Here is a 66859-nt window from a genome sequence, read left to right as displayed (position 1 = left end):
CAGGCCGCCAGCCTCCTGGTGGACAAAAAAAAAGAAAAGCTTCCTTGCGGCTGTTGGCGGCATTAAATACAGCCGACACACTGAGATTCTGAAGTCTGGACAGGGCGAAGTGTTTTCAAATCCAATTACCAGCGCAAATTTAATTTGTTGCTGCACTCGAGGAAAAGTTGCCAACAACGCGCTGATAGCCTATGAAAATTGTTTAGCTGCAATAAAGCTATGTCCGTCGGTGAAATGAGGGAGGGGGGTGGTGGGTGGAAAATCGGAGGGAAAGCTGGCTATCAGTGTGCCGCCGAGTTTGTATTTTTCCGGCTGAACCGGAGGGCGGCATCATCAAGTGGTCACGAGTGAAAGAGAGAGAAACGGAGAGAAAACTCGAGCGAGGGCTGGCAAAAGTTTAATTTGAAAAAGGTTTTCTCGTTTTCGTTGTACTTTTGTTTTTTTTCTCCTACCACCCTGCCCCCTTCGGCCGCCACCGCATCGGCCCTCTTTATTTTTATTAATTTTGTTTGGCCCGGTCTACTGGAGGTGTTGAATTATGAGCAAAGTTCATGAGCCTGGGAACCCCGGGACTGCCAACAATTTTGTAAGCCAAATAAAGCCATGTTATGGCCAAAGGCGGTTTTAACAGTCGCGCCGAGCGGGTGGCTCAGATTTTCTAGCCTTTTGGGCATGGCGAGGGAAAAACCCAAGCTAATTGCCTAGAAATTGCCTTAATGATGGTGCAAAAGCAGAAATCACAAAATATGACTGGCAACAATTTGGTTAAAAGTTCCTTTTTTCGCCTACACTCTCTTTTGATTAACCTTTTTAATGCGGACCACGCTGGCTCTTCATTTCGCATGCAATATTCATAAAAAGGTCGCAATTTCATTTCGATAAATTCTTGGAGGGCTCAACTGGCCAGCTTGGCATCCCGTTTCCATTTCCATTTCCCCTTGGCATGGCCAACAATTTTTCCTTTTTTTCTTCATTTTTTTTTTTATTGTTGTCGATTATTGTTGAGTTTGCCCAGCATTGTCTAGGCATTTGTTGTTGCTCTTGTTGTTATGATTGGGGCGTATCTCGTATTTGAACTATGGCAGGACTCTGTTAGTTTTCCACTTCTTTGCAGGCCAGCTCCACAAAAGGATTTCTACACACAGCAAAAAGCTGGAGGGGATCTGATCACTCCACTCTCCGGGCAATCAAATCAGCTGTATTCTATGGGCTATTTCTCTGAGTGTTTGCCTACGGCTTTCCAGCTGCTGCCACCTAATTGTTGGCAATGCGAAAACTGAGAACTTGTCTATGAAACTGAAGCTGGAAGCTGTTACTTCCTCGCCTCCGCCCCTCTGCCGCTCTGTCCCTCTGCAGGCTATAACAATTGCTCCACTGACAGGCCTTCTGGCCAGGATTCGTCCTTCCTTCTTCCCTGCCCCACTTCGCAGCCCCTCCCCCTTTTCTGATGGCCCACCCATGGCTGATTCCCTGGCGCGTTTTGACCAGCACGAAATGCCTCGTGCCTCGTGCAACTTGAAACTAAACTGGCTAGGAGGCAGGGGCGTCGAGTGTGTGGAAAGGGGGGAGGGCAGACAGAGGCGTGACTGCTGGCCACTGCACAATGGGGCCATAATTTCAGAGCGAGACAGCTGGCGGGAGGGAGCGAGAGGGAGGGAGAGGGAGACAGGGCAGCAAACCGAATGCGAAACCGAATTGGAATCTGAATCCGAGACTGGACGCTTAAGCACAATGCCCCACTAAATTACAGTTAATGTTTATTTCTTTTGCCACCCCGCAGACTGGGCTCCTTGGAAAGCTCTCTGCTCCCGCTTCTTCTGCGGGGAACCCCCTTTGCTGAAGTGGAGAATTGTCGACGGCTCTCCTTGGCTTTGTTTACATTTCTAATCTCCCGCCGCCCAGTGGCTGTTCAAGCTCCATAACCCCCCCGCCCCTAAAGCATCCCCTCTTCACCCCGGAAGAACTGCTAGTTACTGCATTTCGATTGTATCGTTGACTGCTAACCCCCCATCGAGAATACGCCCCTCGACGATCTACGCCCATTTTAGCCAGCTTTGGTTTTAGTTTTGCCTTTGTTTTATATTCGTTTTTTGTTTTTTTTTGCGTCTTCCTCTTTGGCTGTGGACAATGGTTTATTGAGTTATGGCTTGCATGCGGATATCCGCTTCTCTCACAAACACACAGGCAGTCAGTCGCAGGACACACAGATACACATACACACACATGCACATATACTCGCATAGCTGGCACATTTATATAACTTTGTTATTGGCTCCCATTGAGGTGTCGGCCAGAGTTTTCCCTTGCCTTTGCTCTGCCTCCTGCTGCTGTGATTGCCAACTATAAATTAGCAACATTTTCATGCTCGCTCATAAAATGTATGCAATTTTCTTTTATACCAGCTTTCGCTCTATAAATTTATCGTTTACTTACCACCGCCACACAAGGCAAAATTGCTGAGTATTAGCTTAGCTTACCTGCAATGGCAAAATCAAAAGAAGAAATTGAGAATGGTTACTGTGTGCGTATAGATATGGATATCAATATTTTAGTTAAAGTGTCACAGACAAACAAACATACAAACACACACAAACACATAGGTGTACAGGAAACATACACACATAAAGTTTACAATCGCCTGTGCAGATAAATTGGGATTTGATGTCGGCCAAAAAGTTATGCAAATTGGATTTTTCAGTGCTTGTTTACAGAGCTACCAACGAGGGAAAATATTAATTGCCCCAGAAAAGTAGTCAATCGAATTTGCATATATCATTGACAGATCTTTATAGCGATATCAATTTGCATTTACTGACGCCTACAGCGGAATATAATAGATTTAATTACAATGAATGGAGAATGTCAGTAAAAAATCTGAAGTCCGCCTATCAAATCAATTTCACATGTGACAAATTTCTTTATAAACCAATAAGTAAAGTATTTCAATATTATTTGTTACAGTTGCAAAGAAAATATTTTAGAAAAAAACGTTGACAGTTAATTACTTGATAGAAATAAATAAACTTCTTACTAAGTATATTACTTCCTCTTCTTCGTACACAAAGTAGCAAGAAATTGTGCCACTCATTTAATATTTTCCTTAGTTTTCATTTGAGTTTTCTTCAGTTGGCCCGTGCAATCTGCCGCTTTTTGCGCGTTTTTCTCATTAAGTATTTTTTTGGAAACTCAATCTTGGGCATTTCAATTTCAACTTAATTTCTCAACTTAAGGACCTTATCTGCCGCTGTCTTTGTCCTTAATTGTTGACCAACAACAATAAGAGCCGAGCTAAATGGAATTCAAGTTTTAGGCATCGCTGTCTTTCTGCTGCCTTCTTATGTACAAGTATATGTACATGTATTTTTAGCAGGGCACCCGACCAATTTAGTTGATAGCTTTATTCCTGTGTTCTCCTCTCACCCAGCAACAAACACCTCAAAGGACATTTTTGCCCCGCTGATGAGTGAGTTTCAGTTGACGAAACATCGCTTTATAAGAGATGCAAATATGTAGTTGTAACATTTAATTATATTCATATCTTAAGCCCCATTGCCGACCAGGTAATCTGGGCGGGACGAGGATGTGGGTGTGGCATTTCTGCGAACTGTGCGAAAAATTTACAAAATGCTGAAATGCTGAACACATGCCAATTACGCGGGGCAACAGCCAGCCAGGCGGCCAAAAAAGGAGCAAAACTGTCGAGGTGCCAAAATGAGGCCTGAGAAACTGTCGAGGTGAAGAAGGTCGTGTTCCCAAAACCCCAACAAGCCCCCCAACCCCCCTTCTTGGATTTACCCCTTCTTTTTGGCCCTGTCCAGGTGGGTGTGCGTGTGTGAATCGTGAGGTGCTGAGCAGTTGTGGGATGGCAGCTTAAAATGCGCGAATGCCGAAACGACATTTACATGTTACACACAAAGAAATGCGTATGTGGTGGTTGGGGGTCGGGGGTCGGGGGTTGGGGGTTGGGACCCATGTGTGCGCTCATGTGAACCTGGGCAAGTTTACTCCCCCTGTAGTTGTGCGTTTTTTGCACATTTTATTATTTTTTATGACTGCACGAGTATAATCTTTTGACATGGAGGTAAAGGCAATAGCAACGGCGGCAGTGGCAGTGGCAACGGCAAACGAAACGAAAACGAAACGGAACGACATCGTTTGCCATTTCAGGACCTGTTCCCCAACAGGAAGGAAGAAATCAAGAGGCGACTGGAGGAAGGAGCCAGCCCGAAACAAGCCAAATGGCAGGCAGGAAGCGGCTTTTTATTCGGTTAACTTGATTTGCACTCGAGCGCGTGTGTGTGTGTGTGAAAGTGCTATTTCCTTCAGCCCAATTTCAGGAGCTCTTCCTGGCAACCATCTCTCCCCCACTCAATTGTTCATTGATGTTTCTTTTTAACTTTTTCTGGATGATATCATCTTACGTGGTTTTCAGCCCTCTGCCTCCAGTGTTTTTTTACTTTATACTTCTCGATTAAAGTGCTGAAATGAAAATCTTCTCGATTTCATCGCCACACCTCCTTCATTTGCCTTTCATTGCAAGTCAAGCCTTCGATATTTTACTCGGCGTTATATTTCTCTGCAAAATTTGCAAATGGACACGCAGAATGGAGAAAGCGCCGGGAAAGTTGTACTCCAACTCTCCTTGTGAAGCATGTGCAAAGTTTACTTTTTTTTCCTGCACTCCGTCCACATTTTTTTGTTTCTTTCATTCGACCCGGCTTGAAACTTCTCGGGCGTACTTAAGGCGAGGACTGTGAGCGAAAAGTTGTGTAAGTGTTTTTAAATCCCTTTCAGGGGGCGCCCGAGCGTCGAGTGCATCTCATTGAGTTGTTGAAAGACCCTAAATTATGCCAAAGTAGCCAAGGACATTCAGGTAAGCTCGTAACTCGTAACTCATAACTCGTGTATTCGTTTGTTCGTTTGTTCGTATCCCGGGGCAATTAATGAGATACTCTACCAGCACTTCACCCCTTTTCCAGCCCCATCAGCCAGAACCGATTCGTTTAATTATTTTGGTCGGCCGGCAAATGCGCTTAAATTTCATAAGCCACATGGCATCCAAATGCCAGAGCTTTCTGAGCTGCTCTTCGGCCACCGCAAAGGGGCATATAAAAGGGGCCACTCCCACGGCACTTGGCCATGTGCTACTCCCACACACACACTATAGTAGACTTATGCCACATGCGGCCAGCAGCCAAAAGAATTATCGAGAAATGAAAATGAATTCCAGGCATCTCCCACTACCACTTTGAACTCGGGTTTGCTGCGCTAAACCGAACCCACAGCAGCGGCTTTGGTACTTGGACAACTTTTGGCTCAAGGCTTTTAGCATTTCATAATGTCATTTGGCAAAGAAGATGGCAGCACCACCAGCAGCAGCAGCAGCAGCAGCAGCGGTTGCAAAAAAGTCCAAAAAAATATGAAATGGAATTGAACACAAGCTGACTGCAGTTTATATCCACACTTCATGGCAGATATGGCATATAGCGGCTAGCTGAGGACACCCAATGCATTTGTGGAAATGGTTCTTTAATGTCGAAGAATGCTTTGAAGTTTTTTTATTAACTGGTATGCATTGACAAAAATCTTAAGATATAGTTCCTATACCTGATTCAGTTTTTAAGCTACAGTAGATAATGGTCCTATCTCATTTCACACCCCCTCCTATATAGGTGCATATCAATTTATATATCCCATATGTTACCTATGTGTGTGTGGGTGGTGCAAACTTCTGCTGACAGCTCTCTTTTGCCGTTGGCCTGAGTATCAAAGCTGCTGTCTAACTAACCGGTGGCAAGAATACAAAAAAAAAACAGTCGAGGATGGAACTTAGTTCCAAACTTTGAGCCAGAAATACGTGGCAAAAACTGAAATAAAAAAGAATCAAACTAGAAAAAATAAATGACAAAAAACTCAGTTCGTTGGTCAGCGGCAAATAAGAAAACTGTTATTTTTGTGTCAAATAGTTTGGCCAACTGTCCACGTCCAACTTTCGCTGACAGCAGCAGAAGACTTTCTCCCCCGTTCACCTCCTTCATCCTCCTTTCCATCCGCCCAGGCCCCGCCCACTTTGGCCGTCCGCCTTAATGCACTCGCTGCAAATTAATATTGCACTTTTTTCTTAGCCATCTTCCGTCTGCCTTGGCAATAGTTTGAAGATGAGAAACTTTTTCCCCGAGAAGCTTGTAATACAAAAATTAGTTTCTTCACTTATTGAAATGTCAATGGAATGTCAAGCGTGCGGGGGAGTGGAAGATAGGGGGCGGGGTCAAAGGGGCAACGTCTCTTGCCAAATTGTAATTTCCACGTCTGAACATTTCTTTTTCTTAGCTGAGCCCTTTTTTTCCGCCAAGCAGATATTCCCTGCCTTTTCCCTTGGTTTTCCCTTTTTGTTTTTTTCTGTGCTGCCTGCTCTGCGTCAATTTGCTTGAAATGCTCTGTGCCAAATGATTTAGCGTTGCACGGGGATTCCCGTTTTTGCCCCACACACCTGCTACAAAGTTTTCAGCTTTTGTTTTTTGCGTGGCCTCAGCTGTTTGGCAGCGCGCTCATCAATTTGCCCTAATGATATCAGCGCGTGGAAACGGATAAAAAAGGTGCGAAAATGAAAATTAAACAAAATTAAAAATGGGTATTCTCCCGATAAGGACATAAAGCTAATGAGCACAGCCAGCCCACAAAAATCCCGACAAAAACTGGTCCAAAGTGGCTTATGTGTTTAGACGGTTTTTCATCTTTCAAAATCGCCATCGGGTCCTTTTCTCGATAGCTGTTCTTGGCCTAATGAATGTCATCCTCACCCAGCATTCGGCTTTCTTCATCTTTGTTTTGGGGCAGCTCCTTTGGTGGTGTCAGTCAGAAAAACCACAAAGTCGCATAAATTAATGTCTTGCCACGCATTTAAAATGTGTTCAATTTGGTGTTGTTTGCGATGTCGCTTCATGGGGGGTAATTAATCAATTTGATTGATCATTCCGATGGCCGCTAACTGCCCGGGGACTCGTCCTTTTTGTTTTTTTTTATTTATTTGCTTACTTTTGGGGTGGGCAAATGCAAATAAAGCGAATGTCAATATTGTAAATATTTAAGTACTTTAAATTATGCAAGCTCATTAAGCCAATCGAGCTGAGTGCCAAATGCAAAAGTTGTAATCAATACGCAGCGAGTCAGTTGCAAAACTTTATCATTCAATTTATGAAAAAAAATCAAGATCAAATGCTATAGTAGAGTTCCCCGACTATCAGATACCAAATTTTCATATTTGAATGCAGATTTTTAGAGAATTGCTCCAGAAACATTTAGAGGTATGCCACTTCAAAATCCGATTAAGATAAGTTGAGTTATGGACTTTAGAACTTCAGTCTTTGGACATTTTTGAATTTCTACAACATCATAACATCAGAAAAATGACAAAAAATATAAAAAAAATTTAATTTCTAAATTTGAATGCAGATCTTTAGAGAATTGCTCCAGAAACATTTAGAGGTATGCCACTTCAAAATCCGATTAAGATAAGTTGAGTTATGGACTTTAGAACTTCAGTCTTTGGACATTTTTGAATTTCTACAACATCATAACATCAGAAAAATGACAAAAAATATAAAGAAAATGTAATTTCTAAATTTGAATGCAGATCTTTAGAGAATTGCTCCAGAAACATTTAGAGGTATGCCACTTCAAAATCCGATTACGATAAGTTGAGTTATGGACTTTACAACTTCAGTCTTTGGACATTTTTGAATTTCTACAACATCATAACATCAGAAAAATGACAAAAAATATAAAAAAAATTTAATTTCTAAATTTGAATGCAGATCTTTAGAGAATTGCAACAGAATCATTTAGAGGTATGCCACTTCAAAATCCGATTAAGATAAGTTGAGTTATGGACTTTAGAACTTCAGTCTTTGGACATTTTTGAATTTCTACAACATCATAACATCAGAAAAATGACAAAAAATATAAAAAAAATTTAATTTCTAAATTTGAATGCAGATCTTTAGAAAATTGCTCCAGAAACATTTAGAGGTATGCCACTTCAAAATCCGATTAAGGTAAGTTGAGTTATGGACTTTAGAACTTCAGTCTTTGGACATTTTTGAATTTCTACAACATCATAACATCAGAAAAATGACAAAAAATATAAAAAAAATTTAATTTCTACATTTGAATGCAGATCTTTAGAGAATTGCTCCAGAAACATTTAGAGGTATGCCACTTCAAAATCCGATTAAGATAAGTTGAGTTATGGACTTTAGAACTTCAGTCTTTGGACATTTTTGAATTTCTACAACATCATAACATCAGAAAAATGACAAAAAATATAAAAAAAATTTAATTTCTAAATTTGAATGCAGATCTTTAGAGAATTGCGACAGAAACATTTAGAGGTATGCCACTTCAAAATCCGATTAAGATAAGTTGAGTTATGGACTTTAGAACTTCAGTCTTTGGACATTTTTGAATTTCTACAACATCATAACATCAGAAAAATGACAAAAAATATAAAAAAAATTTAATTTCTAAATTTGAATGCAGATCTTTAGAAAATTGCTCCAGAAACATTTAGAGGTATGCCACTTCAAAATCCGATTAAGATAAGTTGAGTTATGGACTTTAGAACTTCAGTCTTTGGACATTTTTGAATTTCTACAACATCATAACATCAGAAAAATGACAAAAAATATAAAAAAAATTTAATTTCTAAATTTGAATGCAGATCTTTAGAGAATTGCTCCAGAAACATTTAGAGGTATGCCACTTCAAAATCCGATTAAGATAAGTTGAGTTATGGACTTTAGAACTTCAGTCTTTGGACATTTTTGAATTTCTACAACATCATAACATCAGAAAAATGACAAAAAATATAAAAAAAATTTAATTTCTAAATTTGAATGCAGATCTTTAGAGAATTGCTCCAGAAACATTTAGAGGTATGCCACTTCAAAATCCGATTAAGATAAGTTGAGTTATGGACTTTAGAACTTCAGTCTTTGGACATTTTTGAATTTCTACAACATCATAACATCAGAAAAATGACAAAAAATATAAAAAAAATGTAATTTCTAAATTTGAATGCAGATCGTTAGAGAATTGCTCCAGAAACATTTAGAGGTATGCCACTTCAAAATCCGATTACGATAAGTTGAGTTATGGACTTTAGAACTTCAGTCTTTGGACATTTTTGAATTTCTACAACATCATAACATCAGAAAAATGACAAAAAATATAAAAAAAATTTAATTTCTAAATTTGAATGCAGATCTATAGAGAATTGCGACAGAAACATTTAGAGGTATGCCACTTCAAAATCCGATTACGATAAGTTGAGTTATGGACTTTAGAACTTCAGTCTTTGGACATTTTTGAATTTCTACAACATCATAACATCAGAAAAATGACAAAAAATATAAAAAAAATTTAATTTCTAAATTTGAATGCAGATCTTTAGAAAATTGCTCCAGAAACATTTAGAGGTATGCCACTTCAAAATCCGATTAAGATAAGTTGAGTTATGGACTTTAGAACTTCAGTCTTTGGACATTTTTGAATTTCTACAACATCATAACATCAGAAAAATGACAAAAAATATAAAAAAAATTTAATTTCTAAATTTGAATGCAGATCTTTAGAGAATTGCTCCAGAAACATTTAGAGGTATGCCACTTCAAAATCCGATTAAGATAAGTTGAGTTATGGACTTTAGAACTTCAGTCTTTGGACATTTTTGAATTTCTACAACATCATAACATCAGAAAAATGACAAAAAATATAAAAAAAATGTAATTTCTAAATTTGAATGCAGATCGTTAGAGAATTGCTCCAGAAACATTTAGAGGTATGCCACTTCAAAATCCGATTACGATAAGTTGAGTTATGGACTTTAGAACTTCAGTCTTTGGACATTTTTGAATTTCTACAACATCATAACATCAGAAAAATGACAAAAAATATAAAAAAAATTTAATTTCTAAATTTGAATGCAGATCTTTAGAGAATTGCGACAGAAACATTTAGAGGTATGCCACTTCAAAATCCGATTACGATAAGTTGAGTTATGGACTTTAGAACTTCAGTCTTTGGACATTTTTGAATTTCTACAACATCATAACATCAGAAAAATGACAAAAAATATAAAAAAAATTTAATTTCTAAATTTGAATGCAGATCTTTAGAGAATTGCTCCAGAAACATTTAGAGGTATGCCACTTCAAAATCCGATTAAGATAAGTTGAGTTATGGACTTTAGAACTTCAGTCTTTGGACATTTTTGAATTTCTACAACATCATAACATCAGAAAAATGACAAAAAATATAAAAAAAATTTAATTTCTAAATTTGAATGCAGATCGTTAGAGAATTGCTCCAGAAACATTTAGAGGTATGCCACTTCAAAATCCGATTACGATAAGTTGAGTTATGGACTTTAGAACTTCAGTCTTGGGACATTTTTGAATTTCTACAACATCATAACATCAGAAAAATGACAAAAAATATAAAAAAAATTTAATTTCTAAATTTGAATGCAGATCTTTAGAGAATTGCGACAGAAACATTTAGAGGTATGCCACTTCAAAATCCGATTACGATAAGTTGAGTTATGGACTTTAGAACTTCAGTCTTTGGACATTTTTGAATTTCTACAACATCATAACATCAGAAAAATGACAAAAAATATAAAAAAAATTTAATTTCTAAATTTGAATGCAGATCTTTAGAGAATTGCTCCAGAAACATTTAGAGGTATGCCACTTCAAAATCCGATTACGATAAGTTGAGTTATGGACTTTAGAACTTCAGTCTTTGGACATTTTTGAATTTCTACAACATCATAACATCAGAAAAATGACAAAATATATAAAAAAAATTTAATTTCTAAATTTGAATGCAGATCTTTAGAGAATTGCTCCAGAAACATTTAGAGGTATGCCACTTCAAAATCCGATTACGATAAGTTGAGTTATGGACTTTAGAACTTCAGTCTTTGGACATTTTTGAATTTCTACAACATCATAACATCAGAAAAATGACAAAAAATATAAAAAAAATTTAATTTCTAAATTTGAATGCAGATCTTTAGAGAATTGCGACAGAAACATTTAGAGGTATGCCACTTCAAAATCCGATTACGATAAGTTGAGTTATGGACTTTAGAACTTCAGTCTTGGGACATTTTTGAATTTCTACAACATCATAACATCAGAAAAATGACAAAAAATATAAAAAAAATTTAATTTCTAAATTTGAATGCAGATCTTTAGAGAATTGCGACAGAAACATTTAGAGGTATGCCACTTCAAAATCCGATTACGATAAGTTGAGTTATGGACTTTAGAACTTCAGTCTTTGGACATTTTTGAATTTCTACAACATCATAACATCAGAAAAATGACAAAAAATATAAAAAAAATTTAATTTCTAAATTTGAATGCAGATCTTTAGAGAATTGCTCCAGAAACATTTAGAGGTATGCCACTTCAAAATCCGATTAAGATAAGTTGAGTTATGGACTTTAGAACTTCAGTCTTTGGACATTTTTGAATTTCTACAACATCATAACATCAGAAAAATGACAAAAAATATAAAAAAAATTTAATTTCTAAATTTGAATGCAGATCGTTAGAGAATTGCTCCAGAAACATTTAGAGGTATGCCACTTCAAAATCCGATTACGATAAGTTGAGTTATGGACTTTAGAACTTCAGTCTTGGGACATTTTTGAATTTCTACAACATCATAACATCAGAAAAATGACAAAAAATATAAAAAAAATTTAATTTCTAAATTTGAATGCAGATCTTTAGAGAATTGCGACAGAAACATTTAGAGGTATGCCACTTCAAAATCCGATTACGATAAGTTGAGTTATGGACTTTAGAACTTCAGTCTTTGGACATTTTTGAATTTCTACAACATCATAACATCAGAAAAATGACAAAAAATATAAAAAAAATTTAATTTCTAAATTTGAATGCAGATCTTTAGAGAATTGCTCCAGAAACATTTAGAGGTATGCCACTTCAAAATCCGATTACGATAAGTTGAGTTATGGACTTTAGAACTTCAGTCTTTGGACATTTTTGAATTTCTACAACATCATAACATCAGAAAAATGACAAAATATATAAAAAAAATTTAATTTCTAAATTTGAATGCAGATCTTTAGAGAATTGCTCCAGAAACATTTAGAGGTATGCCACTTCAAAATCCGATTAAGATAAGTTGAGTTATGGACTTTAGAACTTCAGTCTTTGGACATTTTTGAATTTCTACAACATCATAACATCAGAAAAATGACAAAAAATATAAAAAAAATTTAATTTCTAAATTTGAATGCAGATCGTTAGAGAATTGCTCCAGAAACATTTAGAGGTATGCCACTTCAAAATCCGATTACGATAAGTTGAGTTATGGACTTTAGAACTTCAGTCTTGGGACATTTTTGAATTTCTACAACATCATAACATCAGAAAAATGACAAAAAATATAAAAAAAATTTAATTTCTAAATTTGAATGCAGATCGTTAGAGAATTGCTCCAGAAACATTTAGAGGTATGCCACTTCAAAATCCGATTAAGATAAGTTGAGTTATGGACTTTAGAACTTCAGTCTTGGGACATTTTTGAATTTCTACAACATCATAACATCAGAAAAATGACAAAAAATATAAAAAAAATTTAATTTCTAAACTTGAATGCAGATCTTTAGAGAATTGCTCCAGAAACATTTAGAGGTATGCCACTTCAAAATCCGATTAAGATAAGTTGAGTTATGGACTTTAGAACTTCAGTCTTTGGACATTTTTGAATTTCTACAACATCATAACATCAGAAAAATGACAAAAAATATAAAAAAAATTTAATTTCTAAATTTGAATGCAGAACGTTAGAGAATTGCTCCAGAAACATTTAGAGGTATGCCACTTCAAAATCCGATTACGATAAGTTGAGTTATGGACTTTAGAACTTCAGTCTTTGGACATTTTTGAATTTCTACAACATCATAACATCAGAAAAATGACAAAAAATATAAAAAAAATTTAATTTCTAAACTTGAATGCAGATCTTTAGAGAATTGCTCCAGAAACATTTAGAGGTATGCCACTTCAAAATCCGATTAAGATAAGTTGAGTTATGGACTTTAGAACTTCAGTCTTTGGGCATTTTTGAATTTCTACATCATAACATCAGAAAAATGACAAAAAATATAAAAAAAATTTAATTTCTAAATTTGAATGCAGATCTTTAGAGAATTGCTCCAGAAACATTTAGAGGTATGCCACTTCAAAATCCGATTAAGATAAGTTGAGTTATGGACTTTAGAACTTCAGTCTTTGGACATTTTTGAATTTCTACAACATCATAACATCAGAAAAATGACAAAAAATATAAAAAAAATTTAATTTCTAAATTTGAATGCAGATCTTTAGAGAATTGCTCCAGAAACATTTAGAGGTATGCCACTTCAAAATCCGATTAAGATAAGTTGAGTTATGGACTTTAGAACTTCAGTCTTTGGACATTTTTGAATTTCTACAACATCATAACATCAGAAAAATGACAAAAAATATAAAAAAAATTTAATTTCTAAATTTGAATGCAGATCTTTAGAGAATTGCTCCAGAAACATTTAGAGGTATGCCACTTCAAAATCCGATTAAGATAAGTTGAGTTATGGACTTTAGAACTTCAGTCTTTGGACATTTTTGAATTTCTACAACATCATAACATCAGAAAAATGACAAAAAATATAAAAAAAATGTAATTTCTAAACTTGAATGCAGATCTTTAGAGAATTGCTCCAGAAACATTTAGAGGTATGCCACTTCAAAATCCGATTAAGATAAGTTGAGTTATGGACTTTAGAACTTCAGTCTTTGGACATTTTTGAATTTCTACAACATCATAACATCAGAAAAATGACAAAAAATATAAAAAAAATTTAATTTCTAAACTTGAATGCAGATCTTTAGAGAATTGCTCCAGAAACATTTAGAGGTATGCCACTTCAAAATCCGATTAAGATAAGTTGAGTTATGGACTTTAGAACTTCAGTCTTTGGACATTTTTGAATTTCTACATCATAACATCAGAAAAATGACAAAAAATATAAAAAAAATTTAATTTCTGAATTTGAATGCAGATCTTTAGAGAATTGCTCCAGAAACATTTAGAGGTATGCCACTTCAAAATCCGATTAAGATAAGTTGAGTTATGGACTTTAGAACTTCAGTCTTTGGACATTTTTGAATTTCTACAACATCATAACATCAGAAAAATGACAAAAAATATAAAAAAAATTTAATTTCTAAATTTGAATGCAGATCTTTAGAGAATTGCTCCAGAAACATTTAGAGGTATGCCACTTCAAAATCCGATTAAGATAAGTTGAGTTATGGACTTTAGAACTTCAGTCTTTGGACATTTTTGAATTTCTACAACATCATAACATCAGAAAAATGACAAAAAATATAAAAAAAATTTAATTTCTAAACTTGAATGCAGATCTTTAGAGAATTGCTCCAGAAACATTTAGAGGTATGCCACTTCAAAATCCGATTAAGATAAGTTGAGTTATGGACTTTAGAACTTCAGTCTTTGGACATTTTTGAATTTCTACAACATCATAACATCAGAAAAATGACAAAAAATATAAAAAAAATTTAATTTCAAAATTTGAATGCAGATCTTTAGAGAATTGCTCCAGAAACATTTAGAGGTATGCCACTTCAAAATCCGATTAAGATAAGTTGAGTTATGGACTTTAGAACTTCAGTCTTTGAACATTTTTGAATTTCTACATTTTGAATTTCTACTTTATATGGTCGGAAACGTTTCCTGCTGCCTGTTACATACCTTTCAACGTATCTAGTATACCCTTTTACTCTACGAGTAACAGGAATAAAAAATAAAATGTAAAAAGTGATAAAAAGTGGAGAAAAATAAAGTTTGGCCTGCCAAAGTGTCATAACTTTCGTGCTGTTGGCGAGAAAAAATGTTGAGTGCACACAATGAACTGACAGCTTAGTCAAATTATATTATCAGCAGAAATTTTCTGGCAACGATAACTATTTTCAGTCAAGCAAAAATATGTCAACAAAGGCCAACCATCCAAAGCTATCAATATTTCAGCTACTAATGACGTCTAAGGAACTGATGAAGATGGCGGGAGGTAGACAGAGAGAATTGTATCAAAAATTCACAATTAAAAGGGGTAACGTCTCTTGAAAATTCATCAACTGCCAGGGACACTTGCCCACGTTAATCGGCAGGACTCTCCCATTACAGGGGCTCATAAGGAGCTTAACAGCAGCCCGGTTTGGCATATCCTTTGGACCAACTTTCCCCTTCTTCCCCTGCTCTCCACATTGCCACATCCTGTGGACAGCGCAAAGCTTTTAAATCCCCCTCAAAGGACAGCTGCCCACCCCCCCGTTTTCGACCCTTCTGGCCCGAATTTTCCTGCTACATTCGCCCGCTTACTTAACAGCAAAGCTTTCACGAAGCTTTCAGCGGCATGTTAAGTCTGGCAGCAGGCGATTTACATTATTCAAACATTGCCCAGCACTTTCAGCTGTGTGTTTGTGTTTGCTCAGCGCCCGAGTACAGTGGTCGCTGGCTGGCAAGGAAATCACAAGACGGAAACGTGCCTGGGAGCAAGTGTCACTAATGGCCAGGCTTAGCCTGCGAATCAATTGGGAATAGTAAACCATTCAGAGCGCCCTTCCTCTACACTCTCATTGAATTTATCTAATGGCTTCATCATTATCATTATCACCGTTCCTATTTATCAATGGTTGCCGTTTTTCGGGCAGCCATAGAAAGGCATCACATCGCCGGCGGCCACAAACACATTTGCGATAGAAAACTTGGCTGTCTTATCAAAACACAACATCTACGCATACAAACACTCTTAAACACTCGTACACACACACTCACACACACACACGTGACGGGGGAAAACGTGGTTTCTTCGTAATCGCATTTGGCCAAGTTTTTGCTCTATTTTGCACAGAACCTTTTCTTGAGGCTTACTTGTGCAGTTTGTCGATTGCGGCCGGGAACTAATTGAAAGCTGGCCTAAGCTGCATTAGTCCGAGATTTGTGCTCGCATCACGCATACGCCACGATGCCCCCTCCCGTCAACCTAACAACATTACGCATACGCACTGTGTGTTGTGTGACAGTTTTACTTTTATTATCATGTGAATGGGGCATCCCATTCTGTTTTCATTTCGGGCAACTGAGTAACTGAATAACTGGGTAACTGAGCAACTTGTGCGGGCCTTAAGGGGGGGATTAACCAAGCGTTTAATCGCAGCTTGACACACAAAAGCACATAAAACACTCACTCACTGTCTGACATTATTGGGCCGCTTTTGCCCTTTTTTATTGACATTTACTTGCTTAACGTGCTTGTAGCTCTCCTTTTATTGTTATTATTATTGTCGCGTTGAGTTCTGCTTGAGCTGAGGATGAGGATGAGGCTGAGGCTGAGGCTTGATTGTTGTTGCTGCTGATTGCTGCTGGTTGCTGTTGGTTGCTGCTCGTTGCTGCTTTCTGCTTGCTATTTGGCTGTCTATCGTTCACGTTCAACAAAATTGCAATAAAGCGAATTTTTCCACACGTTGCATACTTTGGAGCGCCGCTCACTCACACACTCGCACACACATGCTGTATGCATGTACATGAGAGAAAATTGCAGTTACTGCCGCTCGATGGCTGAATTTTAAAACAATTTTTTATACACAATTTTCCATTAGTGTGGCGGCGGCCTGGGGTGAGAAAAACTCTTTTACAGCAAAGTCTGTGGCTCTGGCTTCCACGGAAACTTTATTTATTGCAATATTTTCGTAAGTTGCAAATCTGGCACGCGCACGCACACACACGTACGGTACGTATACGTACGCAGGCACACACCCACACACGCTTCCCGGAATTTCGGTTGATTATAAAACGACAGAGCAAAAGTTAGCGCATCGCCAGCAAAACAGCAAAACAGCAGAGCAGCAATGACAGCGGCAAGCGGAGCGGAGCGCGAACGGCACTGGGAAAATCGCAGCAGCGGGAAAATCGGCAGAGCAGCAGAAGCAGCCGAAAGCTTCTCTTTCGCAGCTGGAAAACTGAAAAGCCTGGAAAGGCAAACCGAACCGAGAACCGAGAAGGTCGAGAAAGCCGAGCGGACGAGAGCACGGCCAATGCGCATGCGCCGCAGCAGAGAAGCTGGAAAAGCCTGTGGGGAAAATCGGGGGGAAAAACTTGTAGAGAATCAGCGGGAACCATCGAGTTCTCCCTTTTGTGTGTCAGTGTAACAATGGAATGCCCCTCCTGCTTCGTGCTCCACCATGATGCAAGTAGAGTTGCAGGCCTCATTAGTGTCAAGGCGACATATAAATTTGGCACTAACTAGACAAATTCCTTGAGTGGCCAATTAATATGCAAGTGCCACGCCCACTAGGCGAAGGCGTAGGCGGATAGGGGAAGGATATATACTATATCATCATCAAATTCATCATCAACGCAGACCCATCTATCATCCCAGAAAGTTAGCAAGCAAAAAGGAATCAGAAAAGCAAGAGAAAGTATTTCGGGGCTTTACATCCTGTTGTTGGCTTGGGAGTCCTGCGCCTGTCGCCCTGCTCTCTAGGTGTTCGACTGTGTGTGTGTTAGCTTGTGTGTGTGTGTGTGTGTGTATGGCAGTTTGTTTTTAATCAACGTTAACTGGGTCAGCTTTGGGGCTGCAACTAAAAATATCATTTATGCTGCATTTGACTTTCCCCCGCTCATTTGCCGCGCCGTTTTTCGGCTTTGAATAAGCAAATACATATAAAATACCACACACCTATATAAATATATATATATATATATAAATATACATATATATACAAGTAGTCATATATCAAGGATGTAACAGTGGCTTGAGCTCAGCCGGATTTAACATTTGAAAGGTAGAGGAGTCGGTGCTGTTAGTGTTACAGCTTCTGTTGCTACTGTTGACCCAGTTGGCTCTCTATAAATAGCACAGCCCACAAAGGGGCGGGTCGTGGGGTCAAAGGGCGTAACGGGATGGAAAGTGGGGAGTTTGGGGCTCCGCCGCCAACGAGAATTTGAATTTGAGCAATTGATGTCGGATGCTGGCTTATGACGAATGCTGAGCGCTCCGCTTAGGAAAATGTATTCTCTGGGAAATGGAAAATTGCATTTCGTGGCAGTCCATTGGGAGTGGGTAATGCAATATTGAGGAGTGACTTTGCTGGGGACTTTTGCTTAAGGTGAATAATCTAATATTTATGTAGGTGAGGTCAAGGAAGCGCGGTTATGAAGTTACTCTCGGTAAAATTGTTTTCACAGTTTTTTTAATATGCTAAAATGTTAGCATTATTTTCTTTGGCTTCGAAGAAGGGCTTTCCCTTTAATGCATTAAAACTGGATGTTAATGTTCACAGTATTTGCCCTTTAATATCACTAAAACACTATTGCTTTAATTAATTAAGACATTTAAAGTAACCTCTTCTTAAAGCTTAATAGGTTTTATTAAAGATATTAGATCCATAACGAATTGAATGGCAAGTTAAGTATTTGCTTATAAATTATCCCTCTTTCTTTTAAGACCTTTGAATATAAAATTGAATTCAGCGAAAAATGTATTAATTGTATATTCTCAGAGGTCACTGGCAAAGCTAGTGATACTAAACTCCTTTTAACATATCTAGAACTATGATTTGTCACATCCACTCAACAAATAAGAAACTTGTATATTTGAGATAGCAGAGAAGAGTACTCACCTCTGATGATGTTAGATAGCACATCCTTGAATCGGTGCTCTCGATGGAAGCCTGTTGAACAATTCCGTAGCGTGACTCGCGATCGCTCAAATACTCTGATCGCAAACTATCCTGACGTATGAACTCGGCACTGAAATGTATGATTACATATAATATTATATAATATTGTATGAATAGATTTGTTAACCCACCGTTGTTCTAGGGAATCGGCACGAGCACTCTTGTATCCCGAATCGTTGAGACTGCTGTCCTGTCTCAATGAAGGCAGCGAGTCCCAGGGCGAACGTTTGTGCCCGGAGCCAGGAACCTGCTGGGTCATCATGCCATGTCCCGATCCGGATCCAATAGTGGAACTGCCGGAACGCCAGCCATCGGAGTGACGGAACCACTGGGCCCGAGCCGATTCACCAATGCAAGAGGCGCAACGCGAGTTGGAGAAACTGAAAGATTAATCCACGAAGTTGGTTTAGTGTTCCTATAGTACAATACTGAACAATTTATCTCACCTGGAGTTATGATCCGATAGATAGCCACGGTCGCGTTCGCGTTCCCGCTCCCTGATCAACTCATTGCGATCACTGTAGTAGCCATCACGATCGCGATCCCTCTCCTTATCGCGAATAGTAGACAATGGTCGATGTGGCGGCAATGGCAAAGTGGAAGATTTTGCATTGGCTGTGGATAAGAGATGACATGGAATGGGATTAGTTCGATTCGATTTCCAAATACCATTCAATCCTAATTGAAAGCATTCCAAAATCTACGTCAGGCAAATGCAATCGACTTATGGCTTCGATTCGCATCGAACTGAGATCGGATGAGTACGAGCTAGAGAGCATTAAATCTGGAAGAGATCGTGCGGATCCGGAATGGAACTACTTACGCCTACGTAGTGGATATGGGCTGCGCTGGTTCGATCCGGGTAGGCTTTCAGCGAATTCTGATGATTTGTTGAATTGTTGATTTGTTGTTGGGTTGTTGTGGTTGTTAATATTGTAGTTGTTCGTGGTGTTGTTGGTTGTTGATGTTCATGTGTCGTTGGGCAATGCGAGGAGAGTAATGAATGAGCATTTCATGAAGTGACATGTATAGCAATTATGGTATATTGTTAAAGAACGGGATAATAAATATGGCAAAATTACGCACATTTTCAGAAAACGAAAGATCAAGTTAAAAGGTTTCAAGTTAAATGTAATTAATAAGCTGCATGTGTTGGTCACTTGAAACGGCACTACTTTGGACAATGGACAATTATATTACTTCTACGAAAAATCCCGCTGAACCCATTTCAAAAGTTCAATTACTTTAAAATACACTTAAATGAAGTATTTAGCTTACAATTCTTTTACATTTGAAATCGCCTGTTCCCTTTTCAAGCCGCTTTCAATCCTTCTCAATTACAACCGTCAACATTCCACTCCGCTGGCATTTTCATTCCCATTTAATCAGATTATCAAGCCATGCCGCGGCATTTCAACCCAACCCCAAACAAATTAACTGACTTTAAAAGCCCGCTGACCTGGGTTCGATTGGCTAACTGACAGGTTGATGTGTTCCCCAGAGAATTTCACTACCCAAAAGCTAATTAAGAAAGAAATTCAATTAGGCGAAGCAAAGGAAACGGAATAACAAAATGCTCAGCTACCACAACAACGAGAACAAAGGTGAATAAAGAGCTAACCCAAACAAAATGGTAACAAAAACATGGTCAATTGTCGGGCCTATCGAGTTGGCTCACCCAGATTCTCCATGCTCTGCGAGAGCAGGGCTTCGAAAGTGTGCAGACTGTAGGACTCGGCATCCATGCCCTTGGCCAGAGTGTTCCTCAGATGCATCTCGTACTCGAGGAGCAGCCGCGATGTGGGTGAGCCCGGAGTGGGGGTCACATTGGGTGCCTGCTGATGATGGTGCTGATGGCGCGAGGATCGCTGCGGCGGTCCCTGCTGCTGCTGTGGATGCTGACCCGATGATTGCTGCTGTCCGTACGACTGATCCTGATCGGAGTTGCCATTGCTGGAGCTCGGAGTGGTCGCATAGCATTGATTATCGAACATAACGTTGTCCGAGGGCGGCGAACCCTCGATGCAGCTGCGTTCCCGCTCCAGTTCCAAGTACAGATTGCGCGGCGGATAGCCGCGTCCGATTTCATGCGAGGATCTGGATGGACAGTAACAACTTCGTTAAGTAAGTGAAATTCCGACACACAAATGGCACAAGTACACCCACCTCGAGCCGGAGAAGCGCGACGACTGACTGCTGGCACGGCCCATCGTGTTGTTGTTCATGATGTGGTGGCCACCGCCTCCGCCGCCGCCACCGCCGCCCATTCCCATGGCCATTCCATGCTGGTGCATGTGCGGCGGATGGCCCAATGTCTGGGCCGCATTCGCATTGTAGTAGTTATAGCGCCGACGCCCCATCTCCGGCGAGGTCACCGGCGACTCGGTGCTGGGCATCGGCTTCAGCATGCGCTTCAGCGTGCTGGTGTCCACGTTCATGTCCTCGGTGCTCTTGGTCTTCCGCCGTGTGTTGTTGTTGATTACATTGTGCTGGTGCATGTCGTGCGAGTGCGCGTCGCGTGTCTGTGGGCGGAGAGTGGGTGTGGCAGGTGGTTAGTGGATGGCAGAGCTTGTTTGCTGCACACAGCGAAAAGTTGGCCTAAAAGCAGGTGCTAGTGCTACCGCAATGGGTTCCTATTCAGCCTTAAACTTAAACTCTTTAACAGGTAATAATAATTTTCTAGACTCCTATTTTCGTTCAGTGTTTCGGATGGCACAACAAACTAACCATATCATCGCCAAAGTCCTTGTTGCGCGTGCCGGTGCCCTTGGAGGAGGAGGTGCATGTGCCCACGCTCTGGTGCAGTCCGCCGCCGGCCTGTGTGCCCTCGCTCTTGGAGAGATCCATGTCCATTTGGCACGCAGCCGGGTCATCATTGCCCACCTGTGAGCCCACGTGATTCTGGCCGCACATATCGGAGCCGACATTGCCGACGCCAGTGACAATTACGCCCGGAGTGTTTGTATTGACTCCGGTATTGGCCACATCCTGTCTGTCCTGCTGACCGCCCTTCATCTGGCGCGGCAAGGTATCTAATGATGGGATGTAAATTCAAATTAGATGGGGCGCTGCGTCTCCACATAGATTTTGGGATTGGACTCACCTGCTCCCTGGTTGGTTCCGGGACCACCGCTGGCCACATTGTCATACAGCGAGGTGCTGCTAACCGCACTGATCACTTTTCCGGAGCCAATCTGCTGCTGGCCGTCGACGTCGGTGATTCGGTGCGAACCAACGTTACGCGGCAAAGTGGATGAACCTGCAATGAGGATGGCGGTGAGTTTTGATGGGTGGGGATGCGGTGGATCTTGTCGCCTAGTCGCTAAGCACTGAGTACGCAAATGTTCGAGTTACATAACTGAGGAGGCTCGGGTGTCGGAAAATCAAAATGGAATCAAATCAAGTAACGGGCTAGCTCGATTCTGGCCAGGATCTCACTCTCTATGTGTTCTGGCTCTATGTCTTCTGGTCTATCTGGTCTTGTGTTTATCTCGGGATCTTATGGAGTAGTAATCTCACCTCTAACACGGGGATCGGTTCGCAGGCGCGCATACTGCTCGGCGGACATGCAGGTGCACTGGGGCTCCTGGCGGACGCGCGACGGCGACGCCGGAGTGCTGAGCGGCTTTCGCTTGGCCTTCACCTTGCCCTTGCCGGGGGGATCCAATTTCAGCGAGTACGACGACGAGGCCTTTCGTGAAAATTTGAAAGAAGGCGACTGTAAAACGTCGCACTATCATTAGGTTAGTTGATTGGGATTACAAGGTTCTGTGTGTGCGGTTTCTCCTCATTCTCAATGTATTCTCTGTCTTCTCTTTCTCTAACTACTCATTTAACACCCAGTTGGGACGTATATCACCTGGTCTTAACTCTCCTCGGAGATCTGTGGCACGAGTCCAGCACTCGGCGAAGTGGGCGTGTCTGTGTGTTTTTGCTTTTAGTAACGAAAGGATAGTGTTCTGAAGTATCTTAGAGAACGATTTCTACAACTTCTACGGGTGCAGATAGAAGAGTTTGAAGCAGAAGCTTTGGGTGCTGAAAGCCTGGTTCTACTTGCGTACAACGGTATATCTAGATAGTGAAAGCAGTTTTTGAAAGAAGTAGTAGTTGAGTGTGCGGTACACAAACGAGCTTCTGGTTGGTTCTTCACTTAATCTATTTTGGGCGCTTGGCGCAGTTTGCTAACTGATAACTTGATAGTTTTATTAAGCGATATAGCTTGGTTTTACAAGTAGCTGAACATTTACTTAGCCTAACGTTAACATTTCTTTTGATTATACAACTTTGATTGGGGTTAACTTGAACAATTTATTGTAAGCATGTGCGTTTGCTTGAATATAACTACTTTCGATTTGATTCGAATGGATTCGATTTGGTTTCAGAAACCTCCATGGAAGCCGCCTTCGAGGCGATAAATGATGCTCCAAGAATATATATGCGCTATATCATCAGCTACTGCTGGATCCTAACTATCAAATCTAGCTCTCACTGGAGTGATGCTGATTTGGCTTTTTGAAAATTGCTTCGATTCGTAAACCGCCCACTTGCGTGGGATCTTGGATTGGGGGAGGATGGATCAGGATTTTCGGGATTGGGGGATCGGATTAGGGCTCGTCGGAAACGGATTGTAGTGGATAGGTAACGGTATTGTAGTAGAGGATACGTGCGATTGTTTTAAAGCGTTTTGCGTTTTTCTTTTGCATTTTCATTTGTACGATTCCACAGTTATTTACATTGTTTATTATCGATCATCATTGCGTTCGAATTTCAATTTTTAATTAACAGACATTTTTCAGACATTTTCATTCAGTTATTATCGGAAATTTAGTTTTGGGTTTTCAGTTTTTGGGTTTGTGGCACACGTAAAATGCAAACGAATCGATTTGAAAATATATTTATACATAATTATATATTTAGAGAGTAGTTAAATAAAATTATTGTTAGATAATTAAAGCATTTCGAAGTAGGGGAAACGAGGATTTCATATATAGAATAGATTTCATATAGAATCGAGGTGTACATTCAGAATGTTTTTATTTGGGGCATTTTTTGAGGTATTGTTATTGTAGTTGAGTTGTTGTTGAGTTTTGTTTGTTGTTTGTTGGAGTTGAGTGTTTATCATTCATAAATTTCGAAAGAAACATCCGTCGGTTTTTTTTTTTGCATTTGGTATCGTTAGTTTTTGAAAATGTTTCGAATTGAAGTACGAAATGAAATGCATTAAAAATGAAATATTTCGAAGGATTTATAGTTTTTGAGGTTTGGCGTGTTTCGACAATGATTTCGAAAAATGATTAGAAGAGAGAAAAAGAAATGAAAGAATATATAATATAAATACATTTAACAAATTTTAGTGTGTGTGTGTATGTGTGTGTGTGTGTGTATGTGGCGTGTGTCTGTCTGCGTTCGGTGTTATCGGATAGTTTTCGTTGTTCATCTTCGCACTTGTGATTCACATTTACAAATGAGTCCTAGGACCGGGAACTTCAGGTGAGAATTCTGAACACTGATAGTGAAAACGAGAGTGGGTGAAAAACTGGGTCTGGTGGGTGGTGGGTGGCAGTGGTGTTGGTGTTGGCGTTAGTTGGGTGGCCTTGTGGTGGGTGGACACATAGAGCAGAAAAGCTTACAACAATTACGACACTCAGTATGTGGTTGTTGTGGTGTGAAACACTTATGGAAGGATCTTACACATGCCCGACATTGCGGATACAGAAAAGAGATATTCGTTTAAGGGGAATGTAAACTTGTACATGGATATTATTGTTATTATAGTAATTATCTTTTTCGGCGATCAAACGACACTTAGGTGAAACAAGAATTATTCAGTGGTGTGACTGTGTTGGATGTACACTGTACACAGTGGAAAGGAAATAATATGAAGCGATACTAACGTATTTTTTTACAATGTAAGACACCTGCAACAAATGATGCGCAAAGTAAGAAAAGAAAACGAAACAATTATTAGACTTGGCTAGTCCAGATAGTTCATGTCTGACTACAATATACTAGAATCTATATTAATTAATAGGCATATGATGGGTGTGTTTATCGATGAGTTCTAGTTTCAGTTTGAAATGTATCTGTTCAGATGATAGCTTTATGCGTGAGTAGGTCAGAAATTAAGTACCACAGAGGGGTAAAGTATAGCTGAACTTATTATCAGTTTTTGATTAACTTATTCTAGGGAATTTATCGTTAAATCCATAAGGAATGATAGGTTATATACATTTTTTGAGTTTTTGGAAGTCTTCTAGGTTTCGGGCTTTAGAATCGGACAGAAATTCCTCTAAGATTTTATATATTTTATCTTTCTTTCTCAATTTCTGACTACACTGGTATGTTATTTTCAGGTACATGTCTCTGTATGCGTGTTGTGTTTTCATGTGTGTGAGCGTGTCTATATAAATACTACGATTATACTTTACTTGGCCAAATTTCGCAATGGGCATAAACTAGAAAACGAAAAACGCAAAACTTTCACATACAACTCAATACAAATTTGGGAATGGAACGAAAAACTTGTCTTAAATTTTCAGTGAACCAATCTTTTCAAATCGTCAGGGTTTCGACTAATTGGCGAGTACAAGGACGAGTTATGTAGAAGTGAGTATTTTTGAGAGTTTTGGCTATGCAGGGATTTTCACTGTGACGGTGATGGTAACTCTGTTTATGCAAAGCCGATTTCATGAATTTAAAGGTATATTAAAATATACTTTAATTACTTTATTTCTTAGTCGGCAGACTTAAATTCTGATTGAGTGTTAAAAGTAAAAGACATTTGAATTTTGTTTTTAGGCTGAAACTTTCTAATCACTTGAAAGTTATTGACATGGCATGGTCAATTTGAAATTGCAATATAATGAATTCGTGATTGGCATAAACGTAGTTCGTGACTGTGACTATGACAGTGACCGTGACTCTGCGGTGATAGTGAGCGAATGAAGAGCTTAATTATGATATCATCTTCAGATTGTTCGAGTGTTTGCGGCACTGAACCTTGAGATTGATGGTGGATATTAAGAGTACATAGCGGCTAGAGAGATGGGTTTTATATGCAAAGCAAACATCAACTGGCTCGTAACCATCATAATCATTATTATCATTATTATCGTCGTCAGCGGCAGCATCGACATCAACATCATAATCATAATCGTTATCATTTTAATCGTCACCATCTTGGTCGCCACCTTGGTTCTCTCAGTGTTTTCTAGTGTTAGTCTGTGTGTGTGTGAGTGAGTGTCATGAGTGTTTTGTGGGTGGTTGGTTCGGTTTTTTTTGGTTTGGTTCTGTGGTTCTAGTGGTTCTGGTGGTACTGGTGGTTCTGGTGGTACTGGTGGTTCTGGTGGTTCTGGTGGTTCTGGTGGTTCTGGTGGTTCTGGTTTTGGTTTACTGGTGGTTCGGGGCTGGTGGCTCAGCTGCGTGCTCCAGCTGGCGGGCATGATTACAGCTCGCCGACCGAACTCTGTTAGTGTTGCTGTATTAGTTGTGGGGGTGGCTGAGGTTTATATTTTTCGGTATCGGTATCAGTTGAGGTTGGTTTTGAATTAATTTTCATACAAAGATATATATTTTTTTTTTGGCTGTTTTTGTTTTTCAAATAAATTTATTTTTTGGGTTTGGCATGGTTGTTGTTGTCGTCGCAATGCGAAAATGTTTGCTTTGCCAGACCGTAAGAGAATACTTACACAGCACTCGCGGAATTGCTTGGCATCGATGGGCGAGGTGAAGTTGAGGCCCCAGGTGTCGTTGGTCATGGGATCCTTCCAGTAAACGAAGCACTCCGATGCCTGGCCAATGCGTGTACCTATACGAGGGGTGGTATTTGGATGGGGATGAGATCCAATAAGTTAATCACGGAATTGGCGCGCAACCAATGTGCACTCACCTGGCTGCACAAGTCTCACATCGAGTATCTTGTCCACCTGACTGTTGTACGCGGTGATGTGAAAGATGCACTCGGGCGAGTCCTGAATGCAGGTGATGTTCACAGGAACCAAATCCTCGGACACTTGTTGCCATTTGACGGTGCCGGCTCCGCTGGCTGATACATGGAAGACCTCTGCCCACAACCTGAACGAACTATTGTTGGTTAATTAAGTTACAGCAATGGATGGTAGTTGGTTTTGGTTTTAGGTGGGTCGTTTCCAGATTCGATTCCGATTCGAATTTGGATTTGGATTTGGTGCACAATTGTTACATTTTTAGTTTTCGGGTTGGAGAGGAGAATGTTGGTAAAACAAACAAAGGAACACATTTTGTTGTTATAGTTGTAGTTGTAGTTGCAGTCGGAGGTGGGAAGGAAAAGTTGAAGCAGGATACATTTGTAGTTGTTGTGGTGGTTTTGGAGGTTTGGCCGCATCAATTTGTGTTTTTTTTTGTTTTGGTTTTGTTTTGGTTTTGTGGTTTGAGGTGTATATTTGTTTTGATTTTGTCGTAAGTTGGAAAATTGTTTTATTCATTTATATATATTTTTTTTTTTTGGTGAAAGAAAGAAAAACCAGAAGAAGAAACAATTAGTTGGTTTGAAATAAGCTATCGAAAGAGCGAATTCAATTGTGGTTCAGTTGTTGGTAGTGGCGTTGGTGGTTGGAGCCCTCGTTTTCAGCAGTCAGATAACATAAACAGAGTCGGGCTAGAAGCGTGGTTCTGTTCCGAAAGTTAGGACCATAACCCACCTCAATAGATGTCCATCGCGACGACGGGAACTTTGCCAGGGGGAATCCTCATAGCGGTAGGCCTTGCGCATCAGCGGGGCACAGGAGCAGCTCAGTTTGTTACCCATGGCGCAGTTGGCGCAGCTTGCCGCAGATCCTGCATTATTTTTTTTTATTATTAATTTCTGGTCGGGATCGGGCAAGGACCATGAGCTCACCTTTACCAGAGGCACCCCGATGTCACCACATGCCGCTCACGTCCGCCTGCGAGAGCGCCTGTCCGCGATTCAGCGACTGTGACCGCTGGTTGTGCCGGTGGTTGTGGTAGCGACTCGATCGCTGCAAGAGATTGAAATGAATCATTAGGGTAAACTTTGTATTACTTTGATCCATTCATACGGTGCTCAATAGGTAATTCAACTACAAATCTAAATAGTTACGAAATGAAAGTAGCTCCATAAACCATTTCAAACTATGCTCTACACTGTTTTGAATTCTATATTACCCCAAGGCGATCGAAGTAGATACTGTGGGAGTTAAAGATGTGTGGTAAATACCATCTTTAAGCGGCAATAAACCTGAGAAAGACTCAAAATATCTGCAACGGGGGCCGCACAACAAGTTTCAGGTCTTTGGGCGCTCCGATCTGAGAGTTAAAACCGCTGAAGCAACCCACGCCGCAGTTTATTATCATCATCAAGTCAGCCAAAGAGGTGCGAACGCTGGTGCAGCAATAGTTCCCTTTTCGTACCACAAAAGTTGTGTAGGTGTCAAAAACAAAAGCGATGCATAACTCAAGCCAAGCGATGAAAAGCGGAAAATGTGCTTTGAAGTATACACGTTTGATTTTCTTGGACACCTATCCGGCAGACAAATTGCACTCCAAAGCGAACGCAAAGTCCGCGGTGAGATGGAGCAGAATTTATTTTTATGTAGATTAATTTTTTTATAAATATTCCCAGACTGGCCCATATGTACGCCAGATTTGTTGTTCACTGGCACAGAAGCACACTTCGAGCGGCATGATAGCGATATATTTAGGTGATTTTGTACGAATATATTGCTATTTTTGTTTACATCAGTTGACCCAGAGGGCGACACACACGGACACCTGTTTGTTGTTTCCTATGAATCGGTTTTGGCCATTCAGTTGCCGGCTTCAAAGCGATACGAATTGCGGTTTACGGATCGGGGCTGACGAGGTCTTGAAATAGCCAAAACAACATCACAAATGCACGCCGCAAACTCAACTGACTGGCACTCGCAAGAAAATCGAAATCAAAACGAATTTTCATCTCTGCGATTTGTTGACTCTTTCTTCCGATCTCTTGGCGTCTCAAGAGCGCCACATACCGCCCACATGTTTGAACATGTATGTTTGCTTGCAAGCTCTCTCCCTCTCTCGAGAGAGAGAGAGATTAGATCTTCGGAGAGATATAATCGAGCAGCATGTGCACATGCGATCATCAAGTGGACCACCGTGCGACAATGGGCATGGGAACGTGAATGGGAATCCGGAGTGGTTATGGGAATGGAAATGAAAATGAAATGAGGAAAATGGGAAATTGGGAAAATGGCACTGTCTGCTCGGCTGCTCTCAGTTCGCGTGCCTGGTGCACGTGTTGTTGTCCAATTTATTTTTAAATCAATCTACTCTCACCACTCTTCGCCCTCATTAAAGTTGCAATTGGGATCGTCGGTCTGACACACTTTGGGGCGCTGAGCGACATATCGAAAGGGATCATCAGGTTGCTGACAATAGGGGGGCTTTTCTATGGGTAGTTTCGGCAAGATGATCTTGAGAGGCTCTTATTTCTTATTCACATAGAATAGATAGGGGCAAGAAAAAAAAGTAACAACTCTATATTACTTTGAGAATATATCCACGTTATGGTATATTTTTTAAAACCTCTCACAAATCAAAGCCCGAATGTTAAATTTATCATTAGCGAAACCCTTTTTATGAGCATTACTACTACTACTTGTAGGTCTGAGCATATCATTGGGTGCTTTGGGAACCTATGAATGTGTTATTAGTTTGTTTGCTTTGCTTTTATAAATAATACACACCTCCACATGGCCCCAACCATCGGCGTTCATTTTGGCGGCTGCCTCGACACTTTCCTTGGCGCCCATTGTTTTGTTTTCGCTTTAGGATCGCGTTCAGTTTGGTTGATGTTTTCCTAGGGAAATTGTATCGCCACACGCTCTGGCACCGCTTCTTTAGACGCCCCTACCCGCTGAGTGCTCTTTCAGGACTCAGAATTCAGGATTCTGGGCAGCTGTCAGATGTTATTTATTTTGGGCCCCAGCGGAGGACCAGGAGCGTCTGCGTTGTGAGGGCCGCAAGACTCGTGGGCCTGGAGACTCGGTTCAATGTATAAATATTGAGCGGATTGACGTTGACGTCGCTCCTGCTGTCGCGAACAAACACACACACACACACACCCGCAAGCAAAGGACTCGCTCTCTCGTTTGCCGTTTATTTTGTGTGTTTGCTGAGAGAGGGATGCTGTGTCCGTTGAAGGCGGCTTTCAATCGACTTTCGTCGGGTTGAACGAGGTGCTGACGTTGAAAGCAGTTAAATAATAGAACAGGAGCACGTCCTGCCCGTCCGTATGTGTGAGTTGTCCGCCTTGTGTGTGTGTGGTATATCCTGCTGGTATGTCCTGGCCTATATGGCGTATACGTATGTCGAGTGTATTATTTATGCAGCAGAATGTTCTTTGCTGATGCTGATGCTGCTGCTTTTGGCTCCTTCTCTGGAGAGTTTTACTCCTTTGTTTGTCCTTTATTTTTGCTCTGCGTTTTCCTTTAGTCAGTTTTTCACTTGGTGCTTATTAACGGTGCGTATGATTAACTTTTGCATATTTTAGTTGGTTTTATCTTTTGTAGTTAGGGGTTTCCTCTAGCTTTAGTGCCTGCGTTTAGGATTAAGTTTAAAATTTAGTTACGGATCTGTTGTTTTATCCTGTGGCCTTTGATTTGGCAACGCCTTTCGCGGCCCACCGAAAAAATAGTTCGTTTTTGGCCTGCTTTTTTCGTATGTTTTCGAAACCAATTTTGTTAATTATTAAATGATCACTTTTCACTTTATATTTAGGAATTTTCGGTCCGTCTGAGTGGGATTTTCGACTGGAAATAACGAGATATTCCGTTTTTCGTCACGAAATCGAGCAGGATGAAGGCGCTGTGTATTTTCGTGTAGCCAAAATACCTACAAAACTTGACGAAGCCCAAACGAAATGTTTTCACTTGACGAAACGGGAGAGCAAAGCAGTGGCGAGAAGAGAAAGCAGGCAAGAGCGCAGAAAGAGAGCAAAGTAGAGCAGGAGATGAGCGTCGAATTACAGCGACAGCCGAAAATTGCTGCCCCCTCCTCCTCTCCACCGCTCCTCCTTCTGCTCCCACAGGCTTATATTTTAATTTCGATTTCTTTCTTGGTTTTCCGTCGTTATCCTTTATTTTGTATGCCCTCAGCCTCTGCTTCTTCTTCTGCTTCTGTTCCAGCTTCTCTCCTCGCGAGAGTGTGTATGTGTGTGTGTGTGTGGGCTTAGCTTAGAGGTATGTGCAGTGGCTTCAACACCCCCCTCCACCCCTCTCTCTTCGCTGCGTGTGTGCCTCAAAAAAGTTGCATAAATCACCACACCTTAATTTACTTAAATGTCTTTTCTTGTTGCGGAATGTTTGTTACTTGAATTTTACTTGATTAATTCGTTTTTATCTGCCTCGTGGGCGTTTTTTCCACTGGGGCTGCAAAGTATGCTACAGTTTTTCCGCTAATCCAAATGACGTTTCCTATGATTTTTGTTATTATTTCAGCTTGGTTATTTACTTAGTTATTTGCTATTTGTTTGTGGTTCTAGTTAAAAGCTTTATTTTGTTTAGATTAGTATTCTTTGGAAGCAAGAAAAAAGCGACAAAACACAACCGTCGACGTCGACTTCGAAATTCGTTTTGAGTCGCTCAAATGCAGAGGGATGCTGCGACGCCGACTGCGCAGTCGACCGCGGCGTCGCTGCAACTGTTGGAATGTGTGCCACTCACACACACTCTCGCTATTTTTGTTGTTTTTTTTTTTGTTTTTGGGGTGGCTCTGCTCTTGTTGTTTTTGGCCTTTCGTTACATGTGCTGCTGTGTGCGAAAGTTTTAATGTCTCCCCAATGCATATGTGTGTGTGTGTGACTCGGTGTACGTGTGTGTTAATGTAATATTAATGTTATAATTTGCTAGGCGGAAAGGACAACGAACGTGCCGAGTTAGAGACATCAATAATGCAGCCAAAAAACCATAAAGAATAAAGGGCAGTGAATTTAAAGGGGTTTTGGTGATAGGGCTAGGAGAGGGGGTGTGGTGCGATTTCTTTTTCCATCATGCCAATCAAGCGAGAATTTCCCGATTAAAGGATCAAGCCCAGCTCGCCTTTATTTTCCAACACTGGCCCGGCAGGCAAAAGTTCTTGAACAGCACGTTTCCCGACAAAGTAAAAGTGAAAAGCAACATCAAAATTAATAAGTAGAAAGGATGCTGACGCCGGCGTCGCAGTCACTGTCGGCAGTGGCAGCGGCTGCGGCAGCGGCAGAGGCAAAACCTAAGAGAGAAAAAGTCCTTATGCCCCTGCGCCAATTCAATACTTAACGAAGCCTTCGTTGAGTTGAGACAGCGACCAGCTGCAGCTTCTCTAACGGTAATTATTTGCTCAAGCCGCTTGCACTTTATAGTTTTTAAAGATTTAACAAATGCTTAAGCGATAATACCGTTTTATATTAATTTTAATTCCAAGAAATACCTAAGAAGTATATCCAAAAATAGGCGTGGCCTCAAAGCTCGGCCCGCCCACTCATATCGCTTAAATACCGTTATCTCTTGCTTGCTTTAGAAAACTGCATTTTGCAGCTGACGTCGGCAGAGGCAGCAGCAGAGCTCCAAAAGCACGTCACGAAGTCTTGAAAAAAAAAAACGTGAAAATCGTAAAAAAATGACACCTTAAAAGTTAACCAAATTTTAAAAGAACATCTTGTTGCCTCAGCTCACAAATGCAATAATTGGACGTCTATATGTATGTGTGTACTTGGCTTTTGTTGTTGCGTAAGGTTTTTAGGGCAACTAGAGGGTGTGGTTTAGGGTTGCCAAAAACTTAAGGGCATTAAAGGCCAAAGGTTGACCCTCCCAAGTGAATAAAACTTTATTTAATGGGAAAATAGCCGAAATATATTTTAATCAGTCTCTAAAACCCCTAAGCAAATATTTCATTGATATTGGGGCTCTTTTTTGAGAGGGTGTGGTTGATGCGCAGCTTCCGCTGCTCATCCTCATTTAAGTGGCGTGGCAACCCTAACATCTGTTTTCCGGCCAACCTGCAATCTCGTGCACCTTTTCATCTCGATTCATGTTTTTATGAATGAACGGCCACAAACATCAACAAGGGAAAAGCTTTCTGTTGACAGCAAAACAACAAAAAAGGGTGTACTAAAAGCTATTGTGCCTTAAATCGTTGACTTATATTTTATTATTATTCTGTTATTAACATAAAATTTTATAAGACTTTTAATTAGTTTAAAATTATGAATTTTGAAACTGTGGTCGAAGAAAATTATTCAGTAATACTGCCTTTTTATGGAGTACCTAAATTGTTGGCAAAAACTGATTTAGTAAACAAATATATTTATCTAACAGCTCATTTATATACTTTTTGTTTAAACTTACGAATTAAACTAATATTAAGTACAACCCACTTCATGATTAAAACCGCGAAATTCAAAAAAAGTACTAGAAAATACCACACAATGAACTAGTTTCCTATCGCACATCGCCTATCGATAGCGCAGTGTTGGTAAAGGCTACCAGGCGTCTATCGCTATCGGTCGAAGAGGAGTACGGAATGTGCGGACTAAAGTTTGAAAATAAGCAATTAAATCAATTAAATTAAATAATAAATACTAGGAGATGCTGGAAACCGGTGGTGAGGCTGAGATGCTGGCCGGTTTCACCAGTGCGGATGTGGGCCCCGAGGCGAAGGGTAACTATATAAGCAGACCCATAAACTGTGAAATTCCCACTGCAACTTCACGACGTGCAAATGTTTCTCCTGCAGAATACAATTTACTGCGCGCGGATGAGGAATATCGCAATGGCAATGTGGAGCACTCAATGTACTACCAGGTTAAGGCCCAGTTCCAGTCCACCGATCTGCGTTACCTTACCGAATCGGCGGAGCTGGAAAATCAGCGTCCCACCATAGAGGAGCTGATAAAATCAGCCTCCAAACTGGAGAAAAATGACTACAAAAGGTGGTATATCCTAACTAAACTCTTTTAAAACTCTTTAAAAACATTATTCTTAGCAAAAAGTTCCTGCAGAACATCATCAAGTATCTCCAGCAAATGGAGCAGGAGAAACCGCCAAAGAAGACACGTAACGAAATAGCGGAGTACCTGGACTTTCTGGAGGACGTGCAGGATCCTACTGAAGGGCTGACTCGCATTGCAGACAAATGTAATAGTCTGCCCCAAGAATGGTGTGTCCTCCAGCTCTGCAAGAGCTTCAATCCCGCCACCACCTACTCTGTTTTCAATGAGATTATTGCCAGCGATGGAGCAATATATCTCACTCTGCTCCGTCACTGTAGAAGTCCTCAAGAGGGACCGATTTGCCTGAGAATTTACAGCGAAAATATGGTAAATCTGTTTCGGGAGTACAGCACTCTGGTGGAACGATTTAAGCGAGTGGTAACCGTGGATCCGCTTAACATGAAAGGTAAAGAGGCTAAGCAGAAGTATTGGGAGGAGCTTAATGGTTTTGACACTTTTCTGCACGTAAGTACTAGACATTATATCAATGTATCTTATCATCATAACCACCTCTTTTAGAAACTTCTCGCCGACTTTCGGGAAATAATATCTCCCTATTCCTTTCTGTTCTTTGGCAAAAGATACGACTGCACTGTTGTCCAAAAGCAAACCAATACCACCTATACTCGTGTTGACGATTTCTGTCTAGTTAATCAATGGGGTTCCCGCCAACGTGTTTTGCTTTCCCAAGCGGCTCTGCATGCCAATCGACTGAGCCCCACAGATCTCAAACTCATCTGCTATGAACTGTCCAGCAACGAAAACGAGATCCAGTCGGCGTATGACTTGCTCAAAGGCTTGGCCAGCGACTGGACAGAGGTGGAGGAGAGCCAGCCCCTGGCAAGCAGAAGATTTCCCATCATCCTGGTGGTCGATGAGGTAGTGTATTTACATTTGTATACTATGGCTGATTTTAGTTATAATATTTGTGTTGTTCAGCGACTAGACCACCTCCATTGGGAACAACTAGTCACAGTCCAGGAATTCTCCCGCGTCAAATCTCTGCATTGCCTATTGCGCTTGTTCCAGAACCACAAATCAAACATAAAGCATGGCTACTACACAACAAATATAAAACGTGGCATGTGTGTAATAAACCCAGATGCGGATTTGGTCAACTCCGGTCGCAGGCTGCGCAGCTTCTTTGAGTACTGGCTCTCCCAGTGGCAGCATCTTTTTGAAACCGTGCCCAACGAGGAGGTGATAGTGGAACAGGCCCTCCAGGCGGATTGCTTTGTGTAAGACATGATTGCAATGCAACAATGACATTTTAATGCTTATGGCTATAATTTTAGATACGCGGGTCACGGTTCTGGTCTGCAGTACGTCAATGGTCGCATAATTTGCCGGGCACGGGTGCGCAGCGTGGTTTTTCTATTTGGTTGCGACTCTACACGCATGTTGGGCACGGGCCTGTACAGCGCATTATATGGAGCCCATGATTATTACCACGGAGCTCTCTGTCCTTCGGTTGTGGGCACTCTGATGCCCGCCTTGGACGGGAATATGGATACAGTTTCGGTGACAATATTGAGTCTGTGGTTGGCCCCCGGAGATAACAAGGTGATGCCGTGGACACATATTGATCGGGTTTCCTGGCTTAAAAATGGCATTATAAAAGGTAAGTCCATATTTTGATATTATACATAACAGACTTATTAAAAGATTTCTTCAGGATGCATATTGAAGTGTTTGACAGCTACTAATTACCTTTCTATTTTAGGAAAAGAGGAACCCACGCCCACCATGAACGACCAACCCAACTACCACCTGGGCAGCCTGTGCTCCATCCTATCTCTGGTACAGCAGGGAAAAGTGGAACCGAATATCTACAACTGCTGCATTTACGTGTGTCGCGGACTACCCGCTTGGAATTTGGCCGTGGAAAAGCTGCCTTTATAGTTAAATTCGTCGTGGAGTCGATCTCCCTAAGCAAAGTTTAGCATATGCAATAGTATGATTTTATTGAACTACTTCATTCAAGTGGAAAGTGGTGCTCAAAAGATTGCATTATAAGTAAATTTTAACACTCAGAATAGAATAAACTATACATTTATATATTAAGAAAAAATTCCACAGGCACTTACCTTTTCTTAGTTTATTTGGAAGATTTAGTGATGTTTCCTTATGGATTTAGCACTTTAACTGAAGTGTCCTTGATTTCGGCTTAGTTTTTTTGTTTAAGTAGGAGTTTTAAACATGTTTAGACTTTGTACATTGTGTTGTTGGAACTTTAAACCGTTTGAGAATTATTTAGATTAATTGATTTAGGTTAGAGTTTTCATTTCCCATAGTTGGAATCATGCCAGATACAGAGTACAGATTTATTCTTACATTTGCCTGTGCAAGAATAGGGAGTGAGAAAACATTAATTCGAGTACAAATCGCAATGTGGGTGAGGTAAAGTAAAAAGTGAAAGTGTGGTGCAAACGACAGTCAGAGAGAAAGATATTGAATGGAAACATTGAGAATTTATAAAAATGCAATACAATTGAAATGCGAGTGGGGATTATCCTAAGCCCTCGTCCACGGGTCGAGTGTGCTATAATGCCTCAATGGCCAGAAACGCCCATCTATTTATTTACTCGCACTCGCACTCGCTTGTCGCCCAGTTTGCTCTCCAAAAACGCGACTCATCTCACCTCGTTCCCGTCCTCGTCCTCGGGTTGCCCTTTTGGCCAGAGCTTTTCCCCCACCGAACCTGCGGCGACCTCCAACCGCCCAGCATCGCATCTACTTGACCTACTAACGCCTGTCGCATTATGACACACATTCGTTAATTAGGCCCAGCCCAATAACTTCTTTGCTTCCCCCACTTCCTTTCATCGCCGACCACGCGGCGTATGCGTAATATGTGTGTTTCTGTTATGGCTTCGAATATTTGCATGCCATCAAATAGCCACGCGGTGCAGACACACCTTGGCGCGTCCCTATTTTTATGATTTACCAATAGCTGGGCTGGGCTGGGCGGCCAGTGTCCTTCGTCCTTCGTCGCGATGTCTCAATGCCGTGCCCATGCAGCGAGTTAAACCAAATTAGCACCCGTAGGGCCAGCAAATCCGAGGTGCATGCCGTGCCACACCCCCAACGCACACACACAACGCGAGAATCGGGAAATCGAGAAATGGGGACAGGGAACAAGGAACAAGGACTTGGAACATGACAGGAGACAGCGTCAGAAGGAGGATATTACATAACAGGCGCTCCCCATGTAAATCTGGTTGTAAATTCCCAGTGTGTGTGTGTGTTTGTGTTTGTGCGCCTCTGGGTGTGTTGGTGTTGTTGTGCTCAAGTGTGTGTGTGTGTGTGAGTGTGAGAGTGTGTGGCTTGGCCCAAATGAATATGCGATGACGTTGACGCTGCTATTGTTATTGTTATTGTTTTTGCCAGTGGATGCTGATGCTTTATTATTATTTGCCCAGTTAAAAGGTAATTTACCCATTTTCTCTTAACCTTGAACTCTTAGTTTTCGCCAGCATTTTGCGCTTCCATATATTGTATATTATGCGTTGAAAAACTTTTTTTTATGCAAAAAAAAATATAATTGTACAAACGTTTTGCGTTTATTTTGTGTAATTTTAGTTTTTTATTTGTATTTATTGGTTTTTTGGGGTTTGTTGGTTTTTTTTTTGAAAATTTGTTGCTGAAACGCTTTGTTAACTTTGTTGAAATTCTTTTAGTTGTCTAAGTTATTGTTTTTGGTTAAGTTTGATGATTTGACTTGAGTGTCCTTTATTTTTAGGTCTTCATATTATTCAGTGTTAAAATGTTGTAAGTGTAAATTCCGCCGCGTTGCACACAACAATTCTCTGGCAGAGATCAACTGAGACTGAGCTCGACTCTGGCCTTTAGTTGCATCCTTTTGGGTATCCTGCTCCTGCTTCCTTGGCGAAGGACAAAAATCGCGAGAGAGCGAGCCCGAACAAAATGTTGCAAACTAAACCACAACAAAAACAGCCAAAGGGCCAAGAGCCAAGAGGCAGAGAGGCAGATAGAGAGCGCGAAAGAGAGAGAGGCCAAAAAAAGGCAGGACTTTCCCTTCTCATCCTGGCCATGTCCTCGCCCAATCCATTTGTTGTTGCTGCTGCTCACTCTGTTTCACTTTCAGGGGGTGGCGAGTGGTCCCATCACCGGGAGGGCGGTTTTCAGGTTTCCCAGCTCACAGTGATTCTGCGTTTTCATGGTGATTCCTTTTTTTAGCCGTTTGTTGTTGCCCCCAAGGAAAGCTCCATTGTTGTCAGTGGCCACGTGACTCGCGACCAGGACTTTCTTATCAGCCCGGAGCTTTTAAGTTTGCCCCCAGGCTGCAAAAGCTCTGAGCGCAGATGGCAGACCAAGGGATGCTCTGTCGCTTAATTCGTTTACTTGTACTCTAGTCAAAAACCTTAGTAACTATGGTTCCTAGAATGTAATATAAAAATAGAGAATAAACTTAGGATAGGATGCTTGCCGGGGTGCGTCTCTCCCCGCTAATATCTAAGTGTAGTAGCTAGTTTTGTTGTACGTGGGTTTCTTTGATTTGATGCGTGTTTGTTTTGCTTAGACTTCCATTTTGTACTTGTCAACGAAGTTTGTAACTTCCAACTGCCAGTCCACCATGGTGCAAGGACTCCATTCGGCGGACTTCCTAGCTGGCCTCCTCGCTCTTCTCTTGGTTTCCACTGCTGTTGCTATTGCTGTTGCTGTGGCTTTGGGTCTGCGAATGGATGGCTGCTAAGTCCTGAGTCGGACTGGGGGAACCGTAGAGGAGCACTTACCTTATTTCTGTGCGGGCAGTCGGCGTGGAGATGGTCTTCTCCACGGCAGCGATGACAGCGCTTCGGCTGAGGACCCAAGGCGCATTCGGAGGCAATGTGGTTGGCGAATTCGCCGCAGTTGTAGCAGCGCATGCGGCGAGTCCTTCGATTTCTGTTGGATTGTAGTTGGTGGATAGGTGGTGAAAATGGGGAAATTGGTAGGAGGATGGGGTAGGAACTCACATTCGTGGCCTGTAGGTGCTGCCTTGACAGCTCCCGCCATGCCTGCTGGACACCCTGGTGGCCTCCAGTCCGCGCGACGTGCGCTGGCACTCGAACTCCACCTCCTCCTGCTCGCCCAGCGATCGGAAACCGGACATCTGGATGACGCTCTGTTAGTGTTAGGGGTGTTATGTAAATACGTTTATAATTAAATTATAACACTGATAATCCCCCCGTTATCAAGGCAACAAATAGTCGACACTCTGCTAATGGATAATATATAAGACTGACCTTATGTCAAGGAAAGGGAACTATGAACTAATTTTCTAAAGCTTAAATTGATTATGCCGTTTGTAAATATACATATCTTGTGTAGCAAAGAGTACCCACCTGATGGACGAACACCTCCTGGCCGCCGTCGTTGGGGGTAAGGAAGCCCCATCCTTTGGCCACGTTGAACCATTTGCATTTGCCCAGGCGCACACAGCCGCATTCCTCGGCGGGACTCGCAGGATTTGCGGGATTCGCTGGAGGGAATAGAGAAGGAAACATGAGTTCGGTGCCCAATTCGATATCCTGTCTGGGAATCCCGCTCTTCAAGGTTTTGTTATTCAAATGACCAAGCGGCAGTTAGGCAGCTGAACAACATTCATCGTGTCCTTGCCCCATTTGCCGCGAGGCAAGTTCAACTTGGGTTAGGTTCTCCTGCCCTCTCGCCGCCGATTCCTAAGCCCTCCACCTCCCCAGCCCAACTCCCATTGAGGGCAGAAAACAGGTTTCGTTGTTATTATAAGAAATATTTGGAAAGAAGTGAACGAGCGGCGGAGCGTATTCATTCCATTATCTAAAGCAGGGGCTCATCTCACTCACACACTCGCACACGCCCATCCATTTGGGCTGGCTCATTCATTCATTCATTCATAAATTGTTTTCACTTCGCTCGCTCCCATTTCGCTGGCAGCTTATCTACTTCTCGAAATGGGCCCTAGTACTCGAGTACTCGTAGTATCGCCTAGATGCCTAGATGCCCAGATACTCGGAATGCATTCTCATGCTTCTCTGGCTTATCTGAAAACGAAATTTTCATTTTCGGGGGTTGCTGGCATTTCTAGGTCGGCCAGCGCAAGCATTTTCTTACTCATTTCCAGCGAGAACGTGAATGGACTTTCAAGATCTTGGAAATTCAGTTTGCGTCTGATAAGAAACCTAATTGAATGAAAATCTTTCAGCTTGCTCCACCACCACCATTACACGATTATCCCTTTGGATGGTGTGGTTTCCCTTTCCTTTTCTTATGGGTAAGTCGCAAACTGGTTTCCCCGTTCAATTAGCTTTGTAAATCTCGCAGATCTAATGGCTCAAATGCACTGAGGCGAGGATAATCCTCAACTGGCCCGGCTGTGTCCTTGATCGATGTGTGATGGTAAGTCGGTCAACGTTCGGGGGTTGATGACACCTCTGTATATACATAGGAACCCCCAATTTGCCAATAAAAAATCAAATCAGCGAATGGCAAAAACACAACAGAAACCGAGAAAAACACACGCCAGCGAATAAAGAACTGCGCAGTATATAAAAAACCCAGACAAAAACAGAAACCAAATTTTAGGGCGATCGCAGAGCCAATCAGCAATCAGTTTGATAAGATTTCCCATTGAATTTGTTGTCGCTTTTTTTGGAACACAAAACACGTTTGTTGTGGGTAGAGGGGAATGTGGACGTTCGTGCGACGTTCATGCATTAGTTGGAAATTAGTTTCACTCTACTCCATATTCTAAACAAACCTGATGAAGTGGAACTCTGGCTGGTGGTCCTTCTTTCCAAGCCAATTTCCAGCTGTATGTTTTCCATGCTGACTTCTTGTGTCTCTGACGTTTTCTTTTTAGATTGGAATATACTTAAATTGTTTGATATTTCGCTCCGAAAGTCGTAGTTGCCTAAAACTTCACTGCAAATGCATGGTTTTCCTGCCAACGAACTGACATGTGGCCAAAGATACGTATCTGTATCTGTATCTTTCACTGCCCGCACTCACACAGCTACAGCACTTTCTCGAGTTTTTGGGCTCACCGAGGGGAAATTAGGAAAACGCTGCCGCTGCGCACGACGCACTTCGTCACACTGACTCCGTGTTGCGTTTGACTATTTCTAGGAAGGTCGCAGCAGGCCCGAAAAATATTTAGCTCAGTATCTTGAAAACAATATTCGACTCGTTTGCTCGTGTGTGTGTTGGTGTGCTGCTGTGTCGGTGTGTGAGTGTGTGAGTGAGTGAGCGTGGAAAATGTCGAGCTGAGTTGAGTGAATTCGCCCCGTTTCGGTATGAGTTGAGCACGTAAATGTATCTGACAGATACTCGACATGACGATCGCGTGTAGAGAGAGCGCTAGAGTGAGAGCCAAATTTATCTATGTCGAGCCATAGACCACATACCCTATGTTAAACGCCGAGCACACTTTTGGATTCGGATTCGGATGTATCTGCATCTGTATGGCACTCAAGAAGTGCGTGAGACCAGCGCTCTTCAGGATACTTGAGAAGCTTAACTGTTATACAAACTAGACTGAATAGGTTTCAATTAATGTTTTTAATGAGTATTTTATCAATTGAGTTACTGTCGTTTTTGCCTAAGACGATTATTTTGTTAGCCTCAAAGCATAACTTAAATTCAATTTGGAACTAATAAAGCTATAAATTGTATAAATCGCTTAGTCATCAAAAGGACCATTCACGGAATTGTCGAAACTATGGTCAAACTGCGTAAAAATGTAAATTATCTAAGAAAAAATATTGGCAACTCCATTTTTCGCTCAAAATGCAAATAGATTTAATTTATAAAATGAAATATTAATCACCCCAAATCCTGCTGTGTTCTGATAGGCTGATCACTGCCCACAAAAAAGGTGCCGCTAAAAAGCGAACTATTCCCATTGGTGACTGCCAAAAAATTGCACTAAAAAACTGCACCACAACTGGCTTGCTGCAACCCTCGCTTCAGTCGCGTGCCAGGCAGCTGTGAATCCTCGATGCATTTCCAATTTCAACCCCTCGCTGGCAGATATCAAATGTGCACCCCCGAGCTGCATTGTGCAACATATTTGCGAACGCTCGTCCTGCCTCGTCCTGCCCCTTCCTCCTCCCTGTTCGTCCTGCGACTCCGGATTGTAGCAATTAATTCTGACACGTGCCACGCTGGCGTGCCGAATCTATGACCAATGCCATTGATGACAGTGGATCCGAGGGCGGAAACTGTATCGAGGATCGAATGCACAAGGGAGGCATCAGATGAACACTTTGTGGTTCGTAAATTTGGCAAGAGCTCGATCGATTTGCTGGGAAAGTGGCTTTAACGGATGGATTTGGAGGAAAAATTTTAAAGCATTACCAGAAATAAGTAAAACAAATTAAAGAGAATAACTTTTTCAAAGCGATTTGCATCAAACGTTCTTGACAACACATATTGAAAAAAATGCATTTAGCTTAGAAAATTTACAACTACTGCTACTGAAAATATTTAGAAGCATGACCAATAATATATAATAAAATAAAATTAATAAATTTTGAAACATTAAAATTGAGATAATTAGCACTTTGTGCTGCAAAGCATATTTGCCAACGCAAATAAAAAGGTAACATGAACCAATCGAGAGACAAACTGGATGAAAACCATGAGAAAACGAGGAGGGCGGGCGCTGTTAATGCTGAGGGGTCACTAAGGGTCACATTGATTTTTTATCAACAGTAAATAAATGCTAAAGAACCCAAAACAATGCAGCTCGAGCCAGCCGTCGCACAGTCTGTAATCAATATTTTGGCCGAACTGAGCCGGTCCCAATCTCCATCCGCTGGCCAGTGGTCGATGGACAAAGCCGGCCAGAGGGACAAAGGACGCGGCGAGAGCGAAAGTGCCCATTAGGGATGCAGGCGATGGCACGGGATGGGACGGCAGGCACTCACATGTGCGTAATTGGAACAGGATTAACAAGGCGTCCTGGTACGCACACAGAGAATGCAATCGAGATTGGGGAAGTGCAGCCGGGCATTGTCCGAAGGTCCGAGGGTCCGACAGTCCGACGGTTCGAGGTTGGGTTCGAGGCATACCCAGACGGGGCATTGTGGACGGGGGCGTCGACACAATGGCCATGAAAATAATCGGCTTTAACTATAAAACGTTGCCAAACATAAAATCAAGGCTGACATGAAAATGAGGAAAATCCAGCCCGGAATTCTATGCAAAATCGAGGATGAAAGAGCGCGGAGGGTGGTTTGCACGTTGGAGTGCAGTAAAATAGGACGATGGGATGCATTCGCTCCATTTAGCCATCCATGTGGCATTTCCGCACAGCACGCGTTTGACCCGATATGGCACCTCGTATCCCTCCGCGTTTTCCCCTCGATAATCAGGATACGTTTTTTGTTGCCATCCTTTTATGCGTAAAACGCACACAATTTGCATGTCCAGGGGGGTTAACATGTAAGAGTAAGCATTGAAGTGCCCTACTTTCACTGTAGATTGACATGTGATTGATGTTTCCATTTGCAGTGACAGACCGTCAAAGAGCTCTAGTCGCGATAAGCTGCCTGAATTTAATCAAATTTTGTACAATGTAGTTGCATTCCAGTATGATTTATAAACTAAAAAATAATGGAATTCTCTACATCTAAAATAGTTAAATCGTGCAATCTATGATTATCCTGCTAGGGTTAAAGAAAGTGATAAGAAACTGCCCTATGAGTGAAATCCCCCAAAAGTATGCCAAGTTTTTTGTGCCTAACTCAGTCATCAATTGCTTTTAGTATGAAATATTTTTGTATTTATTCATTCTTTTCGTACTGTTATTAATTGTGATTCTTTAGAGATATTTTATAGAGATATTTCATATATAATTAATAGGAATTTAAGTTGCATTCAAATAATTAGATAATTCTTGTTTTCTGCTCGATTTTGGTTTGGTTTTCAATGCTTTCGTTTAAGATGTCTCGCATGTAATTGGCGTATAAATATGCATATAGTCAATTATTTCGTTTATTGTGGTATAAGAGGTGAGTGATATATAAGCGTGTATATACCTTGAGGCTCGTATAAATCAACATTTATTTTTCAAGAGGGTTCAAACAGAAACTCAATCTCCATCTCGAATATTAAAATGATTACATTTAATTGCATTTTTTAATTGGGCTTCGCATAGATTGCAAATGAAATTCGCTGCGTTTTTGTTGTTTCTTTTTCTAATTTTTAATTATTTATGAGAACCAATTTTGTACATTTTGTGTATATGAGAGAGAGTGGGGAAACAATTTCATAGGACATACGTATAACAAAGGCTCTACATGATCTATATAGGGCTGAACTATAGATAATTGTAATTATATAGATTCATACATTTGAAATATTGATTGCAATAAAGGTATACGATAGACTTATTGAATATATAATGGAATATATATTTGGATTTGATTTCTAGAATTGATCCTTGAATCATTTGTGTGTATGTGTGTTCTTGTGTGTGTGGGTGAGTGAGTGAATGTGTGTTTATGTGTGTTCGACCTAAATCAGAGTCACTTATAACACTAAGAAGCAGTCATTTATTCTCCATTTAAATTTACGTTGTGTCGTCACGTTCCTTGAATCCTGAAACAGATTTCAATTACTGTACAAAGTTGGGCGCTTTAACCATAGGCCATTGGTTGTTCGTATGTATAAATAGCTATAGCTATAGCTCTCTACGACTACGTATGTAAGTGTGCTTTGTATAAATATATATCTATATGCCTAGAAGTATCCATATTCGTATCGTAATATATTACAATGCTTGCTCAAACAAAAGGTTCGGTAAAATATATATCGAAATGTCTGGGGTTCCGTGGAGTCCACTGCAGGCCCCTCTATAAGAAGGGGCTGCTGATGGAGCTTGGATATCTTTTCTATGAGTTACGAGTATTGTATATATAGTAATTCATTCAGTCTCACAAATAGGAAAGTATTATGTATGTCGCTTATTTTAGTAGATTTCTGTAACTGCCTAAAGAGAGTTTCAAGTCGATTAAATGATGTCGAAAAGAAACAAAAACATAAATTAGCGAACTATTGCACAAAATAAAATAGTAATAAGATGAATGCACAACCAACAAATGTGAGTTTAAAACCAAACGATAAATAAAAAATCAATTTTGTGTTTTTTGTATAATTTTGATTATCTTCTTTTATATTTTCCATGTATGTAGGCTTGTCTCATCTTTTCTGCGTTTTGCTTTTTTTTAGAAATATTATGCGTATAAATATTGCATATGCTTAGAAATCTTAGGGCTAGCTTAAAATAGATCTTACGTGGCTAAAACATCTAATCGTCACTCCATTCCTAACTCCTGCTTGCTTTGTATCAAATACAAAAATACAAAAACTTTTGCATAGTCTTAGTCTCAATTATTGGAATTCCATAGAATTTCCCCGAACTCCCCACCCCGTATCTCGTACTTTACAAGACAAATACTTAATCATTACGAATTGGTGTTGTGTCTTACAGATCGAAGCCGAGCTCTGGACTCAGCCTTTAATATACAGACCTTAGTGTCTAGTTTAATTAATATGCGCTTAATAGAGTTATGTGGATACTTAAAGCTAGTCAGCCTCATTAAGATTATAAGCTTATGTTTAGCTAAAGATTTCATATATAATATTCAGACGAAAACGAAGACTAATTGAGAGCATAATTTTGGTAAAGTACAATACGAGCAATTTTTTTGGATTCCGTTTTTTGTTTGTGGTGAAAGGAGCTAAAGGAGTTAAAGGAGTTAAAGGAGTTAAAGGAGCTGGAGGAAGGTTGAATGTTTAAGGCGCAAAGTAGTTTGTGGGGAAATATCCTAGAGTGTTATACTAACCTGTATATATTTTATATATATTTAGTGTGGTTTACAATATAATTCATATGTTTCGAAGTACAAATACAATCGTAAATGTAAACGTGGACAAATGGAAACAGTCAAAAGCACCGATTTTTCAGCTAAGTTTTCTTTAAGTTTTTTCTTTTGTTTGTTGCTTACTTTTTATATCTTTTTTTTCGTAATAATCATAGTAATCATAATAATGATAATGGTAATGGTAATCCCTAGAGGTCTACGTAATTATATAGCTAGGCGATACTAGTTCAACAGATGCCGAAATAAGGATTTCTTCTATTTACAGTTTTGCTATGATTTGTTTGTTGCTGCATTTCCGGTTGTGTATATATAATAAAATACATATAAATATATATTTATATATTCGTATGTATAATAATGATATATTCATATATAAAATACGTATATAAGCTTTGCAGATCTGTTCTTACGAAACAGAGATGATCGAAATGTTTTCGGTTACTGTGTTGTTCTTTCCGCGGATCTCAGTGCTAACGAAATTCAAATAAGGCAACTTGAATCTATGTATTGTATGTTTAAATGTATCCTTATTTATCCTTTAACTCTTTTATATGTAATCTACATCTAAAGGTGTGCGCCTCAACAAACAAACAAGCAAACAAACAAACAAACAGCGCGGGTGAGACAACAAATCAGAATTGGAAAATCATCGAAAGTCAAGTCTAAATGCATTTTCTTTCTCTCGTTCTCAGTTTTCCGCAAAATTCTCATCTGCTGCCGGCTCCATTTATTTTCCCATTCACAATCGCTTCCTGTTAACCAATTTTGTTCACTTCCATTTATATGTTCGGTGTATATATATAAAATATTTATCAAAAATAATATGCCTTTAGTGCTCTCCTGCCATGCTGATAATGATGAGAAGAAGTATTCATGGGACTGCCAATTGGTGAGATCTAGTTTTCATAGCGCGAAATGAGTTTTCAATTTCAATTTCAGGGTTTGAGGAGGATCAAAAATTTACGAGGGAATCTCTAACTATTTACAACTATATAATAATACCGTTACGTTTACTTGTGCTGCGTTTTTTGTTGTTCTTATCCTTTTTGCTTTCAAAGGGATAGTATCGTCTGTCTGTCTGCCTGTCTGTCGCTTAACTCTATTTAATTTTATTGCACTTGGATTCCATCACTTCCTGGTCTGGTCAGCAGCTGCTCCATGTCCATTGTGCCCTGTACCCATGCACCATGCACCTTCTACGTGCATTCGATGATCATGGGCTGATTGGAGGACTCAATGACCGATGGTCTGCTCTCCTGCGCCTGCACATGCTGCCCATGCAGATATACCCCCGGTTCCGGCAGGGATTTGAGTCCCTTGGGCGAGTGCTGCTGCTGTTGCTGCTGCTGCTGTTGCATCTGCAACGGATGTGGGTGGCCATGTTGCAGCAGGCGGCTGGGCGAGCTCTGCTGATGATGCGGCGGCGGTGGTGGCAACTGGCTGGCGGTGGTCAGCAGCATGGGTGCCGGACCCACTGCATGTTGCGTCATCAGCAAGTGGGGCGGTGGCACTCCCTGCTGCTGATGCTGTTGCTGCTGCTGCTGCTGATGCGACTGCTGCTGCGGCGCCATGTGATTGCCCAGGGGTATCAGGCGTGGTGGCGACTGACCCCCACTCGAGAGGTGCCTCAGTCCCGGATGCACTGCAGGATGCATGTGCTGCGTCAGCTGCTCGTACGCTTCTCGGGAGTCCGGTTCGGGATGGTCTTTATCTGAATATTGAAAAATGTGATTGTTAGTTCGGTGTCCTAAAGCTCGGTAGGCGCCATTGAAACCTACCCAAACACTCGGACGTAGCCGCTGCTGCCATGGCCAGCTCCTCCTCCAGATTGTTGGGCTTGCAGCTGGTGGTCTTCCAGTGGGTCCTTAGGCCGGATGCACTGATGTACTTCTTGTCGCAACCCTGGCACACATAGGGTCTGTCATTCGTGTGCAGCCTCTTGTGCAACTTCAAATGCACAAACTGTGTGAACTTCTGCGGACAGAGATCACAGGCATATGGTTTCTGACCACTGTGCAGCCTCAAATGGGTCTTCAGGTTGGAGGTGCTCGAGAAACGCTTCTTGCAGATGTCGCACTGGTGCGGTTTCTCGCCCGTGTGCACCAGATGATGCTTCTGCAGGTGCGCCAACTGGGTGAAGCTCTTCGTGCACACATTGCACTTGAAGGGCCTTTCGCCGGAATGGGTTCTCAGGTGCACTTTGAGGTTGCTCAACTGGCCAAAGGTCTTGCAGCACACATTGCACTCGTAGTGCATCTTGCCATCCTTCTTCTTGAGCGGATAGGGCAACGATCGGTAGCCTCTGGAGGCCAGGGAGTTGGGACTCAGCGGGCTGCCACTGCGGGGACACGAGTTACCATCGGGACTCAGGCTGCTGGGTGGGGAAATCCTCAGCGGGGACAAACGCTGCAGGGGAGTGAGGGGCTGCATCAGCGGATGGTTGAGCATCTGGGTGCTGGTTTGCAATAAATGCAAATTGGTGGCCGAACCCGCACCACTGGAGGCATTCGACTGGCGATCGAACGGGGAATGGGAACTGTGCGGCGGTGAATGAAAGGTCGAGGTGGCTGCTGCTCCATAGTGCGGATAGCCAGGATAGCCCGGACTCGGCGAGTGGCCACCCGCCTCGCCGGCTCCCAGATAAGCGGCATGTCTCGAGGGCGAGAAGATCACATTGTGATGATGATGGCTAGGCGGCGGTGGCGAGCACTCTCCCTTGATCAACGTGGCCCTGGTCATTTCCTGTTCACCGACCGCCACTGCCGACGAGGAGAGCTGCTCGGGATTCTGTCCCAGATTGGAACTACTGTCCGGACTCACGGCATTGCCGTATCGCTGCGATTTCTTGTAGCTGTAGGCCATCTCCGTGGGTGAAGTGGGCGGTGGTGTAGCGGCATTGGCCTGTCGGCAGGCGTTTGCCGCAGCAGCGGCCGCCTCCAAGCGATGCTGGCTGGTGAGGATGGTCTCCAGGATGCTGGAAGAGGGCTGGCCGAAGCGCATATAGCGTTCGCCCGGAGGATCTGGTTCGTAGTAGGGCTTACTCAGTGGGACAATGGTGCGGGCTTGACCGCCGGAGTTGTGCTCCAGAACGATGACCGTGGAGGAGGCGGGCTGCTGGTTGGATGGTTCCCTCTCCAGAATCCTTTCGCGCTCCCTCTCCCGTTCCCGCTCCATCATCAGCATGTGCTCGTCGCCCAGATGGGTGGTGGTCGATGGGCATATGGAATCGGGTTCCGGATGCATCACCTGATCCTCCTCCTCCTCCTGCGGCAAGGACATCTCCTGGTCCACTTCCTTGAGACTTGGCTCCTGTTTCACGCAGCTCTTGTTCTTGAACTCGTACTTCAGTGGCATCTTCACCTTGAACTTTCTGTACTCGTTCTTGTCCGTTTCGCAAATGGGCGTCGCAGTGGGTGAACTGTGGCTATTCATCGAGTTGGTAGTCGTGTTAGCCATAACCACTGCCGGCGGAGAACTGCTGGGCTTTTGGGCCTGGGCAATCACTGTCTCTTTGGGAGCAATCGCCTTCTTCGAGCAGTCCAGCACGTAGTTATGCTCACTCTCGCTGTCGCTGGAGTCCTCGGGTGGCGTGAGTCCATCCTCGTGGCACTCGTTGCTGTGGTAGCCCTCGTCCGATCTCACAGACCTCACGCTGCCATCCTGCGGGGTCATCTGATGGTCCAGACCGGAGAGAGGAGAGCCCGCCGTGTCCTTGTCGCTGCTGGCCAAGGGCGATCGATCCTGGCCAATGATCACGGAGGCATGGCGACCATGCTGGATGTGCGGGTGGTGGGAGTTGCAGGTGGAGCTGGTGGTGCTGACGTGGGCGGGTGGACTGGAGCGGCGGCAGCATGGCGTGGCAGTCGGGGGCGGAGGCGTGGCACCGGAAACGGAACCCGCAACCGATCCATTCGCCGGACCACTTCCCGCTCCCACAGGCAGATGGAGGCCCATGACGTAGGTTATGTGACTAACGGCCACATCGGGTGGAATTTCCGGAGCTGGCATCGAGTATCGCGGCTTTCCGTCCTCGCCCTCCGCCTCATCCTCCTCCTCGTCCGCCTCCTCCTCCGCCTCCACCGCCTGCTTGCAGGCCCCGAAGATCGTCGTCTCGGGATCCACATCGTAGCCCAGGCGACTGGCGAAGTCCTTGCAGTACCACACCATCAGCTCCTCGTTGGGCAGAATGTCGCGGGTGGTGTAGAAGTAGATGTTCTCCTGGTGCTGGCACGCCACCAGATTCATTACGGACAAACTATAGGCGGAGGCCACATAGCGCATCCAATTGGACTGCGAGCGATCTGAACCATCCAAGTAATAGTAGTCATCGTCCTTGAAGATCTACAGGAGAAAGAAGAGCGGCGGGAAATGGGGACAATTAGAAAAATTCTGGAGAAAACTAAAGAAAGCTTAAGGACACAAGACGCACAACATGGAAGTAAAAACATAGCTCATTCTACAAGGAAAATAGATTGAGGGATGTGTTTTAGAAAAATTTTTCAAATGCAAAGGTATTTGATAAAATAATCCTTTATATTCATAAATTTTTCAAAATACACAACAAGTATAGATTTTTAGAGCAGTGCACGGTTAGTTAGAAAGAGGCTTGTGCTGATTGAGGGATTAGCTGGGAAAGCAGGTGTATAGTTCTGGGTGTTAAAAAGACAACAAATAGAAATCAAAGAAAGCATAAATCGTGAGTGGTACCTTAATATTCCCGTAGGTTATGTGGCGTGTTCCCTGCACCTGATTAACCACAATCAAATCGAATTCGTTCCAAAATGCAAAGGTATAATTTTGAATTTATGTTCGGTTTTTTTTTTGTTTTTGATTATACATATTTGTGTTCATTTTGGTTGGGTAATTGTGGGTTGGTTTAAGATTAGATCACATGAAATAAAAATTAAAGAGAAACGAGTTGGTTAGTTGCATATATCGATTTTCTTTTCGGCTGGATGATTGGATGGGGGAAGCATGTTTTAGGTGATTTTTTTAATGATTCATTTAAGGCAACACCCAAACCTCCATTTGCACGAAGGAGTTGTGACCAAAAATAGAGGCAAACAGAAGATGCAAATGAATTGAAAGCCCACAACAAATGCTTAGCCCTTCATTTAATATTTTCCAAAGAGTTGAGGATGCTTACCCGCCAGAAATAGCGCGCCTTATTCTTATCATTGGGATAATTAGAGGTTGGAATGCCTTCGAATGGGCCGAAGCGAGTGCCACGTGGGATGACCCCGCTGCTCCAAACTCCTTCAGTCTGTAGCAAAAATAAATAATAAAAGGATTAGTTTCACAGTCTACTGTAAATTCTTTTGAGCCCTTAGGGCTTTTCAATATATATAAATATTTTTTTTAATTTTGTTAGATCCTTACCTTAACATTTGGCGTTGAGTAGACCATGGATGACTTGAGTGTCAGGCTGCGCGGCAGCGTCTTGTCCGCCCGATTCGGCAGTCCCCGCTCCGCCTGGACATCCGGCACCAGGTAGACGGCCAGCCGCTCGAAGTCCTCCTCCCGCATCCTGGTCACATCGTAGTCCTGATTGCCATCCGGCGTCGGACTGCGACTTCGGCTGCGACTGCGCGCCCTTCGCGCCGACAGCTTGTGATGCGGATGCGGATGCGGATGTGGATGCGGATGTGGCTGGGCATGCTGGTGCGGATGTGGGTGGTTGAGCGGATGGCTGTGGGCGGGATGGAGGGGCTGGTTGGCAGCCTTCATGATGGCACCCGCCTGCTGCTCCTGCGGATTTTGTGCCTGCTGCTGCTGCGGCAGATGGTTGTGGTTGTGATGTCCATGCATGGCGACTATAGCTAGATTGTTGCTCAGCGAAACACTGTGTATATATGTGCTGGTTTTATATATAGGGGGTTCAGTGGTTGCTGCTTATTCTGCTAGTTGTTTGTGGTTGAAGTTTTACTTGATCTGGAATGGCACAAAGGATGGCAAAATGCGCTTTAAAAATAGTCATAATTTGGCGCTATAAATAGAGGCGCCTCCTCACCCTGCCCACCCACTACACCTGAGGCCCGCACTCCCCACCCTCACCCTGGAAAAGCTCCTCAGCATTTTCACAGTGTTGCATTCGTGTTATCGTCAGTGCAAAAAGCTAACTGCAGAGCGGCGACGAGTAGCGAGTGCAGGGGGTCATCGAGAAAGCCAGGGGGTGGGTGGCTCTTGGGTTGGTGGTGCAGTTCAAGATTACGGCCTTAGTGGAGGTTACACGTTCACGTTCAGGGGCATGGCCACCCAACGCCCACCCACCGCATCACCGGTTGTGAAAATGAAATGAAAATTCCTCGAAAACAACTCACTTGAATTATTCTTCTTCATTTGGCTGCCGTTTGCTGCGCTTTGTACTCTCGTTTTGCATTCACTGGGTTTTCCCTTACATTGCTTTCAATTTGATTTAAAAGAATACCCGTTTCCTTTCTGCTTGGCTATTAATTATTATAGAGCTGCTAATTGATTACGGGTTTTATTCCGATATTCGCCTTGCACTAATTCCGATATTTTGCCTTTTGTTTTAATTTTAGTTGGCTGGGCCCGCAAATTACGCATCACTTTCCGTTTCGTTCTCTCGTTACGCATACGCCGTGTGGCCTGCCGACCGCCCCGGAATAATTTTCCGGCTGTGGCCGTCCGGCTTGGCTTGACAAACTACGACTACAGAACTCCTGCTGCTCAGTCAGCATTCTACTTTTTGCACTGCGACATTCAAGTTTGCCGTCGAAATTCGCCAGGCGGAAATCGAATTAAAACGCATCTGCGGCAAGCGACAACGAAAATCCGAACAAAGATTGAAGTAGAAATGTTTATTAGATTTGTTTTTTTTTTTTTTCTTTTTCTTTCGGTTGCAATGTGTATTTTTGTGAAGAAGAGCTAGGGAAACGTTGACGCCGCCAGCCGAGAGTTCCTACTACTGACCCACATCCAACCGGCGTAGACCCCAAAAAAGCTCAAAATTGCAATTCCCCCATACATAGAAAGGCGCACGCACACACACACAGCAACCGGCATTGCACCAATGCCCATTGCACTGCCACACGAACGCATCCCGTCCAAGATTCTCAAATTCTCGCTCAGAAAGTTCGCCGCTAGAGAGGGTTGTGAAAGCGCTTTCCACTGGCGAAAAGCTTCTCGTTCGGTGGTTTGGTGGCTCGGTGGTGCGGCTAGTGGTTGCAGCGGTGGTTTATTGGTGGTTGCTAGTCGATTATTCAAAATGATAGTTTCCCTATATTTTTTTTGTTTTTTTTTTTTTTGCCTTTTCGGACATTTTCAGCTGCGCAATCAAGAACTTATTGTGCAAGGCTGGCCATTTAGTCCCCTCCTAGAAATGGGAAACCTGTATGGGTTTCGCCTTGAGGGTCTCTTCAACAATTCGTTGGGAAACAAGTAATTGCGTGATCACTTCATTTTGATTACATAAACACAGGGAGAGTTTTTATGGATATTCATGGTTAGGCCACGACTTGAATAAATAACATCGATTTAGCAGCAAACATCCGCAAGCAGATTAGCTTAAATAAGAATTTCCCTCAACAGAAACCTAAGCTATTTGCAGCAGAAGACACCAGGAACTCTTCTTATCGCCTCCCCAAGTTGCTCAACTATAAATACAAAATGATATCGCGCCCCCAATCAAGTTGAGTGCAATCCCATAACCAGGAAGTTCACTTTGGAGGCCGTTCGTGGGGGGATGGTTGTGGTTGTGGTTGTGGACTCACCCAATCGTTAGAGATATACGAGTATGGACAATAAATATGGTTCTATGTTCCACTCCCCCGGTAAACCATTCGAGTGGCCAAAAGGAGCTATTCCGTCCGCTCGTCGAACTGCACGCACGTAGAATGCGAAATGCGAATGCGAAATACGAAATACGATTTTCCCGAGCCGCGGCGATCAAATGCGACACGGATGCAAAATTGCAACACTACCGACTATGTGAATCTATCTGAATGTCGGTATATCGGTGTGTCGGCTTGTGTGTGCTGAATGATGCCTAATGCACTTGCACTTGCACTTGCGAATTGCATTTTGATTCTGTTCTGCGAGTGCGGAAATGTGCGAAAACGATCTGCAGAAAGTGATTTCTGGCTGCTCGTGATTTTCCCATCCCTTGTCTATGTCTCTCCTCTTTTGTGTGTGGGTTTTAGCCAGCTGGCGCCGTCAACCAAAAATATGCAGACGAAATGAGGAAGCATCGAGCTAAGTGGGTTTCACGAGATACTTTCGATTTTTAGGGCGGGGGGATGGCGGCAACCCTTTGCGCAATTTACAGATGCGTTCGACACACTAGGAAGTTGAATGCATGCATGCATTGCTATAGAAAAATCAACAATATTCTAGTTAAATCAACAAACTGCATTCGTGAGCGTGAAACTGCAGATAGCGCGCCAAAAAAGCTTTTCGCTATCGCTGTGAAAATGAAAATAAACAGCTGCACATACAGACATTAGAAACAAAAAGTAAAAATCGGTTGGCGCTTTGCGTTTCTAATCATCGCACAATTGCATTTGAAGGACACACACTCGACGCGAGCGAAATTAAAAATAAATAAAGTACACAGACCAAGGCATAGTCATACAAATCTACACAATAAAACAAAAAATGAGAATGGAGCATAGCAAGAGGCAATTGATCAGAAGCATTCAACATTCAACTTGAACGCTGGCGACCCGTGATAAGAGCACATTGCGCATACGCCGTGTATGCCGCGTATGCCGCCTATGCCGCCGCCAGTGAACAAAAACTTCCGCGAAGCTCCTATGCGCTCGCCATGCATCGATCATTATCAAATTGCACTGCGGGAAGCGATTCTAACCGAACCAAACAGAACTGAACAGAACAGAGCCCCAAATGGGGTCTCATGCCGCTTGGAATCGCTCGCTCAAGGACAAAGTGAACTGTACTAACCGCATTAGCGCGCTACCTACACATATATATGTATATGTGTGCATAAATGTAGATGCACTTGTATGCACTTCTATATGGAGCTGTATGTGTGTGCACGTTCAGCTGATAACTGCACTCTGCTGAAGCGGCGCAGTCATAAACTGTTCGCCATCTCACTCTATCTAAGTAGGAAATCGGCGACGCTAAGTACTTTCAATGAATAAACAAATTTAACGATGTTTTTTTTCAAGTGTAATGTAAATATTTGTTATTTAGCCATATGCAAGCCACGGAAGTGCTTCAAAACTATAGGCTACTGAATTCACAAAGGGATTGTATAACCTATAACTCAGCTTCACAAGATTGTTAAGTAATCACAGGATCTTATTTGAATTTTTATAGAGTTCGTCGTAATTAGCATTACTACATGCGCCAATCATTTTCCCAAATTTATAGCAATCATTAAAAATAATCTATTATGTTCTGTGCTCACTCTAGTCTGAAATGAATTCCTTGACAATGTTTCTGGCTATTTCTAATAATCTGAGCCATAATACCTATCGAAGGCGGAACCAGGAATTGTACATTTCTGTTTACACATTCTTAGGTCTTTTTGCCCAAGGCCTGATCTATTATGACATCGAATTCGCTACACTTTCGAGTCGGATACAGCGATTTTAGAGTGAGACTCGCTTTGCACTTACATATTACTCGCAGTTAATCCATATTTTTCATTGTTGGCCGAGATGATTTGCAGTCAGTCAGTGCCCAAATACAGGGTGTGCAATGGGGTGGGGCGGGGGGCACAACCCGGAAATGTAAAAATGTAAGGGGTGGAAAATGGGGAGGGAACTGGCGGGAGTTTGCATTTAGTTTTATGTGCATGCAAAACGAAACGAAAAGCGAAAAACGAAACGACGGCGGGGCAGCTGATAAAATAAAATTGCGAGCTATTTGTTTATTCTATGTCTCTCTCTCTCCTGCTCGCTCTCACTGCCTGTGTAATAATAATTTGTGTGAGCTTTTCAGCGTTAAAGGGTAGCGGTAGTGGGCGAGGGGTGGGAGGAAGGGGCGTTCAGCCAGAGCATCATCATCATCATAACCTTGAGTCACAAGTCGAGAATGTGCATGCGAACTGAATGCGAAAACAACAAAAATTGCCGCATTCGTCTCACCCATCCGCATTGCGAGAAAAAACAAGGAAAAGCAAGAAAGGGGGTGGTGGGCACAGTGGGTGTGGGCAGTTGATTATCTAATCAGAGTGTCGTGAAATTAATATCAGCATTTCAAGGACACTGAACAAAAGGTATGCCAGTTATTTTTATGCTGATGATTCTGTGTACAGAGCACACCCCCACACCACCCACTCTTAAACCACCCCCTTTTGGCTGGTTAGGTATTGTGTTGCGGTTTCGTTGCACTTTAACCTTGAAAATATTGTGCATTCTTTTGTTTCTGTTGCTGTTGCTATTACTTCGAAATGCGCATGTGCAAAAACGAATGCAATCTCCATCCCACAAACGAGAGTGAGGAAAGGCGATTGAACTGCTCACACTCCTGGAACGCACTTAGCCGATTCCCACTGTACAGTCAAGTCGTTGGGGATATTGTCAGTTAATAATCGCAAACCGTAAATCAATTAAGAATTCGAACGCAAAGAAAGCAAGACAGCTGAAATCGAAAGTATATTAAATATGCAAATTTTATAAGCAAAGCAATTTTAAAACATTCGTACATTTTTGTGCCACATTCAATGCAAATTGCCGAAAAACAAAAACGAAAGTATTTAATTAAACCATTGCCAAGAATTATGTTCATTCATTTTTTTTTTTTTGCTAAATCAGGTAATTGAAATAAATGTGCAATGTGTTTCATTTGATTCCTTTTAAATTTGCATAATTAAGCACACTTGACATTCGAAGATAAACAAATTAAAATAACACACTTTTCGAAATTCCTTCACATGCTTTTTGTTTAGAACAATATATACAAATAGGAAATTTGTTATATAACTTGGCCTGTTGCTGCTCTACTGAATTGTCGCTTGGCGCTTAACTAATTGTTTTTGCAACTCTAGCAGCTTTTGCTGTTAGCGGCAATAAATCAATAGGATTTTTTATTGTTTCCCCATTATTTCTGTGTGCCTAGGCTTTGCCCTTGAGCATTCGCTGATTACATGTATTCTCCACCTAGCTTTGACGTAGGTCAAATAACCATAAATAAAGTGCTATTTTCAAAGGGGCAGCGTACCCTTTTCGGCCCCCTGCCCCCTTTTGGCCACCACTTTTCTTATCAATGCAGTTTACGCTTCAAGTGTTTATTTCGCTAAGCTTTTCGTTTGCACTTTGCTTCCTTATCAGTGGGCATTTTCGCCCTACTGCGCAGTGAAAGTTTTCCATTTGCATGGCATTTGTTGCTGCTGTTTGCTGCTTGATACAATTAATGTAAATGTGTTTGTTTGCCATTTAATTAGTAATGATTATACTTGGAAATTTAGATTGCCAATGGGGCAAGGGTGTTTCCATCTGTAAGTGTTTCATGGGCTAGAGTTTGCCCACTGTCAAGCCAATATTTATTTTATGCTTCTGTGGCTGGTCCTTCGGTGCCTTGGCTTACATCATCTAGCGTACAAAAGGGTTAACGAACCCAAAGGTCAAATGCTTTTTACCCAGACTCAGACATAAACGTAGACGTCGACGTCGACGTCGGCAGAGGCTGAGGCTGTGGCAGAGGCGCAGTGACGATGAGGCAATGCAAATCCAACTGCAGCCAAGTGATTTGGCTGATGATGTCATGACTACCAGAAAATACAAAGAGAGGAAAAAAGTGCAGCTGAAAATGCCCATTTATCCTGTGGCGAAAATCAATATGCCACACGCTGAGCAACAATTAAAAGTGCAGAACTTTTAGGTGGAAAACCCAGCCGAATCAATCCTTTGAGCACCCATCACTGGTGTCCTTTGGGCAGGCAGGGGGATCAGGACACTTCCAAAGGAAAAAGGAAGCGGCTTAAGTCCATAATCCTGTGGGTGACACATTACCTTGACGACAATTCCGAACGGAACGGAACGGAACGGCAACAAGCAACAAACAACAAACACGACCTACGACAAAGCGATTGAAAATGCGCATAAATTCGACAAAGGAGCAGCCACTGTCTGCCTCCCATTGGCGAAAAGGGGGCGGGGCCGAGAGTTTGGTTGCCAGACCATGACAACAACAAAAAAGTCAAAGTAAAAAAGCACACATACATGTGCACTCGCACAGGGCAAAGTGGATAAAAAAACAAATACAACAAAAATAAGGGCCAGACAACAGAAAAGGCGAACGACCCTTTTCAGGCATTTTCAGACGCCAGACGACGCCATCCGTACACTGCTAGAAAATGTCCTTTGCGCTGTCATTATGTCTGGTTCATAAAAGGACGAACGCATCAGTCTTATATAGTTTCCATAAAACAGTAAGATCTATCCTTATAACTTTGTATAAATAAAGCAAACCTTTGCTGGCACATCCTTTTTTCCAAAAATCTGCAACAGTGCATTCTACGCCTTAATGTTAAATACATCATAGACAGCAGTTTTTCGCCCAGTGCAGTCCGCTATGTTGGGGCAGGGCCCAGGCATCGAGCTCAGTCGACTTCGGCTCATTATCCTTTTCGCTTTCCATACATAAATCGCTGGAGCTGCGGCTGGCGTTCAATGAACTCCGCCGGGCACGTACGGTCGTCGTACCCGGGCAATCGGATACACACCCAATACGGAAAGCGAAACACACACAGGACGATGGCGATGCGATGCGATGACGTTGACGACGACGACGACGACGACGACGACGTCGAAGGATGCAGAGCAGTCGACGGCGACAGTGGCAGCGGCAGCGGCGCAGGCAGCAGACAGACGCGAAGGTCCTGCGAAACTTGGGCTGGGTTCGCAGCTCCTTCTGTGTCCTTTTTTGCGCTCCTCTCGTGAACGTGGTCTTGACAGTGTGCAGCGTGAAGAACTCCGCTCTGCCGCTGCAGCTGCCTCTGCCGGCGAGGAAAACTCCGCTGCCGCTGAGGGCAAGGACCTCCGGACTGCAGACTGCAGACTGCAATTGAGCCGAGCTTCTGCGCCGACGTCATCGTCTGCCCAGGCAGGCGCAGCTAAGTTTCACTTTTAATTTTTTCCACCCATTCAGCAAAAGCGCCGCACGACCAAGGCCATGCGAGCGAAAGAGACAACGACTGGTGTTTGTGTCTGGGATGCAAGGATATATGGTTTGGGTTCGCAGTGGGCGGCTACTGGGCTGCTTTGGGCTGGGCTGGGCTGGGCTGGGTTGCTCCTCGGAACGGAGTGCATTACTGAACCGAACCGAACCAAGCCGAGCTGCACTGAACTCAACTGAACTGAACTGCGTGTAGAGAGAAAGGTTGTTGAACTGCGTCGGCAGCGGCGAACTTTCACAACGAACGGCGAAGTGGGGAGTCAGTGCGCTAGGACATGGTCAGCACAAAAGCAAAAGTACATTTTATGCTAAAAAAAACCCCTAACCCTAACCCTAACCCTAACCACTACTCACTGCTCGGAGGCTATTGCACAATCCTATTCTATACCATTCTAGACGACTTCACATTTGATTTGAAAATGAAAGAGCCCCAACGCTTAGTTACCTCTTTGATTTCGGTTGTTGCACAATTCAAACTCAGTCTCACTGTTTTGCGGCCTCAGTCTTAATGGCTCTGTTTCAGGTGTTGGCCAGTTTTTGATGGCTTTTTAAGCGCGACTTGAAGAAGCTGATGTTGGCGAAGGTGTCGCGAAAGTAGATGCGATCGAAGTATAATGGTCTGCGCTGATCGACGTGTGAACACATTGCACCAATTGGTGGTATCTCGGGATACTTGATTAGATACATTGACTTAGGGCGAGCTTAACACTTAACTAACGCACTCAAGCACTGGAGCACTCGATGTACGCTATTCTTAACGCTTCTCGTTTGCTGATTGAACACATTTGTGGCATTGGCCTTAGCTTGTAGCTATAATATATATAATTATTTATGTATATAACTCAGTGCACGGGATGTCCTGCTGATTTTCTCTGCCGTTCTTTGGTCCACGCAACGCGGCTGTGCCATGAGACATGACCTGCCCAACGCGTTAACATCCCGAGTCAGGACTGAAATAACGAGCAGCTGCAAAAGCTGCCAGCTCCCTTCGATTTCAGCCAAATGCGGCAGCGAAGTTGGCTGCAACGCCGGCTTCTCTGCCCGCCGACTGCAGACAGTAAACACGGTGGTTCTGGGTGGCTCTCAGGGGCTAAGCGGGCTGCTAGGGCTGTTCGGTGTGTGTGCGGTGGGGTGGAGGCCATTGCTATTGGCACTTGCACTTGGCATCAACTGAACTCGCCCAGTGCGAAACAATAACAACAACAGGGCCCGAACGGCAGCGGCAGCGGCAGCAGCGCAGCAAGGGCGGGCGGCCCTTTTCAGCAGAGCTTCGCTTGCGGACTCGGCCAACATCGGGCTTTTTTTTTGTAAGTTCGGGCTCTAAGCATATAGAGGGTGGATCTCTGGCACTGTGCAGCTCGTTCTGCTCTGGGCCGTGAAAACCCACAGCAAGAGTTTACTTTGGAACACAAAACATATTGGGTTAGGTCATGCGAAGGATTTGCTGGTCTAGGACCACATTTTTGCTAAGTCGGGAAAGTTGAATCATATCTCTTAGATGATTTTAGCACCTAATAAGGTAAGTGTTCTAAAGGTTTGAAACTTAGGAACTTAGAAGATTTCCTACATAATTATTAGGGAATCCGGACTTATGAACTAAACTATGCAGCACTTAAATGCCTTCTTCAAAGCCCTAAACTACATTTTTAACATGATATTAATAATTGCCATAAGCTCAGTCCCCGTTTTTTAAAGTGCATTGCAGACGTTGCATGGCTCTCACTGCATCTCTCGCCGCACTCTCTTCTAACCCAAATTCGCTCTCTTCTCTCGCAACGCATGCTCTGTCTCCCTCACTGTGGGGGTTGTGCTACCCAAATTGCAAATTGCAAATTGACCGTTGACAATGAACTAGAGCTTAAGCCGGAAGTCTCGGTGCCACGGACATTATGCAAAACTATTCGAATGAGCTTGCAGAATAGACCTCTTCAGAGTTCATTTCGGCGGTGTCTTTGTGAATCTGGCCGCCAACGAAATAGTCATAAGGAACGCCAAGCACGTTGTTTTAATGGCCAGCGACATAAAACTGTAAAACCGAATAGTAATAGGTGGAGTACAGCCGGTGAATGTACCGTTAGGTTAATAAAAAGCCATTTTGTCATAGTCAAATTACGAGGGGCCGGTAAATTGGGGGATTACGTATTCATGGCGCGTAAATGAGCATAATTTGGTTTCCAGCTCCAAAGAGAGGGGCCTAAACAAATAGTTGGACAGCTCCAACACCCCCGTTCCTATTATATCCGCTCAGTGTTTTATCTGACGATCAATGATCATCAATGCACTGACAGAAATGGATTTTCAACGTATTTATAAAAATACAAAGTTTTCATGTTAAAGTCATATCCAGAGAACTACTGTATATTATCTTTTTTTTTACAATTTTATCAAGTTTTTGATACTTTTTTGCGGAGTGTTCAATGTCACAGTCTATGCACTGCAAACAATAACAACAATGTGGGCATTTACAGCTAAGCACGATAGTGTCAAAGCAGCAACAACAAGGGCGACAAAGGCAACAAAACAACAACATTGACATAGAACCTGTCGCACCAAAGTTCAACGTCAAGAGAGGTTCGTAACTCGGCTTCGGCACTTAACTTCGGCTTGGCTTCGGCTTCGGCTTTCGAGTTGGAGCTGTGCGCATGCGCATGTGCTCTCTCCTCTCTCCGCAGTGCGTATGTGTGTGCATGTGTGTGTGTGTGCGCGCTTTGGTTATAACGCGCTTGAGTAGGTCGGTCATTGAACTTGTTTTCTTTTCATCTGCTGCTGCGCTACCACTTCTTTCGCTCCATTCTTTTGCTTGGCCACACTTTCTTCCTGGTTCGCTCTTTCTTTCTACCTGTAGGTCCCGGTCCCACCTGTGCGTCGGCGTTCTCTTTGTCGTCTCTCTTAAGGCTCTTATTAATTTTGTATGTTGCCTGGGAAGCTGCCGCGGATGACTTGGCAGCTCCTCTTTTCCCGCTCCCTCAGCCTCATCCTCTTGTGCGTGGCAAGTGGCCAAGGTGGCAACAATTTCAAACGAAGATGCAGCTCCAGCAGAAAGCAAAAGGCAGGAAGAACCGCCCAAGGTAAGACCACGAGCGAGTCAATAACCCTGGCTCAAGCAAATAAAAAAAAGCTGGCCAAGAGTAAGAGTGATTTGATTCCCTTTTCATCAGGCCTTAGAAGTGGCAAAGAACCGGGCATAAGAACACCGGAGAAAAAACTTATAACTGATATTTCAATACATTGATTTCTTATATACCCTAACTTGAAATCTATCCATAATTCAATATTTGTAACTCCCTAAAAGATTCTTTTGTTAGACAAATCTAGCCGTATCAGAAACCTGAGTACAACTGAACGATTAAGTCCATTCTAACTTTGCTCAGTCAGTGAAAGATCAGTATCATAAACGACTACCAAATAGCTGGGTAAATTTGTGAATCGTATGTTCTATTCCCGATTTTAATTCTTTTATTTGCTCTTCTAAATAGAGCACTTGTTAATCTCTTGTTTCCAGTGCAGAAGCAGAAGAACTGGCTGAGTGCAAGAACCTTTGGCTTGCTTCAGTTGAGCACGCCATGTGCCCATGAGCATTTGCCAGTTGAACGCCCTTTTCACGGCAAATGATTCCCAATGTACGATGCCAGTACCATTGGGGGTGATCCGGGGATCCGGGAATCAGGAGGAGGTGGCTGAGATAGAGGAGCTGGCTGTTGCAACCTGCCCCAAACTCAAGCCGTGCCCCTGGCCCAAGGATGAGCCGATCTGAACTGGTTTCCCCTCCTGGTCATTGGCTTCTTCTTCTGCTGCGGCTGCTGCTGCTAGCTGAAGCGGCAGATTCACTTTTCGAGGGGGGATTTGGGGAGGGGATTCTCTAATTCTTGGCCTAGGTCCTTGGCCTCTCCCTAGTGTTCTGTCTCGCTTCCGCGCACAGCAACTTCTGGGCCTCGAAATGAAAACGAAAACCGAACGAAGGCAAGTTTGTTGCCTAAGTCATTTGTTATGTGGGGTGGGGGCTAGGAGTGTGTGTATGTTTGTGGCTGACAGTCAATGAACTCTCGGCATGCGTGCCAAAAAAAGAAACAGCAACAACAACGAGTGAAGAAGAGGGGAAAGCCATAGAAGAATCAAAAGAATTGCTTTCATACACAAACTTAGATGGGGGCTCATTTAAATTGCAAAATGAAGCAAGCTGTTTCCAAGCTATATCAGCAATATATGGGCGGATAGAGATATAACTCATTTCGAATGCCATTTGGAATCGAGGCAGGAGGAGATTGACAGCTCTGTGGGAGCAGGTGGCCATTGCCATCGACGGAACTTGGACAGCTGCAGCTGCTAATGACCTTGATATTGAAATGATCATCGTGCGATTTTGAATCGCATTACGAATTCGCAATAAGTTTTGATTTCATTCGCTCGGCTTGTCGCTGTGTTCATTCATCTCATTTCGATTTCGATTTCAATTTATTTGTTTATACAATATTTTATTGCCGCTGCTGCTGGTGTTGTTGTTTTTATCATCGTCTGTTGGAGCGTGTTAGCGTGCGATCAGTTGTCGAGTCATTTAAAGTCAAAGTCAAGGTTTTTCTGCCTTACGTCGCCAATTATCTGTCGCCATCTCGCTCCATCTGCTATCCAGCCTATAATTTGCTCTCTGTCCCTCCGCCGGCGTATATTTACCCCCATTTTGTTGTTTGTGCGATTTGTTTAAGCCCAAACTGGTTTTGTCTAATTATTTGTGTTGTGAGTGCTACATTGTTGTTCTTGCTGATGTGATTATTAAAATATATAGATATACATTTTGTTTATATAGGGACAGCAGATTGGGGTAGCTTTATACATGGTTTTTCTAATGAAATGCCAGTCCCCATCATTCTGCCATCTCCCATTTGCGGCTAAGAAATGTTAGCTGCTTATGCCATTTTTCTAGTCTGCCTGTAATTAATCATCATACAATTTTTTATCCGCTTTTTTGGGCATTTTGCTGGAAACGTGTTCGCACCCAGTGCGACGTACTATTATATAACATTTCTATCGAACACTTATGATTAGCATAAATTGTATGTGAAAGTCTTCTTCGTGGTCGTCAGAATAATAAGATGGTTAATTTTAAACTCTAGTCATAAATTATGGTGGATTTAATGTGAGATTAAGTGAAGAAAAAGTTGAAAATCAGGAATAGAACCCAAGCAATTAAGATGTCAATAAAAAAGTTGAAATAAAGAAAAATTATCTAAGAATAAATTAAAAAAGAGAAGTTTTGAAAAAAGTTCTAACTGGAAATTAGAAATTACCTAAGAATTGATTTGAAAGAAAAGATTTAATTAGAAGTGGCCAGTATGATTTATTATGCAATTTATGGGAAAAGAACAATTCGTATTCATTCTCAACTGTCATTCTTAACTTCCCAAAAAACCCGCTCCAAAATTTCCTGAAGCTTCCCCAACGAAGACAGTCTTCCGAAGAAAGCTTTCTTTACAGAACTTTCGGGAACCGCTTTACTAAGCCGACTTCAATCTGTAAACTTATACCCATAAAATCCCTTCGTCGAAATCTATTAGCAAGCTCGTTCGTTAGTTTGTCAGCTATATAATTGACTTGGGGCAATAAAGTGGCAGCTAGGAAAAGTTACGAAGCTTATATAAGGTAAATCATTTAGAAGTACTTACCATGTTCAGTGTTTAAATGCATATCCGTTCCGTGTTGTAGAGGTTGCTGCTAATGTGGCGGCTAAATTTAAATCCATTACGCAATAAATCCAATCCGAAGCCGAAAAGTGCTTGCTGGCTGTTTAAGTTTCGATCATAATAGACACTTTGTTATTCTTAAACTTTTCGAATATAGTTGAGCAAACTATATTTTTGATACACAAGTGCACTGATTGGGGAATTGAACTAATTTGCTTAGGTCTAGTGGAATTTCATTTGCATAACTAGGGGCAGTCTTATGTGTATGTCACTTTTTGTCAGTTTAGCTGTTAGACACAAATCACTTTAAATTGCGGGCTTTAGCTTCTAGATACTCTTAGTTTCAGAACTTTTTGCGGGTGGGTGTATGTTGTGAAGTCTGGTGGATCAGTGGTCTTTTTTTGCTGTCTTGAAGCAAGTAGAAGCGTAACGCGTGCGTCTTACGAAATCATGTCTCGATCGTTTTGTTGCTTACGGGAAACTGAAACTACGGATGAGTCGCGGTGCGACTTCAATGTCGATGTCGTTAGAGGCTTCTGAAGGCAGAGCAGCGGCAGCGCGGCGACCGCGCAGACAGATAGACTTTTCAGCATTTCATTACACGGCCGCACGCACACACTCGCACGCCCAGCACTCTCTTCTTTCTCTTCAAACACACCAGCGCACACCAACACACAGGTAGGGCGCAGCTCAGGTGTCTCAGGTTCTTGATCGCAGTGCCATTTACACTGATCACATCTCGGCGCTCTCTCAGCTCTCTGCCCCTCTCTTTCTCTTTCTCCCTATCCATCTCTTTCCCACTCGCGCGCTGAGCGCAACAGGCCAGAACTTTCATTCAAGGTGAGCGCGCGGGCGCAGGTATCTCTTTGGCAGCACCAATACCCTGGCACATACCGCCACTCTTTTTCGCACAAAATACACCGACAAACATGTTTCTAAACTCTTCTAACAAAAACTAAAAAATTATACAATATTTTTAACGCACTATCGTCGACCCGATGGACACATTTTAATAGGAATAAAGCAACCCCACGGCCACTTGGTATTTTGAGTGAAACTATTACTTGTTTAAGCTAAGCTTAGCGGGAGCTTTATACCGGGGACAGCAGGGATTTTCTTTCAGTGTACCTACAGGCTGGCCAGCGAGCGTAAGTTGAGCATGCGAGCGTAAAATTACAACACCACTCTTCTAACAAGTTTAGAATCGGCGCAAGCCAAGCGCAACAAAATGCCGTCCGCGGGCCACTTGTTCTCAATGCTCTTAACCCGTTTGGTGGGGCTCTCTCTTGGCCAGAAGTTTGGCATGGCATGTAATTGGTTTGCTCATGATTTGTTTCTGTTTCTGTTTCAGTTTTATTTCAGTTCCTGTTTTTGGGCTATCAAATTTCATGGTGCTATAATTGCATGCAAACAATTGGCAAACAAATGTCGCGCTCGCAAAAAGGGAAGTGAGAGCGTTTTTGCATCACTTTGCAAGGTTATTCATCATTGTGATGGATTACTTAATTTGGGTTCTAAAATTTATGCAATACTTTCAGGAGTTCTCAATTGAAAGGTGAAACAACTGCAATTTCATATAGATTTCCTTACATTTAATAAAATCTATCCTGCTTGTTTTTAACTAATCGAGCCTTTTAAAACAAAGCTAAGTTAAAAGTAAAAGTAGAACATCTAAAAGCCCCTTAAGATCAATGGATATCTGTGCATGAGCGCTAGTCATACCATGACTCCATCTCTGAACCATTAATGATCTAATCAAAGTCTATAAAATTGCGCTATAAATAAAGGTAAAGTACTTACTCAAAGACCACAATTTGACCAGATACCAACTTTGTGAGCATATCGTCAAAACCTGGATGGTTAATAGATATATAATTAGTGGGGAGAACACTAAACATTTCATAAATCGGTATTGCCATGCCATTATAGTCTGCCAAGACAATAAACTTAATGAAAACTAATTGAAAAACGGGCATTTACATAATTTAAGAGTAATTGACTGCGTGGAGTAATCAATATTTTAGCTGGCCAAGCCAACCTTGAACTTTATGCCCGATGGAAAGACAAAAGACGGAGGATAGGATGCGAATCAAAAGGTAAATCCGCATCCGTTTGTGGCCGGGAATAAAGGCCTAACTCATTAGTTTCTGCCACACTCGGCTGCCGCTGCCGCTGCCATCATTATCTATAAATAACAATTGAAGCATTCAAAGTTGGCTTACAAAAAAAAAAACGAAAGACTCTGTGCGGCAACTGGGACTAGAACCTTTTTTGTTTAGCCATTAGAACTCTTTTGGCAAAAACCGACGCGATGGGGTCAATAAATTCTTAAACACCACACGAGCAAGAACA

The 66859-nt window shown here is 42.3% G+C and overlaps 5 protein-coding genes and 1 long non-coding RNA gene across 9 annotated transcripts; 1 reads left to right on the top strand and 5 right to left on the bottom strand.

The window, feature by feature from the left end:
- Positions 1 to 18514: 18514 nt before the first annotated feature.
- LOC113563973 lies at positions 18515 to 27663 on the bottom strand (the record flags this gene model as incomplete). Its single annotated transcript, XM_026978125.1, has 13 exons — positions 18515 to 18520; positions 18786 to 18915; positions 18977 to 19225; positions 19292 to 19460; positions 19669 to 19725; positions 20524 to 20942; positions 21012 to 21367; positions 21573 to 21877; positions 21949 to 22104; positions 22365 to 22563; positions 26534 to 26652; positions 26734 to 26927; positions 27524 to 27663. Coding segments are annotated over 13 exons (2499 nt in total), but the record flags the coding sequence as incomplete, so codon positions are not given.
- Positions 27593 to 29638, bottom strand: LOC6544673. Its single transcript, XM_001971974.3, has 3 exons — positions 29573 to 29638; positions 27721 to 27841; positions 27593 to 27659 (listed from the first exon to the last, which is right to left on the bottom strand). The coding sequence occupies exons 1-2, from the start codon at positions 29636 to 29638 to the stop codon at positions 27743 to 27745; spliced, it is 165 nt and encodes a 54-aa protein (XP_001972010.1). The 3' UTR covers positions 27593 to 27659; positions 27721 to 27742.
- A 492-nt stretch (positions 29639 to 30130) lies between these two features.
- LOC113563896 lies at positions 30131 to 31488 on the bottom strand. The gene is made up of 2 exons (XR_003407673.1): positions 31338 to 31488; positions 30131 to 30423 (listed from the first exon to the last, which is right to left on the bottom strand). It is a non-coding gene; the product is annotated as an uncharacterized LOC113563896 (long non-coding RNA).
- A 1844-nt stretch (positions 31489 to 33332) lies between these two features.
- LOC6544672 lies at positions 33333 to 35923 on the top strand. The gene is made up of 7 exons (XM_001971973.3): positions 33333 to 33521; positions 33597 to 33792; positions 33846 to 34317; positions 34372 to 34731; positions 34792 to 35090; positions 35148 to 35473; positions 35576 to 35923. Exons 1-7 carry the CDS (start codon positions 33449 to 33451, stop codon positions 35752 to 35754), a joined length of 1905 nt encoding a protein of 634 aa, XP_001972009.1. The 5' UTR covers positions 33333 to 33448; the 3' UTR covers positions 35755 to 35923.
- Positions 35924 to 38196: 2273 nt separating this feature from the next.
- On the bottom strand, positions 38197 to 40963 carry LOC26526113 (protein lin-28 homolog). Of its 2 annotated transcripts, XM_026977664.1 has the most exons (5): positions 40595 to 40963; positions 39201 to 39337; positions 38832 to 38980; positions 38610 to 38760; positions 38197 to 38548 (listed from the first exon to the last, which is right to left on the bottom strand). In XM_026977664.1, exons 1-5 carry the CDS (start codon positions 40659 to 40661, stop codon positions 38480 to 38482), a joined length of 573 nt encoding a protein of 190 aa, XP_026833465.1. In that variant the 5' UTR covers positions 40662 to 40963; the 3' UTR covers positions 38197 to 38479. The 2 variants fall into 2 exon arrangements, 1 of the variants encoding a protein (XP_026833465.1); XR_003407709.1 differs by lacking the exons at positions 38197 to 38548; positions 38610 to 38760; positions 38832 to 38980 and having other exon boundaries at positions 39272 to 39337; positions 40410 to 40963.
- Positions 40964 to 46189: 5226 nt separating this feature from the next.
- Positions 46190 to 65065, bottom strand: LOC6544671. Of its 3 annotated transcripts, none has more exons than XM_015158364.2 (6): positions 64490 to 65065; positions 51105 to 51656; positions 50872 to 50988; positions 50433 to 50471; positions 47504 to 50066; positions 46190 to 47436 (listed from the first exon to the last, which is right to left on the bottom strand). In XM_015158364.2, exons 2-6 carry the CDS (start codon positions 51531 to 51533, stop codon positions 46922 to 46924), a joined length of 3663 nt encoding a protein of 1220 aa, XP_015013850.1. In that variant the 5' UTR covers positions 51534 to 51656; positions 64490 to 65065; the 3' UTR covers positions 46190 to 46921. The 3 variants fall into 3 exon arrangements, with proteins under 3 accessions (XP_015013850.1, XP_026832648.1, XP_015013848.1); XM_026976847.1 differs by lacking the exon at positions 64490 to 65065 and adding an exon at positions 59278 to 59793; XM_015158362.2 differs by lacking the exon at positions 50433 to 50471.
- Between the last annotated feature and the right edge of the window lie 1794 nt (positions 65066 to 66859).

This window comes from Drosophila erecta, unplaced genomic scaffold (genome assembly GCF_003286155.1).
Source record: "Drosophila erecta strain 14021-0224.00,06,07 unplaced genomic scaffold, DereRS2 tig00000021-arrow-pilon, whole genome shotgun sequence".
Classification (NCBI taxonomy): Eukaryota; Metazoa; Arthropoda; class Insecta; order Diptera; family Drosophilidae; genus Drosophila; species Drosophila erecta.
The sequence above is the reverse complement of the archived record's forward strand: the minus strand, read 5'-3'. Positions and strand labels throughout refer to the sequence as shown.

What these genes read in the sequence shown, in the direction of transcription:
- LOC6544673 (XM_001971974.3), bottom strand. Translation starts at nt 29,638, where the DNA reads ATGGGCGCCAAGGAAAGTGTCGAGGCAGCCGCCAAAATGAACGCCGAT. An exon ending in ATGGTTGGGGCCATGTGGAG is followed by an intron (nt 27,842 to 29,572) that starts GTGTGTATTATT and finishes AATCTCTTGCAG; the next exon opens with CGATCGAGTCGCTACCACAA.
- LOC6544672 (XM_001971973.3), top strand. Translation starts at nt 33,449, where the DNA reads ATGCTGGAAACCGGTGGTGAGGCTGAGATGCTGGCCGGTTTCACCAGT. An exon ending in TGTGGGCCCCGAGGCGAAGG is followed by an intron (nt 33,522 to 33,596) that starts GTAACTATATAA and finishes TTTCTCCTGCAG; the next exon opens with AATACAATTTACTGCGCGCG. An exon ending in TCATCCTGGTGGTCGATGAG is followed by an intron (nt 34,732 to 34,791) that starts GTAGTGTATTTA and finishes TGTGTTGTTCAG; the next exon opens with CGACTAGACCACCTCCATTG.
- LOC26526113 (XM_026977664.1), bottom strand. Translation starts at nt 40,661, where the DNA reads ATGGAAAACATACAGCTGGAAATTGGCTTGGAAAGAAGGACCACCAGC. An exon ending in CCAGAGTTCCACTTCATCAG is followed by an intron (nt 39,338 to 40,594) that starts GTTTGTTTAGAA and finishes TATTCCCTCCAG; the next exon opens with CGAATCCCGCAAATCCTGCG. An exon ending in ACTGCCCGCACAGAAATAAG is followed by an intron (nt 38,549 to 38,609) that starts GTAAGTGCTCCT and finishes ATCCATTCGCAG; the next exon opens with ACCCAAAGCCACAGCAACAG.
- LOC6544671 (XM_015158364.2), bottom strand. Translation starts at nt 51,533, where the DNA reads ATGCATGGACATCACAACCACAACCATCTGCCGCAGCAGCAGCAGGCA. An exon ending in AGGCGCGCTATTTCTGGCGG is followed by an intron (nt 50,472 to 50,871) that starts GTAAGCATCCTC and finishes GTGGTTAATCAG; the next exon opens with GTGCAGGGAACACGCCACAT. An exon ending in TAACCTACGGGAATATTAAG is followed by an intron (nt 50,067 to 50,432) that starts GTACCACTCACG and finishes TTTCTCCTGTAG; the next exon opens with ATCTTCAAGGACGATGACTA.